At 45.4% G+C, this 71212-nt stretch overlaps 1 protein-coding gene across 2 annotated transcripts; it reads left to right on the top strand.

Annotated features, from left to right (window-relative positions):
• The first annotated feature begins 20649 nt into the window (after nt 1-20649).
• Nucleotides 20650-63721, top strand: ACVR1B (activin A receptor type 1B). 2 transcript variants are annotated; one of them, XM_053556402.1, is made up of 9 exons: nt 20650-20822; nt 41295-41534; nt 42323-42571; nt 46625-46855; nt 50138-50305; nt 51387-51543; nt 55120-55244; nt 59236-59366; nt 60661-63721. In XM_053556402.1, the coding sequence occupies exons 1-9, from the start codon at nt 20732-20734 to the stop codon at nt 60784-60786; spliced, it is 1518 nt and encodes a 505-aa protein (XP_053412377.1). In that variant the 5' UTR covers nt 20650-20731; the 3' UTR covers nt 60787-63721. The 2 variants fall into 2 exon arrangements, with proteins under 2 accessions (XP_053412377.1, XP_053412378.1); XM_053556403.1 differs by lacking the exon at nt 20650-20822 and having other exon boundaries at nt 41452-41575.
• The last annotated feature ends 7491 nt before the right edge of the window (nt 63722-71212 follow it).

The following is a 71212-nucleotide window of genomic DNA, read 5'->3' as shown; positions in this document are numbered from 1 at the left end:
ATTTAGCCTGAAGACTTACATAGCTCTCAGATGTGTCAGGATGGGAGGTTAGAAGCACTGGGTGCTGGGACCCAAGCCTAGGGTAAGGGACGGTGGCAGCAGGAAGGAAGGACAGTCCATCTTGGGTTTCATCTGTAGCCATCCCTCCTCTCTCCCCCTCCGTCCTCTCAGAGGCCTGGATCCAAGTGGTGGTTAGGTGGCTGGATAGTCTATAATTAGTGGGTTTTCCATAATTTTAGTCTCAGGCTCATTACTGGAAAAATCTCATTAATTTTGACTCTACTAATTTGGGATCTATGATCCTTCAGTAGGAGAGGCTGGATTGATGTTTAGAAAAATAAACAAAGTAAACAAATTTTCAAGGCAGACTACTGCCCTTTTAGGGCTTGGATTTGTAAGCTCAGCAGGACAAAGGCAGTTTTCTTAAGTGCTTAGCCTGCAGTTGAGATAACTTGCCGCCAGGTGGGTGATGAGGCTTCGCCTGCCACTTGTGCTTCTAGAAGCCATCTTGGACAGAAGGTATTTTAAAGATTTTATATTCAATGATTCTTTCCCCCTCCTCTCCAGAGATGCAATTCCTTAATAAAACAGCCAAACAGAAAGACATGGAATAGATGGTTCTAAATGACCAGTGTTTAAAAGAAAACCAACAACCATATGTAAGTTGGAGACTTTCTCCTGGCTTCTTTTTTTTAATTTATTTCAAGTTAATATGAGGGTACAAACAGCTAGGTTACAATATTTGCATTTTTTAGATACAGTCCTTTTTTTTTTTTTTGAGACAGGGACTTACTCTGTCATCTTGGGTAGAGTGACCTGGCGTCATATCTCACAACAACCTCAAACTCTTGGGCTCAGGTGATTCTCTTGCCTCAGCCTCCCAAATAGCTGGGACTATAGCTATAGTTTTTCTATTTTTAGTAGAGATGGGTCTCACTCTTACTCGGGCTGGTCTCAAATCTCCTGAGCTCAAGCAATCCACCTGCCTCTCCCCGCCCTCAGAGTGCTAGGATTACAGATGTGAGCCACTACGCCTGGCCCTTCTTCTGAATTCTTACCTGCTCCCAGTACCATTCCAGTCCTAACCCAGGCCTTATCTGGGCTTCAGGCCCTCACATCTCTTACTGCATTTTTGGCACGTGTTGGAGAATTTATACAGGAGAAATACAAGTTCGTGAAGAATTAAGTCAGTGTTTTCCTTAGCAGCTTATTTTCTTTTTTCAGGTCATTTTCAGAATAAGTTATGCATTCAAATGATTCAAAAACAAACGTGTCAAAGGTAGACAGTGAAATGTCTCCTTCACACCCATGTCTCCCATCTGCTCCGGTTCCCTCATCACCAGAGAAGCCACTAGTCTTGCTTTCTTACACGTCTGTCTGTCCAGAGTGTTTTTGTATGTACTGAAGTAAATTTGAACATGGATCCTTGTTCTCCCTACCCCTTGCAACAGTAGTATATTATGTGTTCTATCCTGCACCTTACTGTTTTTTACTTAATAATCTATCTTGGAGATTTTTACGTATCAGCACATAGAGAACGTTCACTTTGTTATTACAGTATAATATTCCACTGTTGAATGTGCTATAATTAAACCAGTCCTCTATTTTTAGAAGTTTTGGTTGTTTGTAGTTTGGGACAATTACAAACAATGCTGTAATGAATGAACTTATATATACATCACTTTGCTTTATTCAAGTGTATCTGTAAGGTACATTCTAAAAAGCGAGATTCCTGGGTCAAAGGCATCTGTGAATTTGGCCAAGTCAATTTTGAAGAAGTACAAAGTGGGGGAGACTTGCCCTCACAGATAACAGGGCATATCACAGAAAAGTAGACTAGGTCTGGGCACGGTGGCTCATGCCTTCAATCCTAGCACTTTGGGAGACCAAGGCAGATGGATTGCTGGAGTTCAGGAGTTCGAGACCAGCCTGAGCAAGAGTGAGCTGTCTCTAAAAATAGCTGGGCATTGTGGTGAGTACTTGTAGTCCCAGCTCCTGGTGAGGCTGAGATAATAGAATCACTTGAGCCCAAGAGTTTGAGGTTGCTGTGAGCTGTGACACCACAGCACTCTACCAAGGATGACAAAGTGAGGCTCTGTTTCAAAAGAAAAGAAAAGTAGAACAGGGGCAGCGCCTGTAGCTCAAAAGAGTAGGGCGCTGGCCCCATATGCCGGAGGTGGCAGGTTCAAACCCGGCCCCAGCTCTGGCCAAAAACTGCCAAAAAAAAAGAAAGAAAAGTAGAATAATACAAGACAAGTGAATAAATAGACAAATGGACAAGTGAAACATAACAACAGAGCTCAGAAACAGGTCCATAGATGCCTGGAACTGACATGTGATAAAGATTGCATCAAAACTTAGTGAAAATGATGGCTTTATGTGTTTTTGTGAGGAGTGATGAAAATGTTCTGAAGTTGACTGTGATAATGGTTGTACGATGCTATGGATATACTAAAATCCACTTTAAATGAGCGAATGGTATAGTATGTGAATTATATCTCAATAAAACGGTTAAAACGTTGGTGAAGAAAGGCTAGATTGTTAGTGTTGGAAACACTGGATCACTGAATAGAAGGTGCAGTCAGAAGGCTGGGCAGGGTGGCTCACACCTGTAATCCTACACTCTGGGAGGCCAAGGCAGGCAGATTGCCTGAGCTCAGGAGTTCAAGACCAGCCTAAGCAAGAACAAGACCCCATCTCTAAAAATAGCCGGGCATTATGGCAGACACCTGCAGTCCCAGCTACTCAGAAGGCTGAGGCAAGAGGATTGCTTGAGTCCAAGGGTTTGAGGTTGCTATGAGCTATGATGTCAGGGTACTCTACCGAGGGTGACAAAGTGAGATTCTGTCTATAAATAAATAAATAAACTAGCGAGGCATCATGGTGAGCACCAGTAGTCCAGTTACTTGGGAGGCTGAGGCAAGAGGATTGCTAAAGCCCAAGAGTTTGAGGTTGCTGTGCTGATGCCCTGGCACACTAACCAGGGCGACAGAGTGAGACTTTCTCTCAAATCAAAGAAAAAAAAACATCCAAAATAATAATACCAGTGACAGTGCACTGTCCTTGCCGATAGTGTTCCTGGTTTCAGTTCTGCAGAGCGGCAGTCCAGCTTGGTGTCAACGCCCTCAGTTTGCTCCCCAGACCCTTGCTCTCCTATCTCCCTGGCCTCCTCATATGGGCCACAGCTAAATAGGAGAGATTTGTAAGGCGAGGGGAATGCCTACGATGACATAGACACATATGCATGTTTCTATTTCCCTATTTGTCTCAATTAGAAAAAGGCCCCTCATCCTGTACTCGCTGGCTGCTCTCTTTGGATCAATACTTTAGTTAGGTCTTTTGAGAAACGAAATTTATATTCATGCCCTACTGTTCCCTTAGTAACAATCTCTGGCGATCTGATCTGCTCTCTGGTGGAAATGGCCTTTGGAAAGCACTTGTGCAGTGCACAGTTGCACAAGCTTACCTTTGCCAGAAACTGTTTTCTGATGTAGCCGGTATCTTTTCCAGAAAAAAAAATTAACTACATTTAAGCAGACTTAACAAGGTCTTAAAATAGATATAAAGTGGTTTAAGGGGAATTCTTAAAATACTAAAGTACTGTTTTTGAGCATAGTCAAGTACTTCAGAAACGCTCATTTACATTGCAAACAATTTCTATGCTAATTACAAATGATTCTTTCCCAACCACTAGGTAATATTTTATGTTACTGTATGTACCTGAAATGAAGAAAATTACTTACTTGCTTTTTTTTTTTTTGACCGATATTCAGTCATTCAAACTGGCTTGTCCACAATTATTCCAGATTTCTACATTTGTTGTATTTCAGGTGTGAATTTAAGAATTTAATATAATAATGTTGATGTAGAAGCACAAAAACAGATTTCTCACTGTTCTTTAAAGAAGAGGGTTGTGACCCTCAGATCTGCCAATAAGTCTCTTTCAAATATTCTATACTTGTCGAATGACTAACAACCAAAGAACTGAAGCTCACCACACTGATTTTGCTCTTTTTATTTATTTATTTTTGAGACAGAGTCTCACTATGTCGCCCTCAGTAGAGTCCTATGGCATCACAGCTCACAGCAACCTCCAACTCTTGGGCTTAAGTGATTCTCTTGCCTCAGCCTCCCAGGTAGGTGGAACTACAGGCACCTGCCACAATGCCCAGCTATTTTTTTGTTGCAGTTGATTAGCTGGCCTGGGCCGGGTTCGAACCCACCATCCTCAATGTACGTGGCTGGCGCCGTAACCACTGTGCTATGGGTGCCGAGCCTATTTTTATTTTTTGAGAAACAGGGTCCTGCTCTGTTGCCCAGGCAAAGGTGCAGTGGCATGATCATAGCTCATTGCAGCCGAGAGATCCTCCCGCCTTGGGCTCTCAAAGTGCTGGCATTACAGGTGTGAGCATTAGACACCTATGTCTTTTTTTTGTTTGTTTGAGACAGAGTCTCCTTTTGTCACCCTCGATAGAATATCATGATGTCATAGCTCACAACAACCTCAAACTCCTGGGCTCAGGTGATCGATCCTCTTGTCTCAGCCTCCTGAGTAGCTGGGACTACAGGCGCCCAGCACTACACCTGGCTATTTTTTTTAGAGATGGGGTCTCACTCTTGCTCAGGCTGGTCTCAAACTCCTGAGCTTAAGCAATCTGCCCGGCTCAGCCTCCCAAAGTGCTAAGATTATAGACATGAGCCACCGCACCCAGCTTCACCTGTGTCTTATCACTCCTGTCTCCTACCTTTCAGATTCCTCACTCTTTTTTTTTTTTAACTTTTGAGACAGAATCTCACTCTGTCACCCTGGAGTTGAGTACTGTGGAATCATCATTGCTCACAGCAACCTCAAATTCCTGGGTTCAAGCAATCCTTATGCCTGTTTCCCAAGTAGCTGGGACTACAGGCACCCACCATAAGGCCCAACTAATTTTTCTATTTTTAGTAGAGGCGGGGGTCTCACTTTTGCTCAGGCTGGTCTCAAACTCCTGAGCTCAAGAAATCCACCCGCCTTGGCCTCCCAGAGTGCTAGGATTACAGATGTGAGCCATCACGCTCGGCCCAGATTCCTCACTCTTAAATGACCCTTCACTCTTCTGAATGAATTCTCAACTTACCCTTCCCATCAAGTGTAAACTGGTGGCCACAGAAGCCCTCAAGCCCACAGCCCTACTGCCACCGTGGGGAAACTGATCTCTTGGAGGTTACCACTGGCCTGCTTGTTGCGAAACCCTACAGACACCCTTGGTCTTCCTTATTTCACTGCCCACTCCTGCCTCTGAGCTTTCTCCCTCCGTCCTCTCCCTCCTCTCTCTCCCCTGGCTCCTTCTCAGACTTCTTTGCCTTTCTCTTAAATGCTGGTGTAGTTCCTCTCCTCCCTCCACACACCTCCGGGGTGAGCTGCACCTCTTGGTTTTCATGCTCACTGGTGACTTTCAGATCTGTGTCTTCAGCTCATGCCTTCCTCCTGAGCTCCTGACCCCAAGGCCCACCTGCTTCTGGATGCCTCCTTGAAGGGCTTACAGGCATCTCAAATTTGTCACATCTGAAACAGAACTCCCCATGCCTGCTCCGTCCGGATGTTTGGAGAATGGTACTACTAGCCAAATAAGCATGCAAGATTCCCCCTGACTTCCCTCTCCCTGTCACCAGAGGCCCAGCCCCCATCAATCAGTGAACATAAAGTCTTGTCCATCCTACCTCCCGCTGGATCTCAGCTCCGCTGCCATCTCCTTACCCTAGTCCCAGCTGCCACCATTCAGGTGGCACCCCCGCCTGATCTCCTGTAGCTATCCTGACCCCTCCCTGCCCAACCATCCTCCACGCTGCAGCTGGGGATATCCCTGTAAAATACAAATCCTTATTCCACATTGCTCTGCTTCCTGTCCAGGGTCACCGCCCTCAAGTTAAAGCCTCAAATCCGGCTCTGTGCCTGTGGCTCAAGCAGCTAAGGCGCCAGCCACATACACCTGAGCTGGCGGGTTTGAATCCAGCCCGGGCCCACCAAACAATGATGGCTGCAACCAAAAAATAGCTGGACTTTATGGTGGGCGCCTGTAGTCCCAGCTACTTGAGAGGCGGAGCCCAGGATTTGGAGGTTGCTGTGAGCTGTGATGCCATGGCACTCTACCCAGGGCAATAGCTTGAGGCTCTGTCTCAAAAAAATAAATAAATAAAGCCTCAAATCCTTATTAACAGGCCATTATTGATCTGACCTGGCCTTTAGCCCTGGCCACATCTCCCTCCACACCCTCCTCCTTCTTTGTGCTCCAACCCCACTGGACTTCTTTCTCGCAGCTCCTTAGACCCACAGTTAGTTCCTTTTTGCCTCCAGGGCTTTGCACACAGTGTCCCTCTGTCTGGGATACTCCTAAGCCCGGCTGGCTCGCATTTATCAGTAAATAAGGTGGGCGGTGTAACTGAGTGGACTTCGGAGAAAGGCCGAACTGTATCTGAATTCCAATTCCGACGTTTTCAAGCCGTAGAACCTTAGGCCTGTCAACCAGCCTCTCTAAGCTTCATCTGTAGAAAGAGCCGTAAAAATACCTACCACGTCTAACATACGTTAAATTTTCTTTCCAGCCACCTGACCCACAGTGACTGTGGCTGTTCTTGGCAGCCTTGTTAGTCCAACGTGACACAGCTCACTCCCCACAGCGGGTGGCACCATCAGTGGACATCCTCAGTTGGGAACAGGAACCCAGAGAGTCGCACTGGACTCTTCCTATGCCGCTAGACGGACTACAGACCCTATGGCTGTCAAGAGCCCTATGACTGGGAAGCAGAGAAAGCTGGTTTGTGTGAATGTAGATGGACGCCAATACTCAGGTGAAGGGAAGGCCCAGAAAAGAAGAGAGGATGGAAAGAAAGAAGGTCTTTTATATTTAGTGTCCTGCTTCCCATGACTGACTGAGGCTAGCTGCCTGTGAGAAAACCCTGCATCCTTCAACTAAAACAAACAAAACAAAAAAATCCTTTCCCCCAAATAGTTAGACAGGATTTCTTTTTTTTTTTTTTTTTTTGCAGTTTTTGGTCAGGGCTGGGTTTGAACTCGCCACCTCTGGTATATGGGGCTGGTGCCCTACTCCTTTGAGCCACAGGGGCTGCCCCTTCTTTCTTTTTTTTTTAGATGGATTTCTATTACTTGAAACCAACAAAGTCCGAAGTCAGTGGTTCTCAACCTGTGGGTCGCGACCCCTTTGTAACAATGAAAATACATCCTGCATATCAGATATTTACATTACGATTCATAACAGTAGCAAAATTATAGTTATGAAGTAGCAATGAAAATAATTTTATGGTTGAGGGGTCACCACAACATGGGGAACTATATTAAAGGGTCTCAGCATTAGGAGGCATTAGGAAGGTTGAGAACCACTGTCCTAAGTAATTTACCTATTGTGTGAAACAGTTATTCTAAAAATTAGAAATGTACATATATATTAGAGACCCAACAAATAATATTATTGACATGTACTCTGTGGATAAATGAGGCCCATTCCTGTACATTAGTTTTAGAAACAGGGCCTAGTGTTTAATGGTATATCTTCCCTTTTCCTTTAATTGAAAAGGTAAAGAATTGTATTTTGGTGATTTTGAAAAAGATGGGAAAATTGCATATAATCTCACTTCACCAAATTGAAAGAAATATTTTCATTGCATACATGCTTTACATACTTCTAATCATGGTACACATTCCATTCTGTGTCTGGTATTTTTCACATAACATATAATAAGTATTTTAGTATTCCTACACAGACTTTGTAAGCATTTGAATGATTGTACAATATTGAATATAGGGTATTATGTAACATATTAAGCCATTCTCTATAAGGATGTGCTTTCTGGTTTTTTCTATCATAAATCAAGCTGCAATGTAGATCTTTGTGTATAAGTTCTATTATTAAATGAGCTTTTGTTGATTATTTTCATTATAAAAGTAATACATAATCATCTCTGAAAATGTTGGTGATATAGACAATCAAGAAGAAAACATTTGCAATTTTTACTACTCAGAACTCTTATAGACATTTTGCTATATATCCTTCTAGCTCTTTCTTTATGCATAACAAACAAACATTTTACCAGACATATTTCATAACTTGCTTTTTCCCACCTTAACTGAATATCATAAACATCTTTTTGTGTCATTAAATATTTTTCTACCACCCTTTGTTACAGATGTAACTTACGTGAAGTTATCTATTTTGGGACATTCATTTGTGTCTGATATTTTACGATTTCAGATGAAACTGTGAAGACATTCCTAAGTCACATCTTCCTACATAGGTCTGTTTAAAGTACTTCCTTAGGATGGATTCCTACAACTGGAATTGTTGGGTCAAGAAGCATATATTGGCATCCTCAGAATGATTTCTAGGAGTGGAATTATGATGTCCAAGTTTATGAAACTCTTTAAAGCTCCTGCTGTGTTGCTGTTTTGCTCTTTAAGAACCTAAAATGTCTGTCTTAATTTTCAGGAGTGGAATCTTAGTGGGGGAGGAGAGGAGAGTGGCTTTTGTCCTCTCAGAATCCCCGCCCCCCAAAGGAGGACAGATGGAATGCACCAGCTTATGGAGACCAGCTTCTGGTCCATCCCTCCCCCACTCCAGGCCAGGGCAAGCTCCCCTGTGGTCCCAGACATCTGAGAGTAATGGTAAAGATCAAAAGCCTTGGGTTCCAGTCATTTTACTGGCTAAATGACTCAAGAAGTCACTTGGCTGCTCTGAGGCCTCAGGTTCCCCATCTTTTAAGGGAAGCTAATTGTATGTATCCTGGAGATAACACCATTTATCTTAAAGTGAAGGGGAACAGTCAATCAAGTACAAAGCCCCTAAGCCTTGCATTTGTTCAGCCCCATGAGGAAGTAATGATGTTCAGTACCATGGCTCCCTTCTTAAAAACACGCTAGAAAAATGGTGGCAGAGTGTGTTGAATCATGGGCCTTCACCCACCCAAGTGGTGACTTTACTTTGGGTCTCACTGAACACTCAACAGCAGGTAGGGTCTGCTGTGGTGGGAGCGAGCCTCCACAGATAGACACCACTTCTGGGCCCCCGCTGTCTGGCTCTATTCTGGGGGGCTAGGATAGCGGCTAGCCCCCTACTGTGGTGGCTGCAATCTCAGTGGTGGGATTCTTTGGCTTTAATCCACAACCCCTTTCTCCCCCAAACCCAGGCGGCCTCTGTTGGTTCCCATGACAACAGCATGCCTGGGAAGGACCAGCTTGAGGAAAAACCAGATTTTACAGTAAGAAAAAACTGGCTGGAAGCCACAGGCAGGGCAGGCCGGGACAGGGGCTCTACCATGGAGCTGGGTCCTGGGCCCAGGGCCACAGAGGTGTGAGCACCAGCTCTACGCAGTGTTTTGAGCACTTACTGTGGCCCAGTAATAACATTAAATGTGTTATATGCTAGTGACTCATTTGGCCTTCAGGAAAAGCCTATGAGGTAAGGTACCATTGTTATCCCTGTTTTATAGGCTGAAGAGACAGAGGTGGGGTGAGCTTAAAAACTGGCAGTCTCACTTCGGGGCCTGCATTATTGACCTCTTGGAAGTCGTAACTCTCATCTTGATAGCCTTTAGTAGTTGATAAAGGGATTTTTTTTTTGAGACAGAGTTTCACTTTGTCGCCCTCAGTAGAGTGTCGTGGCGTCACAGGTCACAGCAACCTCCAACTCCTGGGCTTAAGCGATTCTCTTGCCTCAGCCTCCCGAGTAGCTGGGACTACAGGCACCTGCCACAACGCCTGGCTATTTTTTTGCTGCAGTTTGGCTGGGGCTGGGTTTGAACCCAGCACCCTGAGTATATGGGGCTAGTGCCCTACTCACTGAGCCACAGGTGCCACCCTCACAAAATTTTTTCAACATTAAAAATTATTTCCTTATTACAGATGAGAAACTCAGCAATCAGAGAGGTAAAGTGACACTTCCCAAATCACACAGCTAGTAAGAAATAGAGCTGGGATTTGAACTCAGATCTGTCTGAACCCAGAGCCCATGGTCTTTCCTCTAAGGCAGGGGTCCTCAAACTGTGGCCCACGGGCCACATGCGGTGGTGTGATTGTATTTGTTCCTGTTTTGTTTTTTTACTTCAAAATAAGATACGTGCAGTGTGCATAGGAATTTATTCATAGTTTTTTTTTTTTTTTAAACTATAGTCCACCCTCCAACAGTCTGAGGGACAGTGAATTGGCCCCTCGTTTAAAAAGTTTGAGGACGCCTGCTCTAAGGTGCCTGGAAACAGATCTGGGCTTTCAACAGTTTCCTTTGACTACATTTGCCATTAGTCTAAGAGGAGGATAAGGGCTACTTAGGGCAGCTTTAGAGGTGTTTCTGTGTCTCTAGTGCTGTGCTAACGCTTCCCTAACATGGATACACTCACATGTGCTACACAGGCCCGGGCATGAACACAAGCCCTGGCAGGCGGAGGCTGCCCTCGTCCCCACCAGGAATGGGCCCGCCCACTCACAGAGGCTTCCGTCTCAGGTGAGCCTGCCCACACCTGCTTGCCTCACCTGGGAGAGGCTGTTAGCAGGCATATCTCCCCACCCTAGCTCATTCTGGGTAACCAGACTAGCACTACCCAATGGAGGGAGAAGCTTAGGAAGGTCTATGAGGCGCTTGAGACTTTGGGGTTTTTTTATTTCTAAACCAAGCTGAGAGCCTAGGCTGCTTGGGGTTAGGGAAGATTCTGTCATCCTTAAAGGTCCCTTTCCCTTTTGTTCTTCCACTGTTATTTTCTGTTTATTTGTTTTTGAGATAGAGTCTCACTTTGTCACCCTCGGTAGAGTGCCATGGCATCACAGCTCATAGCAACCTCAAACTCTTGGGCTCAAGCGATTCTCTTGCCTCAGCCTCCCAAGTAGCTGGAACTACAGGTGCCCACCACAATGCCCGGCTATTTTTAGAGACGATGTCTTGCTCTGGCTCAGGCTGGTCTCTAACCCGAGAGCTCAGGCAATCCACCTGCCTCGGCCTCCCAGAGTGCTAGGATTATAGGCAGGAGCCACTGTGTTTTTTTATTTAATGTATTTTATTATTAGTCCCCTGATTTGATTGCTTTCTGGATGGTGGCCTTTGATTATAAAAGTCTGCCATTCCAAGCCGGGTGAGGTGGCTTACGTCTGTAATCCCAGCACTCTGGGAGGCTGAGAAGGATGAATTGCTTGAGCTCAGAAGTTCAAGACCAGCCTGACAAGAGCGATAGCCCGTGTGTACTAAAAATAGAAAAAATTAGCCAGGCATTGTAGCCGATGCCTATAGTTTCAGCTACTCAGGAGGCTGAGGCAAGAGTATAGCTTGAACCTGGGAGTTTGGTGTTGCTGTTGCTGTGAACTACGATGATGCCACCCTCCCTAGGGAGGGATCTCTACTCCTCTACTCAGGGTGACAGAGTGAGACTTGGTCTCAGAAAAAAAAAAAGGTCTTCTATTCCCTGTGGCAAGTGCAGTGGCCCTCTGTCTATCTGTCTTTCATCTGTATAATCATCTAATAATCTCTGATAGATTAATTCATATTTTCAAGTGGTAGCTTACCTCTAAAGTCTTGGAATAAAAGTCACAATATTTGCATGACACCAGTCATTCCACAGATATTGATCTTATGACTTCCTCCTTGAAGTCAGGATATACATGGGAAACTAAAGATACATTTAGACCCACCCTTTCCACCTCTACAAAGTCAAGGGAGGCAACAGAAGCCTCAAGCCCTGCCAAGGTCCCTTGGACATGGTGGGCTGCATAAGGAGCAGAGGCCTGAAGGCCTGTCTTGGAGCAGAAAGTTTCTGCATATCTCGTTCCTGGAAGCAGAGTTAGGACCTTCTCCCAACTCTATAGTCTGCCTGCTTCCATCTAGCTCCCCTTGAAACACTCACTTAAAATTCTGGGGGAAAACCTGGAAAACATCCTAAAAGGCTTGGACGCTGTAGCTTTGTCCAGCTTCTGCTCCCAGAAATAAACCTCATTTCTGTTCCATGCCAACTGCAAAGAATTGGAGTAGCATCTTGAGCACACTACTGCTTGCTCCCAAGTTCTCACTGGTGTAGAAACTAGCCTTGAAACCTTTTTTTTTTTTTTCTTGAGGACCCACATATCCGTCCACAGGACAGCATGTCCTCCCAAGTGCAGGTGGGCAAGCGGGAGAGAGACTGCAGACTTGGGGACAAGGAGAGCAAGAACGTGAGGAGATAGGGGCTGGTGGGAGAGGGAGCAGGGAGATCAGAGTTGGGGGGACCATGGCTGACATATGTCAATACCATGTCTGTTTTTTCCTCTCATATGGGGAGGTGAGTGGAGGGAGAGGGAAGTCATTCTTGCGGCCCTGAGCACTGAGCACCTGTCATGGCTCCCCAGCCCCCTCCAGCCCGGCGGAGGCACTCAGTGGGCATTTAGTAAGTGCACACTAGAGCTGGTGGTTCTGTTGATGAGATGACGGCACAGCACTCAGTCTGCAAAGTCCAGACTTCTGTCTCTCCCACCCCCTGGGAATTTCATAAATAAATCCCTGGACCTGTTCCAAGAAGAATTTCAAGGCTTCTCTGCATGTGTGTGTGTTTCCAGAAACACAACAATTTTATATGATGCCTGATGGGCAAACTCCTAAGCAAGTCATGGAGAGGAATGAGGACTAGACATGGCAAAGAGGAGGTGGATGGACCGGGCCAAGCTGGGCTAGAGCGGGCCAGGAAACCAGCAGTTAATGGCGTCAGTCTGAGCCCAGGCTCTGCAGCTGGCGGCGGCTAACCTGGCTCCCCAGACACCCAGTCTGCCCTGGGCTCAGATTGCCTGGCCTCCCCTCCCCCACCCTGGGGCTTTGGCAGGATTCTCCACCAGGTTTTTACAAAGTGCTGGGGTCTTAAAATAGCATAAAGGCATGTATACACACACACACACACACACACGTAGACTATAGTGTCAATTCCCATACTACAGAATAAGAATCAAAAGGAAAGGGAGTGGAGGGCTGGCAGAGTGAGGACTCCTGGGCACCTGGAGCTGAGTGTCTTGAGAGGCCAGGCAGGGAACAGGGTGGCACTTGGTGTAAGGAAGGAGTGCAGGAAGGAGAAAAACAGGAGAGAGCCCACGTTTCAGCATGTGTGACAACGTGACAGGGCTAATAGTCATGTCTGGAGTATGTGTGTTTGTATATGGCTGGGATCATGAAACCAAAGTCTGTGTTGGTGTGACCAGTTTGGCGAGGAAGATCTATATTTCCCTCCTGGACTGTGAATTTCTGGAGGGAGACAACTGAGAATTTTATCATCATTCCCTGGGCCTAGCCCGAGTGTCTGGCACATAGACACTCAATACATGTTCCAAGGATACATAAATGATGGATTAACATGTGGATTTGGTAGCACATGAAATGGCAGCAGTAAGGCTAGAATAACTTTAAATGGTAAACTTGGAAATAGGCATCCCCAAAGTTAGAAGATGCAATCAATCAACAAGTATGTGCTGAGCATTGGGAGGGAAAGGGAGGTGACTGCTGCCGTGGCAGGGCTTATGATCTGTCTGGGAAGATGAGACGAAAACAGAGGAGGGGGGAGGCTTCCCGAGGAGTCAGGCCCTGAGCTGGTAGAATTACTTGAGCTGGTGTTCCAGCCAGGACTCATAGGTTACAGGGGCAAACACACTCAAGCCAGTGGAAGTGAAAAGAGGATTTCCTGGGAAGACAGATGTGAATTTCAGAGAACCCAATAGTGGGAAGTATAGCCAGATCTCATGGGATCTGAGAAGATCCCCTTCCAGCTGGGGACCCTCTGACTGTTAGAGTGGGTGAGGCTGGAGGGCGTGTGCATGGCCACTGTCACATGCACACCTGGGGTTAACTTTGTGCCCACCCCCCAGGCCCTTGTGGGTCTCTGGTCTTTCTTTTCTACTGGTCTTTGTTTCACTCTCCTCTCCTGGCTCACGCTGGCCCAGGGTGGCTTCCAGGCACTAGTTTCCAATGTCTGCCACCATCTAAGCAACTGGGTTTCTGCACCTTCTTAGGAGTTCAAATATTGATGAGAGAGGCCTTGCTTGGCTCTATTTATACCGCTCTCCCTCAGTTCAGACAGCCAACACTGGCGCAGTCATCTGTGGTCAGAGGGCTGACCCTGCAGACTCCCCCAGAGTAGCAGGTGATGGCAATAGACTCTCTTGATCTAAGCAGGAGGAAAACTATAAGTGAGAAGCTTAAGGGCTGTGTGTGTGGGGGAGGGGGGCCAAGATAGTAGGGGAGCTGTCAGGACAGAGGTTAGCTAGGTGGCCTTGGGCAAGTTATTTAATCCCTCTATGCTTCAGTTCCTCATCTCTATGTGGGATGAATAATACTACCTCTCTCTTGGGATTGCTGTGAAGATTAAATAAACAATCTGTATAAAGTTCTTAGGAGAGTCAGTGTTCAGCCTCTGAATTCTAGTTTTAGGTGTAGGGGAACTCAGAGATAGATACAGTAAGCTCTTGTCACGCAGAGGTCTGGACCGCCATTTTGTCTTTGTCCTAGCCTAGTCATTTATCTTCTCTGAGCCTCAGTTGCACCATGATAAAATAAAAGCATGAGATTAAATAATTTCTAAAATCCTCTTTAGGTTTGGAACACCGTGCTTTGGGCTTGGTGTTATAGACAACAGGGAGCCTGTAAGTTCTGGAGAAGGGAGATGAGGAATGGAGGGGGCTTTCTTGGAACATGTCATGTGGAGGGAACCTGGCGGACTGGAGGAAGAGGGGCCAGGAGATGGGACTTTGTAGTAGGCACCCTGTGAAGTGCTGGACTGTGGTATCAACAAGGGCACAGAGAAGAGGAGGTCAGCCAGGCAGGCAAAAGTTGTGAGATCCACAACAATACAATGGCCAAGAGAACAATCCTGTTTAGCTAGTGGGCATGCCTGGGTAGGAATGGTGATATGAATCATAAAGGCTGAGGGCAAAGGCCTATTTACCAAGGAGGCACTGGTGGAGAACAAGGTCAGTGAGAGAGTTAAAAGAAAGGGCCGGAAGAGGTGGCTCATACCCATAATTCTAGCACTCTGGGAGGCCAAGGAGGGTGGTAATTGCCTAAGCTCGAGAGTTGGAGACCAACCTGAGCAAGCTCAAGATCCTGTCTCTACTAAAAATGAAAAACTGAGGCGAGAGGATCACTTAAGCCTAAGAGTTTGAGGTTCCTGTGAGCTATGATGCCACAGGACTTTACTGATGGTGACATTGTGAGATTGTCTAAAAAATAAACAAGAAAGAAACAGAGAAAGAAAGAGAGAGAAAGAAAAGAAAAGAAAGGCTTCTTATTTTAAAAGAATGCAATAGACCAGGTGTGGTGGCTCAGCCTATAATCCTAGGACTCTGGGAGGCCAAGGTGGAAGGATCACTTGAGCTCAGGAGTTTGAGACCAGCCTGAGCCAAACAAACAAACAAAAAAAGCAACAGCCTCTGGAGTAGAAAGTGATCAAGAAAAGCCTGAGAAGAATTATTTATTTATTTATTTATTTTTTGGAGACAGGGTCTCACTCTGTTGCCCAAGCTAGAATGCAGTGGCATCACCGTAGCTCACTGCTACCTCAAACTCCTGGGCTCAAGCGATCCTCCAGCCTCAGCCTCCAGAATAGCTAGGACTACAGGCACACACCACTGAGCCTGCTAATTTTTCTATTTTATTTTTCAAATGTAGACATTTGTCTCGCTGTTGCTCAGCTTGGTCTTGAATTCCTGGATGTTGAACATCCCTAGTCCGAAAATTTGAAATCCAAAATGCTTCAATGAGCATCGTGTTGGTACTCAAAAAGTTTCAGATTTGGGAGCATTTTGGATTTTGGATTTTCAGGTTAGGAATACTCAACATGTATTGTCTTTTTCCTTTCCTTTCTTATCTCAGTTTGTATTATTTTTTCTTATCCTATTTCCTTCATTTCCTTAATATGGAATTTATACATTCTGCCTCTCGTCTATTAGTAAATACCTAACAATTAGTAAAGTATGCATGAATTCATATATAACTTACACATTTTTTATTTCACCCTCAGTTTTCTTTCTTTCTTTCTCTCTCTCTCTTTTTTTTTTTTTGGTAGAGTGCTGTGATCACAGCAACCTCAAACTCTTGGGCTCAAGCAATTCTCTTGCCTCACCTCCTGAGTAGGTGGGACTACAGTCATCCACCACAATGCCTGGCTATTTTTAGAGATGAGATCTCGTTCTGGCTCAGGTGGTCTCAAACCTGTGAGCAATCCACCTGCCTCAGCCTCCTGGAGTGCTACAATTACAGGTGTGAGCAACTGCGCCTGACCTCAATATTTAAAAAAATTTTTTTTTAAGAGACAGGGTCTCACTCTGTTGCCCAGGCTAGAGTGCAATGGCATCATCGTAGCTTACTGCAACCTCAAACTCCTAGGTTCAAGCGATCCTCCACCCTAGCCTTCTGTGTAGGTAGGCACACGCCACCATACCTGGCCTGTTCCTTAGTTTTTTTGTTTTTTTTTTAAAGGTTTTTATTTTTTATTTTTTTGCAGTTTTTGGCTGAGGTGGGGTTTGAACCCACCACCTCCAGTATATGGGGCCAGTGCCCTACTCCTTTGAGCCACAGGCACCACCCTGTTCCTTAGTTTTTTTGTTTGTTTTTTTGAGACAGAGTCTCACTTTGTCACCCTTGGTAGAGTACCATAGTGTCATAGCTCACAGCAACCTCAAACTCTTGGGCTCAAGCGATTCTCTTGCCTCAGTCTCCTGAGTAGCTGGGACAACAGGCACCCGCCACAATGTCCGTCTATTTTTTGTTTTTAGAAAGAGGGTCTTGCTCTTGCTCAGGTTGGTCTCGAACCTGTGAGCTCAGGTAATCTACCCGTTTCAGTCTCCCACAGTGCTGGGATTACAGGTATAAGCCCCTGCACCCGGCCTTGTTCTTTAGTTTTTGAATTGAGGATTCTTCACTTTCTGGCTAGTTTACTGATCATTTTGAGTTGAAGTTTTGCTCAAAGAAGATGGTCTCCTTCAGAGGTTCTCCTTCCTCCATTCCGAAGGAAATATGAATCTCCCATCACAGCCAAATTCTTTTAAAGAACATTTGACACACAGTCTTTCTAAGCCTTCCCTTTCTATTCACTTGTAGCCGCTGAATTTAGGCCTCTATCCCACCCTGCACTGAACCTGCTCAAGTAAATATCATCAATGGTCTTCAAGATAGCAAATCCAGGAGCCTCTTGTTCCCCCCTAACTTGGCCTCTTCTCAACTTTAGACTCTAGGAACCTCTTGAAAGCCTCTCCTGACTTGGTTTTCATGAATCTGTTCTCTCCAGGTTTTCTTCCTACTTAGGTAACTGTTCCTTCTTGGTCTCCTCTCTCTTGCCGGTGCTGCTGTATTTCTAGAATCTCATGCTCCCTGGAGTTGTTTGGACAATTATGATATGCTGCTGACTTTCAAAGCCACATCTCTGTGGCTACAGGTACCTATAGGTAGCCTTTCAAACCCACTATATCCAACAAGGAGTTCATTTTGTTTTTCCTAAACCTGCCTTTCCCACTCTACTGACTGGAACTACTGGACAGCCAATCAGATTATCCTGGAATCATTTGAGCTATCCCTTTTTTCACCTCCCATATCCAATCAATCTTGACATTTCTTTTTCTTTTCTTTTCTTTTTTTTTGAGACAGAGTCTCAGTCTGTGCCCGGGGTAGAGTGCCATGGCGTCACAGCTCGTAATAACCTCAAACTCTTGGGCTTGACCAATCTTCTTGGCTCAGTCTCCCAAGTAGCTGGGACTACAGGTGCCCACCACCATACCCAGCTAGTTTTTCTATTCTCTCTTTTTTTTTTTTTCCTGAGACAAGGTCTCACTTTTTGTCCTCTGTAGAGTTCTATGAAGTCATAGCTCACAGAACCTCAAACTCTTGGGCTCAAGTAATCCTCCTGCCTCAGCCTCCTGAGTAGGTGGGACTATAGGCACCTGCTACAAGCCCAGCTATTTTTAGAGACAGGGTCTCACTCTTGCTCAGGCTGGTCTCAAACCTGTGAGCTCAGGCAATCCATCTGCCTCAGCCTCCCAGATTGCTTGGGTTACAGGTGTGAGCCACTGCACCCTGCCTTTTTTTCTTTTTTTTCTTTCTTTCTTTTTTTTTTTTTTGAGACAGTCTTGCTATGTTGCCCTCAGTAGATGCCATGGCATCACACCTCACAGCAACCTCAAACTCTTAGGCTCAAGCGTTTCTCTTGCCCCAGCCTCCTGAGTAGCTGGGACTATATTGCTTCCTATATGCCAGGGATTATGTTAAGTGCTTTGAGTACAATATCTTATCAATCCTCACATCTCTATGTGATAGAACTATTAGCCCCATTTCACAGGTGAGCAAATTGAGGTTTAGGAAGGTAAAATATCTTGCCCAAAGTCATGTTATCAAGTAAGCTAATGGGGGTGGCCTTTAGTCTGTAGTTCCAGTGTTCTGGTTTGTTGATCTGTATATTTGGGTATGTGATTGATGTTAACATGAGTAAAGCAACCACAGGTCCCTTCTGGAACCCTGGTCTTGCAGCCACAGTGGCAGCATTAGCAAGCACATGGAAGGACAGCTCCTACCTCCTTGGCCTCAGAGATGTGCTCCAACTGCAGGAGTTGGAGTTGGTGACTGTACTGGGTTAAATAGTGCCCTCCTCCCAATTTGAGTCCACTAGATCCTGTGGATGCGACCTTACTTGGAAATAAGATCTTCCCAGATGTAATCAAAGGGCTCTAATACAATCATTGGTGTCCTCAAGAGAAGAGAGAAATTTGGACACTGAGGTACAGACACAGAGTGAAGAATACCAAGGATTCTGGGAATCACCAGAAAGTAGAAGCAGTAATAAGGATTCTTCCCTAGAGGCGTCGGAGAGCATGGCCTTGCCATGACTATGGTTTCAGATTTCTAGCAACCAGAACTAGGAGAGAATAAATTATGGTTGTTTTTACGCTACCAATTTGTGGCACATTTTGGTACAGCAACCCTAGGAAACTAAACCTAGCACTGTGTCCATCACAGCTGGGTGGAGAGAGCATAATTTGAAAGACCTATTAGATGTCATGGGTGGGAGATGAGCCTATTTGGGGAGACTAGGGAGGGCCAACAAAAGGTGTTTACTCATGTAGCTACACTGACCAACCTGTAGACACATGACTTTGCACTTGTGTGTTTGTGTGTCTTGTATGTGGTAAGGGTATCTACAGTTATGTTTTTTTCTGGATATGAGGATGGGCATTCACCAGATTAGTGACAATTTATAAAGCGAGGATTCCATTTGAGAGTTTTTTTCCCCTATTGGCCATTCTCTCCACCCCTAGTTCTCAGATGATGAAACTGCTTAAAGAGGTTCAAACCTTGCCCACATTTTCTCAGCCAGTAAGAAGCAGAATTCAGATTCAGAATTCTCTGGCTCCAAAGACCCTTCCCTCTTTATGATCTCAAGCTGTTTCTCAAGCTAAAGAAAGTGAACTCTTTCCAAGAAGATAAGGGGTGAATTTGTTTAACTTTCATAATCATTTTTTTCTAAGATTGAAAGAAATATTTATTAGGAAAATATTTAGGAATTACTGAAAGTTTAAAGAAAAAGTGAAAAACTATTCTCGGCATAACTACTGATAATAATGGCCAATGTTCTGGTCTTTTTTCTGTGCAAATGTATATGTTGGTAGTAAAATCTGAATAATACCATAAACTGTTTTATATTTTCCTTTTTCGTTTAACATTCTTTCATGAACATTTTCTCATGTAATTTTTGTAAACATGATTTTTAATTACTAAATAATGTTTCCTCATATGGATGGGCCATAGTCTTCTATTATTGCTTTCTTAGTTTCCAGCTTTTTACAATGATAAATACGCAAGTTAACGTTTTGCATAAATATTTGATTTTTTTTTTTTTGGCAGTATATATATATATATTTTTTGGCCGGGGCTGGGTTTGAACCCGCCACCTCCGGCATATGAGACCAGCGCCCTACTCCTTTGAGCCACAGGTGCAACCCGTTTTGCGTAAATATTTGTTCTTTTCTCTTACAATTTCTTGAAGACAGGAGATAATACTGGGTAAATGGATGTGAATATTTTAAGGCATTTGATATATCATGTCAAATTGTTTACCAAAAGCGTTCTACCAGCAGAATGGGAGAGCCTGACCCGGAATTCTGGCCAAGATTTGAGTATCATCATTAAAAAGCCTGAAAAGGAGGTTTTGAAAAGAAGCATGCCATGATTCCATGACACAGGTTACAGCGTCCAGCGGATTGCAGGGGGCAAGGCCGGGTAAGGAAACCGGTTAGGAGACCGTCGCGACGATCCCGGTGTGACGCGACGGGGCTGGATGCTCGGCAGCTCTGTTGGAGCAACCGGAACACGCACGGGAGTCATAGAATATTCGACTAGAGGCGGGGGATAGGTGCTGATAAGATAATTCTGCGCAGCGTCGGGTGCAGGAGAGGGCGGAGGCTGCGCGTCGGTCCCCGGCCGCCTCCGCGCTTCTCTCCGCACCGACCCGTGTCGTTGGCCGAGGCGCGAACCCCGCCCACCCCTTTAACACGGACACTCCCCTTTAAGGCGGGCGCCCGCGCGCACCCCGGCCCCGCCCTTCGGGGGCGCGCGCGGCGGCCGCGGCGCCGGCTCCGCCGGGAGCGCACGTGCCGGCGCCGGGCGGAGAGGAGGGAGGCGGGAGCGGGGCCGCGGGAGGAGGGGAGGCGCCGGGGGCGCGCGCGCGCGCTGGGCGCTGCTGGGCTGCGGCGGCGGCGGCGGTTACTATGGCGGAGTCGGCCGGAGCCTCCTCCTTCTTCCCCCTTGTAGTCCTCCTGCTCGCTGGCAGCGGCGGGCCCGGGCCCCGGGGGATCCAGGGTGAGTCTCGGGGCGTGGGGCGGAGGCCGGGATGGAGAGGGTTGGGTGAGGGCGAGGCCTTGAGCCGCGGTCCCTGGGCTACCGTGCGCCCCCTCCCCACGCGCACAATATGGCCGGGCGGGGGGCGCGGAGCAGTCGGAGTGACCCTCTGTCAGCTTCCTCCGACCTCTGAGGCGCTGCCGCTCAGCCGCGACCCAGCTCATGCCGGGCCCCTGGGGACCCGAGCCCTCTTCCGTGCCGAACTGGTTTCGGGGGGCTCTCGGGGGTCGCGCTCCCTGCACCCTGATGTTCTGTAGAGGGGAATCTGGGTTTCCTTCCCCACGATTTGGAGGTCCGTGGTTTCTGCCCCTCGGCGTGTCCAGGGTCTGGGGGCTTTATTCCCTCTTTACAGATGCTCCTGGGGGTGTCTTTTCTCCCGCCAAGATTGTGGGGATTGGACAGTGGGGTCTCTGCTTCTGTGAGGTTATCTTGCTGGTGAGAGTCTTTGCGCACCTCTGGCCACAGGGGAAGGGGTCTCTAACCTTTCAGGTTCTGCACTTAAGGTGTTTCTCCCCCTCCCTCCTTAATGTTCTGGGAAAGGGAATCACATTTCCCCTTCACTAAGTCCCTTGAGTTCAGTGGGGTAGAACCCCCCCACATCTGCACACATGTCCTGTGGAAGCTATTTGGAGGCAGTGGGACAGGCAGGCCCCTAAACATTTTTGGAGCTTGGCTTTGGAGTCTTTCTAACCCTATGAAACCTAGTTCCTCAAGGGTTAGTCTGAATCGAGGGGCAGTTGCTTTCCTTCTCGCCTCCCCATCCCACCCCAGGGGGCCCATTCATTTAATCACTTTGTGGATGCCTTTCAGGTGAAATCCTAGAACTTGCCTCCAACCCCCAAGATTATTTAAAGATCCCACCTCTGGGGCGTCTCTCCAGCCCTTGGTCAGTACTTATTTACCTTCCCACATTGTCCCCCGCAGACCAGCCCTACCTCCCCCCACCCCCAGTTCCCTCACCCTCACACACCCCTTGCCTTCCAACCCCCACAGCCTGCTGCTGCCTGACACCACCCCCACCCTTCCCACTAGAGAAGTGGGTACCATTCTGTGGGACACTCCACTGGGTGTGTTGTTTATGAGGCTTTGGGGGCTGAGAAGAGCAGATGAAACCCTAAAATATTTCATTTAAGAGAGTCATCTTCGATGTGTTTTGGCATTGGGGTAGCAGATGAAGGTTATATTTGGCAGTTGTATTGAAGTGATTATTGACCCACAGATGGATCTGGGAAAGATGATCAGGATTGTATTCTCTCCCGATGTACAAAGCCTGCTGCTTTGACTTCTCAGCAGCCCCTAACCTTCCAGCAATAGGAGATCAAGTGTGCGTTCTGAGGCTCTCCTCTCCACTAAAACTAATGATTCTCAGGTGGGTTCAGGCTTCTTTAAAAACCAGACAATAAAGAAAAGACACCATGCCACTTTGGAGTCTCAAAAACAAATTCATTATCTCTGGTTTTGATATTTGTTCCCAGTGGTGTATCCTGTGCAGTGTGGTCTTTGTTCACTGGCTAATGCTTCTGGTAAGCACCTCGTGTGTGTTCTTGGGCCTCGCTGCTCTGTGGGCTGGGTGTCTGCCGTGGAGTCTGATAAACATTATGAAGGTATATGAACAGAGCCTGACATTTGCGGTGAGGTAATGATTTTCATGAATAAGGATGTTTACTGGGCCTTTATTATAGGCCATTTTTGGGGAACGTGTAGCATAATGTTCTCTAGGGGGATAGTAAAAGAGAAAGAAGACTCAACCTTCAGGTTTGTCTTTTTATGTATGTATGTATGGATAAATCTTTAAATTCCTTGCACAGGAATTTTGATCCTGCCCTTAATATATCCGAGATTTTTAACAGTCCTTTCCCCACTGATTTGGTGTAGTGTTTTTAGGGTTGTTCTTGTGAGCCTAGTTAAGAATGTTTAATTGATAATCCAACTGGTTCTAAATGGGGCAGAGTTCATTTTTTTTGTAACCTTCCTAAAATGCATGTTTGTTGGGGTGAAGGTGGGTGGGCATAATGGGAAGTTAGTTTCTTTTTTTGGTAATTGGAAATTAGGTTGTGTGTCCAGCAAACATTCTCCAAGGCCTTTAAACTTCTTGGCCAGACATTACAGTTTTTTCCGGGACACATCTAGTTGCCAATAGTGCATGTTATGGAGACCACTGTTGCAAAAGACTTAAAGTAAAACGTCAGTTCTGGGAAAATAAAGGCTGTCGGATAACAAGAAGTTGATTTTTTTCCCTCCTCCCTGCATTTCCTATATAGGCTCCCCTGTGTGGGCCAGAGGAGTGGCAGAACTAGCCCTGATACCTGGAAGTTGGACATGATATAAGGCCAGTAAGGGATAGGTGTTTCTGTTAATTAATGAATTAAGTAGGACTTAGTAAGAGGCCAGTGATAGGGAGAGTGAGTTTAAATTAGAAACACCATCCATTTGGTAGGTGTACCACGTTTTAAGGCCTAGCTTTGGAATTTTCACATTAGTATTTAAAAATGTAAAATTGAATTAGTAGCAGTAGAATGTGACATTCATTTTTTAAGACAAAAGCAACAAGAGAGACATTTTATGCTCGTAGGAACATTTTGAATTTCTTTGAACAGATTAAAAATCTAATTTCAAGCCAAGTCCTATAATTTTGTTGAGTGGACATGGATTTTAAATACAGTGGAAGTGAACTCTTGTAGAAGAAAATAGAAACTCTGATAAGTTCTGTTTAAACAGCTCCTGAAACAGATGTGATAAAACATATTAAAATGGCTACTCTGGTTAAAGGTTAGAGCCAGATGGAGGGAGGAGGCTGGTTTTCAGCCCTAGACTTCGGTCTCTTACTTGTCCTTGAAGAAGTAACTTAACCTTTCTTTGACTGCCTCAGTTTTCCCTCTGTAAAGTAAGGAAATATTTTGTGTCACTCTTATTGGGACATTTGTGAGACTGACTTACTGATAGCCAGTTGGCAGGGAGGTATTTTTAGACACAGTTTCTGACTTCAGTGAATAAGCAATGTTGGGTTACTTTTTATCTTATGGGGCAGAATAATATACTCTGATTGATAGATGTACCATGTGTCACAGTGTGGTTAATTTCTTCTTGTGCTTTTTTGTAGACCTGTTTTAGATTTCCTCCAGTTAATTTTTGTCTCTGGCAGGCATCGTAGACCAGGCAGCATACCTGTGCTAATCAAAGGCAGTCTGGAGGGAGTGACCTGCTTTAGGCTTTATTGGTTTGGCAACGTTTTAATTCTTACGCAACTCTGGGTATGTTTATGGCACTATGTAAATGTTACATAAGAACATGGAGGCTGAGAGGTGGCCAGAATGGTGACTGTGAACACAAGAAGGTTAGACTGAGGACTTCATCTGAAAGGACCTTGGGAATCTGCAGTCAGTACAGGAAGAAGCTGCACTTTATTTTCCTCTAAAAACCTTTTTAGATGATTGTGTCTTTCAGGTGGACTGCTGTGTTATAAATAGGTTTATTCTCCACCGGTGAGCTAATTGTAACCTTGCTACCAAAATATGAATCAGTAAATGATGAGACGTGCTGCTTCTTTCAGCATGTCCTGTTGAAGCGGCTTGTTGCATTTTGGAACATGAGTTGAATTGCGTTGCAGTCTGTTCTCATAATAACTCAGGAGTACAGGGTGTTGAGGTGGAATGGAATTCTCAGTTCATGGCGCTTTAGGTTATCTTTATTTTTGAAGGTTAAATTAGAGTACTGAAGTGGTCTTTTGTTTTAATTTTAAAATCTTTATTGTTTACTGTTCATATTTTACTCAGAACAGCAGTGAACATTAATTCTGGAATCCCATGTCTTTGTCTTGAGTTTTTGTAGTATTTGTCTGATGTAGTAGGAGTTGATGTAAGAGGGTCTCATCTCCTTTTCCTTTCTGTATTTATAAAAAGAAAATCCTAGAGTCCTCTTTCTCATCAGTCCCTCTGCTGTTGGATGTGCTGCAGGCATCCACAGCCCACAGTTCCTCCTGGGCTGGGAATGCGGAAACCTTGTAAGTAGTCAGTGCCTCAGACCCAGTGTTGCCCTCCAGTCTAACTTGAATTTCTTTCACTCTGCAGCCATTGCCTCATGACCAAGTTCAAATACCTGCTCTGGGATTTTTGCTCTTCTCAGTTTTTCTGTCTCCTGCATGGTTTAACATGATCTTGGGTTTCATAGGCACCATCTCTGCTCTAGTGTGTCCTCTCTGGCTGCTGGCTTCTCCATTATGGATAAACGGAACACCAAGCAAAAGTACTGTTTCAGAGAATGTCTCTCTCTCCCTCTGTAGAGTCTCCAGAGTTTGGTTTCGCTATGAAGTTTCCATCCCAGCCAATCTTATCTGCTTTCTGGGTTTCAGAGATAGCACCACTTCAGGCTACTCTGGTCTTTTTGGTTTTCTACTTTCTCTACCCAGTCTTAAACTTGGATTTGTCTTGCTAAATTTTTGAATTTAACATAATGAAAGTGGTCTTTCCCTTTAACGTGTCACATCACCCCTAATTTTTACAGTTACATATAGGAGATTTCTTTTTTCATTCTGTTACCTGTTGGGTATGTGCCTGGAATAGTTTTTGGCATGGGGAAATCACGGAACAAGATGAACAAAAGTCTCTAAATCTGTACTGTTACGGAATTTACAATTGCAGTGGATTATACTGAAAATAAGTAAACACAGCTAACAGTCATGAGGGCTGTGAAAGAAATAAACCAGGATGATGACTATAGTGTGTCTAGAGCTGCCATTTCACACTTCTCAGTTTTATCTATAAAATGGGGCTAATATAGTCAAGTCTTATTATTTGCAGTAGCCCTACAAAGTTGCTGCCAAATTAACAGATCCTGAACCATTGCCTCCTAGGAGAAATACAGAGTTAGGTTCCTGTGAGCCTCTGGTCACACGTGTTTCTGTTTTAAAGACATCTTATTTAGTAAATATTGTTGATATATTAACATTGAACTTAACTGACAGCATCATTACTAACTCAGGCCTTGACCAAGTTTATCTAACATGATTTTTCTCTGTAAGGCATATCACTATCTTCTTGTGCTTAGGAACCCTAGGTGTGGGGATGATTTTAAACAGCAAAATAATCAACAAAAAAACAAGGCACTAACCATACTGCAAAAAGGATGCTTGTTTACAATATGAGAGCTGAAATAAGAAGGTAGAGTGTTGCTTTGTTTGACCTCAGTTGGGAGCATGCCTGGTACAGATTCTTCACTGTTCCATGCATTTCTGTGAATGACCAGGAAAGTATCATGAGCATTGATTTTTGGGGTTAGAAACTATTTATTTATTTGTTTATTTTTTTTAGAGTGCCTTGATAGAGTGCCTTGGCGTCACAGCTCACAGCAACCTCCAGCTCTTGGGCTTAGGCGATTCTCTTGCCTCAGCCTCCCGAGCAGCTGGGAGCACAGGCACCTGCCACAACCCCTGGCCATAATTTGTTGCAGTTTGGGTGGGGCTGGGTTTGAACCCGCCACCCTCCGTATGTGGGGCTGGTGCCCTACTCACTGAGCCACAGGTGCCACCCATTAGAAACGAATTTTAGTGAGCAGGTAAATTAAAACATGGAATCTGGCTCCGTGCCTGTAGCTCAGTGGTTCGAGTTTTGGCCACATACACTGAGGCAGGCAGGTTTGAACTCAGCCCAGGCCTACTAAACAACAATGACAACTACAATTAAAAAAATAGCCGGGCGTTGTGGCAGGTGCCTGGGAGCAGTCCCAGCTACTTGGGAGGCTGAAGCAAGAGAATCACTTGAGCCCAAGAGTTTGAGGTTGCTGTGAGCTGTGAAGCCATGGCACTCTACTGAGGGCAACATAGTGGAAAAAAAAGTCTTATTTTCATACTGCAAACTAAACATATGTATGTGTGTTGAGTACCTCCAGTGGTGATCTAAAGAGTCTCTGTCTCTTTTTTTTTTTTTTTTTGAGCCAGAGTCTCACTATGTCATCTGTGGTAGAGTGCCTTGGTGTCACAGCTAACAGCAACGTCAAACTCTTGGGCTTAAGCGATTCTTTGTCTGAGCCTCCCAAGTATCTGAGACTGCAGGTGCCTGCCACAAGGCCCAGCTATTTTTTTGTTGTAGTTGTCATTGGCAGGCCTGGATCACGTTTGAACCTGCCAGCCCTGGTATATGTGGCCAGCACCTTAACCACTGAGCTACGGGTGCTGAGCTAAAGGGTCTCTTAACCCATATTTATTGAGCACCTGCCTTATGCCAGGCATTGTTGTAGGTGCTCAGGATACAGTGTAAACCAAAGGAAACAAAACTGCCTTTCCTCTTGAAGCTTACCTTCTGGCAAGTGAGATAGACAGTAAACAAATATAAAGTGTGCCTACCACAGCCCACCCTCTGCTCCCCACTTGCCTAAGATTCCCAGCCTTAGGTGTTCATTTACCTGCTCCAGTTATTCAAACACTAATCTTTGCATGTGTAATTAAGGTCTCAATCAGTTGACCTTCACCTAGTCTCTTGTGTGGGCCTGAACTAATAGAACTCCTTTAAAAGCAGAAAGATTTCTTCAGCTGGCTTAGAAGCAGGCACACATCTCTGTCATAAACTGCCTATCCCAACAAGCAAGGAACTGCAGGCCAACTCCAGAAGCTGAGAATAACCCCCAGCTGATAGCTAGCTAGGAGGACAGTAGGACCTTAGACCTTCATTTGCAAGGCAGCTGATCTTGCTAATGAGCAGAAAGCTAGAAGAGGACCCAATCTTAGATAAGAAAGTAGCCCTGGATGAGAAAACAGCCCTAGCTGACACTAGTCATGCTGTGCCTGGACTTCTGACCTACAGAAACTGTGAACTAGTAAAAAATAGGGGTGCTTTTAAAAGATGTGCGTGTGGGGTGAAGATGAGTCAGAAGGTGATGGTGAAGGGAAGAAAGGCAGGAGAGGGAAATAATGAGAAATACCTCAAGGTAGGCTAGAGGGTACTTGAGACCTGGTGCCCAGCAATCTCTTTGCTCACATATGAAAGGAAGTCCCCGGATAATGTGGTTTTCATCTCCCTGCAATCTTTTCCTAGATATTTGTGGGTGTTTGGCGGGTGAAGGGGATTATGCATTTGAGTTAAGTTTGGGAATTGAAGCTTTTTTTCTTTTCTGTTCTTTTTTTTTGGGGGGGGGGGTAGTTAGAGAACTCACTTTGCCCAAATCCTCATATATTACCTTAGTGTGTGTTTGTAATTATCTTTTATACTTGGAGTAGATTAGATTGAATCGAATTCAGTCAGTGTTTACTAAATCTGACATCCAAACCCCCCCTTCCTTCCTTTCTTTTCTTTCTTTTTTGAGACAGAGTCTCACTATGTCATCCTGGGTAGAGTGCTGTGGCGTCACAGCTAACAGCAACCTCAAACTCTTGGGCTTAAGCGATTCTCCTGCCTCCGCCTCCGAAGTAGCTGGGACTACAGGTGCCTGCCACAACGCCCGGCTATTCTTTGCTGCAATTGTCATTGTTGTTTAGCTGGCCCGGGCCAGGTTTGAACCCTCCAGCCTCAGTGTATGTGGCTGGCACCGTAACCACTGTGCTACAGGCCAAACCCCTGTCTTTGTTTCTACAAAATGTTGATGTGAAGAACTGACTTATCCTTCTTATAGCTTTGGCCTTTCGCTGAGTCTTATACATTTTAAGTACTTAATAAATTTGTTTAATGAATTCATTAATTTCTTTTCCCTCAGCAAAATCATAGGTAAATGTTCTGATTATGTTCCGCTGTAATTTTATCATCTCTTTGTGTGTTGTGTGTGAATACATCTACATTTTTTCTTATCCCAGTCACTTAAAAATGTTGTGAACACTTAGCTCAGCGCCTGTGGCTCAAGTGGCTAAGGCGCCAGCCACATACACCTGAGCTGGTAGGTTCGAATCCAGCCCAGGCCCAAACAATAGCCGGGCATTGTGGTGGGTGCCTGTTACTTGGGAGACCGAGGCAGGAGAATCGTTTGAGCCCAGGAGTTGGAGGTTGCTGTGAGCTGTGATGCCATGGCACTCTACCCAGGGCTACAGCTTGAGGCTCTGTCTCAAAAAAAAAGTTGTGAACACTTATTTGTAAGTTTCTTGGACCATAATAATCTCTCTTCCTACCTCATCTCTTCTGTCTGTGTTTATTCTACCACCTACCCATTTTATTCCAGCCAAATGAACTTGATCTCTCAACCTCATTAGTTTTATTCTGTTTGGCTGATTCTTCCCCGCCTCTCCCCCCACATTGTCCCAATTGCCTGAAACAGTCATTCCTATGCCTCTTTTCACTCAAAACTGACATACGCTGTCTGCTCTCCACTGATCCATAGTACAGTAAATAGGTCAGGAAGAGAATACCAGTGATAAATATCCTTCCTTGTCCTAATGAACCAGCAGCATGTCTATTTAGATGCAGCAAAGACAGAAAACAGAATAGTTTTACCTTTTATTATAAACTGAAAGCTAACAAGAAATACAAGTCCTGGTAGGTAGTCTTAAGTATGACCGCTGAGTACACAACAAGTTCAGGTCCCAGGAACACTGGACACACTCCCTCGTAACAATACCACTCATTCCAGTTATACCTTCACAGTCTCTTGGGGTAGCAGGTGGGCCCTTGCTAGATGTTCAGGTATTTACAGTCAGCCATAAATTAAGTTGCAATGACAGGCCTCCTTAGCCTAAACATCAAACGTCCCTTTTGAGTGAGAACAAAGCTTTCATTCTCTGGACCGGAGGCTTAATGTTGAACTTGTTTAAACAACTCTCTAGGGTTGGGTTTGTCTCCAAGTAGAATGTCAGAAAGGCAGTTTGCAGAATGGATATGGTGTGGAGCTGGCTTTTCAAACACCTCTCTCTTATGCAAACCCTATTCCAAGACCTTTTCCCAGATCAGAATTAAATACCAAGCTTATCAAGTGTCTTATTGTTAAATCTGTGGTTCTTACACCCTCCCCCTCATACAAATAGCTTCCTTTATTAAGTCAGTTATATTTTTTCATAAGTGCTTTTTACCAGTACTTTTTTTTCCCTTTCCTAGATCCCACCAATGGCACATGTAAAATTTGACTTTATTGTATATAGCTCTTGGATATTTGAAAGCTTTTTGTTAGCTTTAATTTTTTTAATCTAATTTTGATAATTGTGAAAAGTGAAACTATAACGTGGGTCTCTGTGTGTGTGCGTGTATACCAATAGTGTGTGATTGCTTTACTGCTGCAAGATTTTATTATTAATACTTAGGCTGATTGGAACTTTGGCTTCTGGTATAATAACATCAGTTTCCAGTTACTGCCTTCCCAACCTTTTTTCCCCCAAGAGAACAAAACATTACCTCTATTTTCTGACAGTTTTGTGTCAGACACCTCTATTTTTTAACCTGATTCAGATTTTCATGAACATTTTGGCAATTGTCTATATCAATAGCTGTCAAATGATGCCTTTTAAAACAATGGGACCCTTTTAAAAATGACAATGTAGAAACATAAAATGAATAAAAGCTGAGCAACTCTGGCAGAGTCACCCTCTGTCCCTTAAATTATTGGGCTAAGATTTATTAAGCACAGTGTTATTTGCCAGGCTTGCGCTAGATACAGTGAGAACACGGTAAAGAGGGCCCTGGTTCCCTCTTTATGAAGTTCAGAGGTTCCTGGGACATTGTAGAACACTTAGGGATTCAGGAAGAAAACAGTTTGAAAAACGCAGTACCTCCATTTTATTTTCCTGTGCATGGATTAGGTTTTCGTAACTGAGATTATATTGTACACACTGTTTTGCAAATATGTTTTTTTTGTTTGTTTTGAGACAGAGTTTCACTATGTCACCCTCGGTAGAGTACTGTGGCGTCACGGCTCACAGCAACCTCAAACTCTTGAGCTTAAGTGGATTCTCTTTCCTCAGCCTCCCAAGTAGCTGAGACTACAGGCACCCACCACACCACCTGGCTATTTTTTGTTGCAGTTGTCATTGTTGTTTAGCTGGCCTCACGCTGGGTTCGAACCTGCCAGCCCCGGTGTATGTGGCTGGCGCCATAACCACTGTGCTTCGTGCTTTGGGCGTAGAGCCTGCAAATATGAATTTATGGTAGTAGTTTTAAATTGTGTTAAAATATGGATAACAGAAAATTATCATTTTGACCTTTTTAAAGTGTGCCATTTATTGATGTTATTTACCTTCGTAATGTTGTACAGGCCATCGCCACTATCTGATTCCCAGAACTCTTTCATTACCCCTGTACCCATTAACCAGTCACGCTCCTCCCTGAGCCTTCCACCCCACCAAACTACTAATCTGCTTTCTGGATATTGCACATAAATGGAATGTGGCTTCTTTTACTTAACATACTGTTTTTAAGGTTCATCCGTATTGTAGCATGTATTAGTAGTTTATTTCTTTTTATGGCTGAATAATCTCTGTATGAATAGACAACATTTTGTTTATTCATTCATCATTTGGACATTTCGGTTGTTTCAGCCTTTTGGCTATTGTACATAGTTCAGTTAGGACTATTCATGCACAAGTTTTTGAGCTGAGCATGGTTCAATTCTTTTGTGTCTATACCTAGAAGTAGAATTGCTCAGTTATATGGTAATTCTATGTTTGATTTGTTGAGGAATGATAAAACTTTTTTCCACAGCAGCATACCCTTTTACATGCTTATTACTGAGGTACAAGTTTCCAGTTCTCTGAATCTTCACCAACACTTTTCTTTTTCATTTTCTTATGGCTTTCCTAGTGTGTGTGAAGTGGTATCTCTTTGTGGTTTTGATTTACATTTAAATTTGAAATGCATTTGAGTCCTGACTGGTAGGCTAAAAGGGGAGGATTGCTTGAAGCGAAGACCAGCCTGGGCAAAATAGTGAGACCCTTACCCCCATCTGTACAAAAAATAAAAATATTAGCTAAGCGTGGTGGCACTGTAGTCCCGAAATTCCAGCTATTTTGGAGGCTGTGATAGGAGGATCATGTGAGCCAAGGTGTTTGAGGTTACAGTGTGCTGTGATTATGCTAGTGCTCTCTAGCCTGGGCAAAAGAGTGAGACCTTGTCTTTAAAAAAATGAAGAAAATGCAGCACTTTGGGAGGTGGAGGTGGGTATCTTGCTTGAACTCAGGAGTCTGAGACCAGCCTGAGCAAGAGTGAGACTCTGTCTTTACTAAAAATAGAAAAACTAGCCAGGCACAGTGGTGCGTGCCTGTAGTCCCAGCTGCTCTGGAGGCTGAGGCGGGAGGATTGCTGGAGCCCAGGATTTGAGATTAGGGTTAGGGTGCTCCCTAAAGGTGTTCTCAGTGATAGAGAAGATAGCAGAAAAACCAGAAGAATTATTTCCTCCGTTTTTATTGAGAAGCTTACTATGAAAAAACATCCCCCAATTCTTTCGAATAAATAAGTTGTAGAGGTTAGATACCTCTTGAGGTGGTTAAAGTTAAGTTTAAAACCAATCTTGTCTTCATAGTTATTTTGCAATAAATGCTACTTTATTCTGAATTTAAGTAGTGATAATGGTGTGATAATGGGTGTTTTAGAACAAATTAAAGGAGTGGGTCTTGTGTCAAATTGTATCTCCTAAGTGATTGCAACAGTATCTCCCATCCCATCCTGTTCTTACAATGCAACTTTGTGACACTCTTTCCACTAACAGATGGGGTCTGTCCCTGTTCCCCCTTGAGTTTGGGTGTGGCCTTGACTGCATCAACCTGTAGCATAAGGCAGACGTGGTGCTCTGTGACTTCTAAGGCCATTAAAACGATACAGTTTTCTGTCTGGTTCTTTCTTTTTGGGGTTTTGCTCTGGGGAAGCCAGCTATCATGCTTCAAGGAGCTCAAGGCTAGCCCACACAAAGGGACCACAGAGCATTTCTAGTCCAAAATCCCAAATGCTCTAAAACCTAAAACTTTTTGAGTGCCAACACATTCTAAGGTCATACTCAAAAGAAATGCTCATTGGAGCAGTATGTATATACAATTATTACAAAATAAAAAAAAAATCAGAAATCTGAAACATTTGTGATCCCACACATCTCACGTAAAGGACTGTCAACCTACTTGGAGAGGACCACATAAAGAACAAAGGCTCTCAGCCAACATCTAGCGTTAGCTGCGAGGTGTGAGTGATGTGTCTTCGGATGATTCCAGCCCCAGCCTCGAAGTCTTCCATGTGACGCCCCAGATGCTGTGGAGTAGACATAAGTTGTCCCTGCTGCCCTGCCCACCTTCCTGCCCACAGAATCCTAGTAAGAATAAATGCTTGTTTTTGTCACAAGTTTTGGGGTAATGTGTTACACAGCCATATGGAACAATATTCTTTTTCTTCCATCTTGAAGGAGAGACAGGGTCTTGCTCTTGTTCAGGCTGGTCTTAAACTCCTGGCCACAAGCGATCCTCCTGCCTTGGCCTCCTAAAGTGCCAGGATTACAGGTATGAGCCATGGTGCTCAACCAAATGGTCATGTTTGGAGCACATATTTAGTGTGGGCCTATTATAATTCAAACGTGAAGATACAGAGGTGAATGGAATACAGTTGGTTTCTTTACATGGCATTTTAATCAGAAGATTGTTAGACTAACCTGTTACTCGTGTCTATAAAGAGATTCCCAAGGAGACTGTGGTTGCTATGCTAGTGGGATCTCCAGTATAATAAACGTTAGCATCACTGAACCCAAGAAAACATTATTACCCACTTCAGAGAAGAAAAGTGTGGTTTCTCTAAGGTCCAGGCATTCTAGTAATCTGGAACTTTTTTTAGGAGGTAAATATGCATCTGAATAAAGGGGAAGACGATCTGGACTTTTAAAGACCTTAATAAGTTCTGTACAAGGTAGCTATTTTAAAGTACAAAGGGATTAAAGGAATTGACACTGTGTGTAAAGAGCTGTCTTAGCTGGGTGTGGTGGCATGCACTTGTAGTCCTAGCTACTCTTGAGGCTGAGGCTAGAGGATCTTGTGAGGGAGGCCAGGAATTCGAGGGCAGTGATCCCACCTGTGAATAGCCATTGCACTCCAGCCAGCTCTATGAAGAACATAGTGAGACTTCATTTCTAAAACTTTCTGAAACTAAGAACTGTCTTAAAAAATACAGTAGGGGTAAAGTGCTAATTCTGTGATCTTGGTAAAGTCGCCAGTATGAAGTAAGAAATTCATGATGGAACTTGGAGGTTTTCAGTGGCACTGTTATCTCAGGCTGTAGCACTAAATCCCTGGAGATAAGTTGTGGAAAGGCATAGGGAGGCTCTTTGGTCAGCGTACGTTTGATGCTGTGAGAGTAAGAATGTGTTCAGGGTGATGTAAATAATACTCATAGGACAAAGAGTCTGATCCTTCTGAACAAGTTCCTAGTGTGGCTGTGATTCTGAGGGCTGGGAGTGCTGAATGTTGTCAGAAAGAATGTTGTGGAATGCTATGTGGTGGTGTGATAAAAACACTGGGTTTAGGGTCCAGAGACCTATGCTGGAGATGTGGCTCTCTGGTTTGCTAGTTTGCCATCTGGGAACCTCTTAGTTGCTTCTCTGGGCTGTAGGGCAGCTGCACCTGCCTCAGTTCCCTGTGATCCTGTGGGGATTGCAGGAGAGAATGATGAAAACTCTTGGTAAAATAACACATTGTAGCTATACAGTTTCCCTATGGGAAACAAAGCAGAAAACTTCCTACCCTGATATGAAGCTAGTGTCTCTGATCCTGAAATCAGAGTTGTGCAGGGTTACAGTCTTTGTTCTACACCCAAGGAAACTAGAGCATTAGGTAAGGTCCAGGGAGGAATAAAATAATCCTGGTTGTAGTAGGCTGTCCTTAGGGAGGTGGCCTGTCTGTTGGATGGTCTCATCTGGAAGGATGAAGGCTGAGAGGCAGTGTATGACCAAGTTATGAAATCACAAAGAGTAAGGCCAACACAGGCTGATTGGGCCACCCCCTTGGATACTCTAGAAGTGAAGATTGCCTGATGGAATTTGAAAGAGGCAAGTTTAGTGTACCTGAACAGGACAGTGCTCTACAACTCGTGTGAAATTTATGAAATTTCTTTTCCCTAGGAAGTAATTAACATATGTGAAATCCATAGCTTCGAAAAGTGTAGACATTTCCTGGACTTTCATCTATTAGGATAGTGTGAAATGTTTTGTAGGTGCCTCTTATCTTTTGAGGGTGTGCCATCACTCACCTCATTCCTGGTCTTGATCTGACACTCGGCCGAGTGGCTGAGTCTAACCCTGGGAATTCCTGGGAGTGCCCAGTAAGCCGGGGCATCACTGGGTGCCTGTCTTTTCTGAGCCCAGCGGCGTTAGATGCCTTCATGATATGTGCTCAACAGCGTCTGTCCAGGTTGAGACTTGTCAGCCTCTCTCACAACCTCTCTCATGAATCAAATTTACGTTCTACCACAGACCACTTTCTAATGATACGTTGGAACCATGTTCAGATCCTGCCAAGGTGGTTTTGTCTTTAGGTGGGTTTATTGTTTTATTTTTTATTAAATCATAGCTGTGTACATTAATGCTGTTTTATTTACTTATTTATTTATTTTTTGAGACATGGAGGGCGAGAGTGCAGTGAGGTCATCATAGCTCACTGCAACCTCCAGTTCCTGGGCTCAAGTGATCCTCCTGCCTCAGCCACTTGACTAGCTGGAACTACAGGTGCTCACCACCATGCCCAGCTAATTGTTTTATTTTTTATTGAGAAGGACTTTCACTCTGTACACTGGGTAGAGTCCAATGGTGTCATCACAGCTCATTGCAACCTCAAACTAGACTCAAGCAATCCTCCGGCCTCAGCCTGCTGAATAGCTGGGACTACAGGTGTGTGATGCCACGTCTGGCTAATGTTTCTAATTTTCATAGAGATAGGAGTCTTGGCTCTCAATCAGGCTGTTCTCAAACTCTTGAGCTCAAGCAGTCTTTCCACCTTGGCCCCCCGAGAGTGCTAGGTTTACAAGTGTGAGCCACTGCATCCCACATAATTTTTTTTTTTTTTTTTTTGAGACAGAGTTTCACTCCATGGCCCTCCATAGAGTGCTGTGGTATCACAGCTCACAGCAACCTGCAGCTCTGGGGTTTAGGCGATTCTCTTGCCTCAGCCTCCCAGTAGCTGGGACTACAGGCACCCATCACAATGCCTGGCTATTTTTTGTTGCAGTTTGGCCGGGATCAGATTTGAACCCGCCACCCTCAGTATATGGGGCTGGTGCCCTACTCACTGAGCCACAGGTGCCACCCAAATTTTTTATTTTAATTTTTTTATAGAGACAGAGTCTTGCTGTGTTGCTCAGGTTGGTCTCAAACTCCTGGGCTCAAGCAGTCCTCCTACCTCAGCCTTTCAAAGTGCTGGAATTTATAGACACAACCCCCCTGCCCAGCTTTTGTTTAGTTTTGTTTAGTTAATAACTAAAGTCTATGCTAGGGAGGCTTTTGTTCTGACCCCTTTCTAACTTGTTTATATGTAGAATGGTTTTGTTACTTGTGTGATTTGGTTTTCCAAATTGTGTTTCTACTATGTAACTCTTCAACCATGGAATAAGGAGAGTTTGAGGTATGTATTGTTTGTATACACATGAGTAGACTTTTTTAAACTGATGAACCACTATGAAACAGATAAGAGGCTGTTGTCATTAGTCAGATTAGCTTGTCAAAGAACTGAATTTAGTATTTGTGATGTAGTGTACTAAAATTTATAGTAAATTCAGATATTTTTATAATTTGATTATCACATATTTTGTTTCAATGAAATATTAGAAGATTGGCCAAAGTGTCCATCTTTAGGGACTGGTAGCAGTGGCTCACTCCAGTAATCCCAGCACTTTGGGGAGCCAAGGCAGGAGGATCACTTGAGGCCAGAAGTTTGAAACCAGCCTGGGCAACATAATGAGATGCAGAAAAATAAGAAAAATTAGCCAGGCATGATCGTGCTTGCTGGTTAATCCTAGCTATTTGGGAGGCTGAGGCAGGAGGATCTCTTGAGCCTAGGAATTTGAGGTTGCAGTAAGCTATGATCACACCACTGTACTTCAGCCTGGGTGGTAGAATGATACCTGGTCTCTTTAAAGAAACAAAAATGAAAAAATTTCTGAAAAGAGGCTGGGTGCAGTGGCTCACAACTATAATCCTAGCACTCTGAGAGGCTGAGGTGGGTCGATTGCCTGAGCTCAGGAGTTTGAGACCAGCCTGAGCAAGAGCAAGACTCCATCTCTAAAAATAGCAGGGCATTATGGTGGGTGCCTATAGTCCCAGCTACTTGGAGAAAACATGTAAGGGGCCCAGCATGGTGGCTTACACCTGTAATCCTAACACTCTGGGAGATGGAAGCAGGTGGATTGCCTGAGCTCAGTGGTTTGAGACCAGCCTGAGCCAGAGGGAGACCCTGTCTCTAAAATAGCTGGGCGTTGTGGCGGGCGCATGTAGTCCCAGCCACTCAGGAGGTTGAGGCAAGAGAATCGCTGAAGCCCGAGAGTTTGAGGTTGCTGTGAGCTATGACGCCATGGCATTCTGAATGAGACTGTCTCAAAAAAACAAAAAAAAAAAAAAAAAGGAAAAAGTATGTAAGACAAAGCGGAATCATTCCCCTGCTGGATCAATGATGCAAAACACTGTGAATTTAAAAACAAAACTAGATTCAAACTTACAACTGGAAAGGATTTTAGAGGTCATCTGGTTCATTCCCTTCTGTCTGGTTAATCATGAGGAAAATGAGGTTGAGAGAGGTTAAGTAACTTGCCCGAAGTTATGAGACTAGTTACTGGTAGAGCTGAGACTTGAACTGTAATTTCTTGCTGAAACTTGCCACTTCCTAATTAGGGGGTAGTATTTTTTGTTTTGTTTTTAGGTTTTACATTGAGAGGAGAAATGAATATGTATTGAACACTTATTTGTTAAGTACTTTTAAAATATACTATTACATATAATTCTTACACAGTCCTTTGAACTACAGTCAAGGCACCACATAACATTTAGCAACAGTGGACCCACATGTATGACAGTGGTCCGATGAGATCATAACACAGTATTTTTACTGGACATTTTCTATGTTTAGATACAGAGATACTTAACCATGTGTTATGGTCACCTACAGTATTCAGCACAGTAACATGCTATGCAGGTTGGTGGCCTGGGGGCAACAGGCTCTACCAAATAGCCTGTGTGTGTAGTAGTCTACATACCTGAGTCTGTGTACAAACATACTCTATAAGGGTCACACAACAACAAAATTACCTAACATTGCATTTCTCAGAATGTGTCCCCATCATTAAGTAATATATGACTGTAGTTATTAACACTCCCACTTTATAGATTAGGAAACTGGCAGATGGCTGGGCAGGGTGGCTCATGCCTATAATTCCAGCACTCTGGGAGGCTGAGTGGGGCGAATTGCTTGAGCTTGGGAGTTCAAGACTAGCTGGAGCAAGAGTGAGACCCCATCTCTGCAAAAATAGAAAGGAAAAAAAAAGAAAAATGCTAGCCGGCTGTTGAGGCTGGCACCTATAGTCCCAGCTACTCGGGAGGCAGAGGCAAGAGGATTGCTAAAGCCCAGGAGTTTGAGGTCGCTATGAGCTATGATGCCAGGGTACTCTATCCAGGGTGACAGAGTGAGAGTCTGTCTTAAAAAAAAAAAAAAAAGAAAGAAGGAAAGAAAACTGGAGTACAAGAAGGTTAATAACTTGATCTAGGTCATGTGATTAATATTAGAGCTGGTATTTGGACCTTTCTGGGTACCGTGATATCTGGTATGGCTCCCAGAGATGGCCAATTCAAACTTTTTCAGGGGTGTGGGCAGCAGTGATGATTATCTTAAAAAATATGTCTTTCTCGGGTGGCGCCTGTGGCTCAGTGACTAGGGTGCCAGCCCCATATACCAAGAGTGGTGGGTTCAAACCTGGCCCCAGCCAAACTGCAATAAAAAATAGCTGGGCATTGTGGTGGGTGCTTGTGGTCCCAGCTACTTGGGAGGCTGAGGCTGAGAATCGCCTAAACCCAAGAGCTGGAGGTTGCTGTGAGCTGTGATGCCATGGCACTCTACGAAGGGCAACGAAGTGAGACTCTGTCTCTAAAAAGAAAAAAAAAAAAATATATATATATATCTTTCTCACACTTTTTACTCATCTGTAAATATACAGGTATATGTAGGGTGAGCCTTTCTCAGAGGACCCACAGCACTTAATAGATGTTTAGCTAATCTTCAGACCATGTCTGTAAGATGTATGGTGTTTTCCAGCGGGGCAGTTGAGGCCCAGAGAGGCTCAGGGACTCACCCAGTTCCTTATCACAAACCCACATGGCCCAGCCCCCAGTTCCGTTCTTCATCCTGTCTAGCATAGATTTCACCACTTTTGTTCTTTCCTGTCTTACAACAAGATTGTTTAAGTACTTCCCAAAAATAATGAGCCACGTGTGGGTGTGTTCATTCTCCAGAATGAATCACTGTGAAAGAGGCCGTGAACCAAGGAAAGGAGCATAAATATCTGGAATTGGAGGCTCCTGCCTATTCTGCCCCACTAATTGGTGGACTCTGAAGTGAGCTCTTTTCTGAAAGGCAACTGTGGGTTTGGCCCTAGGTGTCTCACTGTGCTCAGAATAGTCCTCTCTTAAAGTTGTTAATTTTCCCTTTCTTGCTTCCCAAAATAGACCCAATGCTGTTCTCTTTACTGGACATCACAACCCATGTATCGAAAGATATGCTGTCCATGGGAACCCCTGCTGTGCCCAATTGCCCCCAATAACACAGGAATGGGAGTTACCTGTCTTGTATTAATAGGATTCCAGCATGCGTAAAAGACGCAAGTATTCTGAGAATTGCAGAAGTATATTTAAAAGCAAAAAGAATAAAAGAAGGAGCAGATAAAGGTTTGGGGAGGAAAAATTAGGTTACTTAGTCTTTCTTGTGTACAAGGATTAGAACTGAACTTCAGGAGAAATTTACTTTTAAAAAAAGTAAATTGTACGATTTGGATCCTAGTCTAACAGGTGTCTACTTTAACTTTCTGCATTTAAGAAATAACACTACCCATACTCTTCAGCAGGTAGCTTCATGTTTTGGAATTTCTCCATCTGATCAAGTATGAAAAAATAACAACAGGCCATACAGCGAGGACCCACACTGTCTGTCTACTGTCATGCCGTCTGTCCTTTGTTTTGGGGGGTGGGAATAGCAAGGGGGTGTCTCATTTATAGAAAGCCTTAGGAAAGAGTTGGTTGTGGAGATATTTAGAATCTGTCTTTGAGTTTGAAAGCCAAGAGATGCCTTCCAGAGTATTGGAGGAAGAGACGGAGATAGACTATTTACAGCCTGAATGGGTGCATTATGGCAGGGTAGCTTTTCATGGGGCTGGTCATAAATGTCTCTTTTCTAGGGGCTTTAGTGGGAGCATATTCCCATTTGACATCCAGATAGTGTTCCCTCAGTGTGTGGTCTGGGGTTCAGTGGGCCCCAGCACCTCCATCTCCCGATAACGAATGCTGCAGTCAGCACTGAGTCCCAGCCTCAGTGTTCTGGTGGCCAGAGCTACACTCCTGCCCATCCCGAGAGGTCAGGGCTAGGTTAGTCTCATGGGAGACAGTGTTGGAGAGAACCAACTGCTGCTGTCTGCGCTATTCTTGTTAGTCAGATAAATAAAGGATTTCAGATTCCAGGGCTGCTGAACAGGCTTTCAGAGGCGCCAAATTCATTTACAGTAATTTCCTGTCAAATGGGACACACTTATGTATGATACATACCCAGTAAAACTTATTAATCCCAGAGGTGATTGTGTAAACTATTTGAAAAAAATATCGTGTGTGTGTGTGTCTGCTATTCAGGGGCCTTTCTGGGTGAGTTAATGAGCACTTTTTGGGGGGTGGGGGGGCATTACCTCTCTTAGTCCTCACAGTACGTTTATGAAATAGGCACCCAAATTTTTATCTTTGGAGGAGGAGATCCTTTTTGCCTCTCATGGGAGGAGCAGTTGACTAAAGGCAGAGGGTGATAATGGACTAGTCAGGGGAAGCTTTTCAAAGGAAGTGACATTTGAGTTGAATTTTGAAGGATTTGTAAGAATAAGGCAGAAAAAAAGCATTGCAGCAGCAGAATGTGTGAGAGCGCGCACATTGCATTCTGGAAGCTGCAGGCAGGCCTGGTGCCTGCAGAAGGAGATGGGGTTGGTGATAGCGGCTTTGCATGGAGTGTGTGTAGGGGTGTGGGTCCTGTATTATCCAAAGGGAAGATGGCTTCCTCCTATCAGGCATCTCAGTTTGAAGAAAAGGGAGTTCCTTTGTCTCTCAGAAGCATAAAATAGAGCACTGTAGAGGAAAATGGCAGTGCTGCCAAATTGCTTGTGAGCCGAATGAACAGGTGAAAGATGCATCCCAGTTGAAGATGTCTTTCTGGCCCCATCTCTATAAAGGCTCCTTATTTTGGAACATCATGTATGCTAAGGGATTATATTCTAAGTTTGGAAAAGGACCTGGAAAAGATCTCACCGTCAATGTCAATGTCTGCTCCCAAATTCCCTGCAGCTCTACAGTGTGCGTGCACCAGCTGCCTACAGGCCAACTACACGTGTGAAACAGATGGGGCCTGCATGGTTTCCATTTTCAACCTGGATGGGATGGAGCACCATGTGCGCACCTGCATCCCCAAAGTGGAACTGGTCCCTGCCGGGAAGCCCTTCTACTGCCTGAGCTCGGAGGATCTGCGCAACACACACTGCTGCTATACTGACTTCTGCAACAAGATCGACCTGAGGGTGCCCAGTGGTGAGTGGACGCCCTTGTTGGACTATTGGCTCACCTTGGAGGTAGGGCACCCCTGTCGTTTCACACTTCTCTACTCTACCCCAATCCCTTGGTTTGATGATAGGTGAAAGTGCCTTTGGATGTTCCCTAGGTGACAAGGGACAGGGTTCCTCTAGGTCAGTTTTGCAGATTAAAGGATGAGGGAGGCAAATGTTCAAGTCAGTTCTGGGGCTGCTAGCTTATTCTGGGTACTGGCTGAGTAACCTCAGCGTGGTGAAGACTGAAAGGACTAGGCACAGGAGGATGTGAGACCCATCTTGAAGATGGCCCCAGAGCCAAGTGAAGGGGAGGGTGATGGCCAGGTGTGAGGAGGTGCTAGAATGGGAAAAGGACGGTGATGAAGACTAAAGAATACCATAGACCATCTCTTTGCTGGTCCGCCATTTAGAAGGTATTACTGTGGGGCTCAAAGGAGGCAGAGACTAGAGCAGAGCTTAGAGGAGCTCTGGTAAGTTGAAGGGTAGGAACTGGCATCTGTTGGTGGCCTGAGGTGGGGACAGTAACATGAAATGCTATGAAATTGCAAAGTGGGTTGTGGATGGAAAGAGGCACCTTAACTGAAGGAGTCTGGCATCTGAGAGCATCTGGGCAGGTAGACCCAATAAGACCAGACAGAGCAAAAGAACCTAAATGTATCCAGAGAGAAGGGAGTGTCTGTCACTGTGGGGTGGATGCTGGGGATAAGTAAGGGCACGGCCTTCCCTTGTTTTCACTCTTGTTCTTTCCCTCCCTTCTCTCACTTGACCCAGGTCACCTCAAGGAGCCTGAGCACTCTTCCATGTGGGGCCCTGTGGAGCTGGTAGGCATTATTGCCGGCCCAGTGTTCCTTCTATTTCTCATCATCATCATTGTTTTCCTTGTCATTAACTATCATCAGCGTGTCTATCACAACCGCCAGAGATTGGACATGGAGGATCCCTCATGTGAGATGTGTCTCTCCAAAGACAAGACGCTCCAGGATCTTGTCTACGATCTCTCCACTTCAGGGTCTGGCTCAGGTATTGAGTTCTCCAGGATCTCATGTCTGTTGTCGGCTTTCATCACGGTTTCCCAGCAAGACAGAGTGTGTATGAAGAGGGCCAGAAGGCCCTGCCTTTGTTTCTACCAGCATTGAGTCATTTGGTTTCATAATTCCCCCTCCTTTTGGAGTCTGGCATATAATAAGATAATGGGTTCACAGAAAATCTTTCATTCCCTGGGATTCTAGTGATCTAGTGCAAAACTCTCCATTGCAGAAACCCTGCCTCTCTTTGAGTCTTATAGCTGTACATAACAGCTATTAAAATTTGGCCAGTTCCACCTGAGCAGTGGAGTGCTCAATTTAAGGGCCCCTTTTGAGAAACAGGAGTGTGCTGGATTCCTGTGAGGTGGTGACAGCTAATCATTGATCTCTGAGCAGCCACAAGGGGAGTTTAAGGACATTGAGTGAAGTCTTGAGTTGGGATTTGGTGAATGATTGACTTGTATTAGTTGCCCAAGGGTTTTTTGGTGTAGGTTTAAAAAAAGGCAACTTGGGCTTCCAGCATAGCATCAGCATCATTTCCTGTACGGCCCGTTGTTGACCGAGTCTGTCTCAATGAGGGAACTGAACCAGACATTGGACCTTGGCGTGAGACCAGAATTTAAGATAAAGGGGATTGGGTTATTCAGGTGTCAGGGTATAGCTCAGGGAGCTATTAGATGCAAACGTGACTGCAAAAGATTTTTTAATGAAGATAAATCATTATTTTAGTGACAGTGGTATTTCATTCTTAGAAAATATACACAAAGATCACTGTTGTCATTCCAGCTAAAACACACAAGATCTTATTTGTGAGAATGGTATGTTTTTGTGTATGTTTCCTTGCTGTGAGACAGACTGTTGTTCTATAAGGAAATTATACCATCAGTCATGGTCAGACATTCTTTCTTGACACAAGGAGCACTTTGAGCTGTGACATCTCCTGAATTTCAATAGTTTTGCTTTTATTAAGCTTTGCAGAGAGAGCACCAAAATGACGGATATATTTAAAAGCTGCATATTTTTAGAAACAGAAAAGAAATCTAGGGCTCGTTCTTGCTGAAAGAGGTAGGGCAGTGGTTAGAACTGCCTCACTGGCTGGGGGACTTGATTTGCTGCTAGAAGTGAGTAAATGGGATTTTCCAGAGTCTGTTTAAGATAAAAAGCAGCTGAAGCTATGGAAGGACCAGGGTGGTTATTTAGTTGTCTGGAGTAAAATGGTTAATAATTATTTCTGTCTGGGTGGTTTAGTCCATCCTTCATTCAGAATATACAGAGCTCTCAAAGAATTAGCTTTTTAATAAGGTGGTTTTTAAAGTGATATGTCTCTTCTGCTCTTACAACTTTTAGTTCATTTTAATAAATATAAGCTAAATATCTTTTGGGTGATATAGGATACAAAATTAAAAGCAAACTAACCCAGGGTTGACTAGAAGAGACAGCGAGTGTTGAGAGGAGTCTCAGAGAAGAGGACATATTTGAAGGAGTCTTGAAAAATGAGGGTTTTTTTTTTTTTTTTTTTGATACAGAGTCACACTTTGTCGCCCTCAGTAGAGGCTGTGGCGTCACAGCTCACAGCAACCTCCAGCTCTTGGGCTTAAGTGATTCTCTTGCCTCAGCCTCCCGAGTAGCGGGACTACAGGCGCCAGCTACAACACCTAGTTATTTTTTTGTTGCAGTTTGGCTGGGGCCAGGTTCGAACCCACCACCCTTGGTATATGGGGCTGGCACCCTACTCACTGAGCCACAGGTGCCACACAAATTAGTTGGTACTTTTAAGAGAGACAAGAGGGCAGAGAACATTCCAGGCTAATGAAAATACCTTGAGTAAAAAGGCGTGAAGACCCACTATGTATTTAAGGAACTTAGGATAACGATATCAGCATGGTGTATTCATGCAGGGGTGTGGGGGGATAGGAAAAGACAGGCGGGCCCAGGTGTAAAGGACCTCTGGGGCCATACTTTATCTTGTAAGTAAGCAGCATCTATCTTCTAAAAGTTTTCATGTGGGAAAATGAATGTGCATGTTTTTCCTTTGGAAGAAATTCTGGCAGTGTTATGGAAGATGATGAATTCATCTATTTACCAATCTCCTGTTAGGAAGGGTGGGGTGAAGCAGGGCTGTGTGTGAGTTTGCAGTGCAAAAGCAGGGTGAGATGGGAGACAGAAAGACCTGTTGGAAGTCTTACAGAAGAGCCAGAGGTAGTAGGACAGGTGCACAGAGAAGAGGAGTCTAATTTGACATTTTAATCCCTGCCTTGTCCCTTACTGTATGTGTGAATCTGAATACGTTCCCCAACTTTTTTTCTCCTTTGAGCCTTAGTTTTATCATCTGTAAAATGGGAATAATAACTATACCTTCCTTACAGGTAGTAGTGAGGAAATGAGATGATTTATGTAAATCCCTTAGCATAGTGCCCAGTATGTAATAAGCCTGCAGTAAATGGTAGTTCACATCAGCCAGGGTTGGGGATAAATAACAAAGTCATGGGCCAGGCTTGGGGATAAATAACAAAGTTACTTATTAGGTTAGGGGTTGGGAATAGGAGAGTTAAAACTCAGTCATAACATTAAGGGTGATTGGAATACACTAAATGAGTCAAATGAAGCAAAAATGAGTTTTATAAACACAGTAAATTTAATTTCAGAATAAACATAGTCTTCTACATCTTCAGTTTCACCTGTTAGCAGAGCTTTGGTCTGGGTGAATGTGAGCTGGCAGCCGTTGGGCCAGGCAGCACTGCCCTCTAGTGGCTAATGTGGACAAGTCCCCACTGCGTGTCCTCTGCACCCTTTCTCCTTCTTCCAGATTAAAGCAAATTTGGGTAGATTGACCCACAGCTGTCTGGCTGCAGAGCTGTCAAATGTGCCCAAATATTTACATTCAAAGGGGCGGAGTGGGAGGGAAATGAAGGAAGAAAAACTACCTATTGGTTATATATAATATACACTGTTCAGGTGACAGGTACACTAAAGGCCCAGACATCACCACCCTACAAAAATCACTTGTACCCTTAAATTAAGCAATGTAATTATTGCGATGTGGTCACTTATGATTTCATCTGTTTTTACACATCTTATTTACCACAATTCAGCTATTCTGTGTAAAATAGGAGGCTTCTTTTTCATGCAATATTATTTATTTGTTTATTTACTTATTTTTGAGACAAAATCTCAAGGTATCACCCTGGGTAGAATGCCATGGTGTCATATCTCACAGCAACCTCCAACACTTGGGGTCCAAGTGATTCTCTTGCCTTAGTATTTTTGTTTTTTGGGTTTTTTCCCCTTTTTTTTTTCTTTTTTTAGTAGAGATGGGGCCTCACTTTTGCTCCGACTGGTCTCAAACGCATGAACTCAAGCTATCCTCCTGCCTCAGTCTCCCAGAGTGCTGGGATTACAAGCGTGAGCTACTACACCTGGCCCTGTAATATTATTTATAACTTTTTCTTGGACTTTTTCTGTGTATGATCTAAGTTCATATTTAGTGTTTTGAAGGATGATGTAGTGTTTTATTCAGTTGACATAACTACTTATTTTCTCAAAGATCTATTCCTTATTATTAGACTCCCTGAATCCCCTCCCCCAAAGAAATCAACATTCACACTATAACTTACAGGAAGAATCTGTTTCTTTTTATTCCCAATGATATACTTTATTTGAACATACTGTGAGCTCTCACTATTAGGTAATAAAATATAAAATTTTTGATAGTAGCAACTCTAGTAAAAATTTACGTTCAAATCTGTTATCTTTTTTTAACTGAGAGAAGCAGTTGGTTAGCTAGGGAGCTGCTCATCCTATGTGTTAGTCTTTCTATGTTCACTCACTCCCAGTCCCCGCCTGGCTCAGCCCTCACCTGGCTCAGCCCTCTGGTAGACCATCTGGACATGGTACAGGGGCAGGGGTGGCAGCAGCTCTCCATGATTAATGGACTATTGTAGAACAAAGACACTGTTTTAAGGGCCTTTCCACTGTGCCATTGAATGTGAGAGTTGCAAAGTTTGGCAAATTTGCAATGTAAAGTTTCTTTCCATTCTTTGGTTCACAGGGTTACCCCTTTTTGTCCAGCGCACAGTGGCCCGAACCATCGTTTTACAGGAGATTATTGGCAAGGGTCGTTTTGGGGAAGTATGGCGTGGCCGCTGGAGGGGTGGTGACGTAGCTGTGAAGATTTTCTCTTCTCGTGAAGAACGGTCTTGGTTCCGGGAAGCAGAGATATACCAGACAGTCATGTTGCGCCACGAAAACATCCTTGGATTTATTGCTGCTGACAATAAAGGTAAAGAGCTGGAATATGGGGTGTCCCAAAGGTGACAGCATTTCCAGATGGAGGATGGCTGGGAAAGGTGTACAGTTGTGGGACACACAAATCTTTTGCCTTCACTGTTGTTACCCAGAGAAAGAGGTCCCAAATGCAGTCATGGTTTCCATGTTATCAAACAAATAAACAACCAGTGTTATTAAACAGACAAATAATATATATCCCTACCTGTTTAATTTCTCTTTTATAACACTCTCCCAAATCCATCTCCAGTGTGATCCCTGCAGGAGCTCCAGAAAGTTTATTTTGAAAATCACTAGGAGGAGGAATTGTGGCCTCAACTCTGCCAGGAAAATGTGTCATCCATGAAGTGTCACCTAGTGGCCTTCAGACTCAGCTTTTGTTGTGGCTTGTACCTGAGGTCCCTTATTTTCTCCTTCCTCTCCCTTCTTCTCTTGCTTCAATTTTTGAATCTTGTGTGCCCAGGCACATTTCTTTTCTTTTTCTTTTTTTTAATTGTTTGGGATTCATTGAGGGTACAAAGAATTAGGTTACAAGCCTTTTAAAAATTTTTTATTTTGCACATTCCTATTTTTGAGGATCTCACCAATTAGCAAACAGGTGAGTAAACTAATGATTGATCATAGGAGGTGAGCACAAATTCGGGGTAGGTTTCACCTGAGCTTGATCGAGCCAATGGTAGCAAAGTTGGTCAGGAAGAAAAACCAGTGGAAAAGGCACTGTGGACACGTGCAGAGGAGAGGAGTTAAGTTGGACTACTGTGCCACAGCCCAAGACATGGCTTTTCTTTCTTTTTTTTTTTTTGATACAGAGTCTCACCTATCACCCTGGGTAGAGAGCCATGGCATCATAGCTCACAGAAACCTCAAACTTCTGGGCTCAAGTGATTCTCTTGTCTCGGCCTCCTGAGTGGCTGGGACTACAGGCACCTGCCACAATGCCCAGCTAAGTTTAGAGACAGGGTCTTATTCTTGCTCAGGCTAGTCTTGAACTCCTGAGCTCAGGCGATCCACCCATCATCTTGGCCTCCCAGAGTGCTAGGATTACAGGGGTGAGCCGCCATGCTTGACCCAGACATGGATTTTCTTAGAGAATTATATTTTATTCTGAAGATAGTGGGCAGTAATTGAAATTTCATTGATGAATACAGTATCATTTGTTGACTACTGTGGGCCAGGACCTCTGCCAGCCACTCGGGTCATCCCTCGTAAGAGTAAAACACAGTCATAGGCCGTCACAGCCCTGAGCCACAGGTGAGGAACAGACGTGCACCTGGAGTGCAGAGGGATGGCCAGGAGGTGACTGGTTTACATTTTAGAAATCTGGCGGTTGTGGCACATCCTGCTTATGCAGTATGCTGAGTTTTAGGAGTTAGTGTCTGGGGCGGCGCCTGTGGCTCAGTCAGTAGGGCGCCGGCCCCATATACCAAGGGTGGCGGGTTCAAACCAGCCCTGGCTGAACTGCAACAACGACAAAAAAAAAATAGCCGGGCGTTGTGGCGGGCGCCTGTAGTCCCAGCTACTCGGGAGGCTGAGGCAAGAGAATCGCTTAAGCCCAGGAGTTGGAGGTTGCTGTGAGCTGTATGATGCCATGGCACTCTACCAAGGGCCATAAAGTGAAACTCTGTCTCTACAAAAAAAAAAAAAAAAAAAAAAAAGAAGTTAGTGTCTGCAAAGCCTCTGGGAGATGCTAAGTGTTCCCTTTTTGTTCCTAAAACAACAGGAGACTGCTCATTCCTCACATTGCTGTGGGAGGTTGTAGGCCTCAGCTGCCCTTAAGGGAAGAATCTTGGACTGTCATAAGAGGGGAGAAGGAGAAGAGAGAGTGTTTTACTCCCTCTGAATAAGCTGTTCCTTTTCAGAATAGCATCACCTTGGCTTGGCACCCATTGCTCATTGGTGCTGGCCACATACACAGGGGCTGGCGGGTTCGAACCCAGCTTGGGCCTGCTAAAGAACAATGACAACTACAACAAAAAAATAGCTGGGGATTATGGTGGGCGCCTGTAGTCCCAGCTACTTGGGAGGCTGAGGCTAGAGAATCGCTTAAGTCCCAAGAGTTTGAGGTTGCTGTGAGCCGTGATACTACGGCACTCTACCAAGGGCAACATAGTAAGACTCTGTCTCCCAAAAAAAAAAGCATCACCTTTTGATAACATTTAAATCTTATTTGAAGGATCAAAATATATCTTCTTATTGGCAGAGTCCTAAGGACTTCGAGGCTGATTAGAGAGTAAGAAGCAGTGTGTTGGGTGGGTCCTTTGTGATAAGAGAGGCCAAGATTTGTGTGTTTCCAGGAGCTGCTCCCTTTATTGATTCTGGCAGCTTGTAGGAATAGGGATTTGGCTGTCAAAACCCACATTAGGGCCAGGGAAGGAGAAAAACTGGACTCCTTCATTCTTGCCTTTTTAATGTGATCTATATAGCATTATACCCTGGAGTGAGCACCAGCCTGGAATTCTGAAGATTGTAATCCACTTTCCAGTCTTCCTATCAGCAGTAGCATAGCTTAATTAGATTTCCGCTTTCGGTGTCTCCTACTCTCTACCTTTCTCATTGCCTGCTCCACGTGTAAAATAGAGAAAATCAAATGTATGCTGTCCACCTTCCATTGCTCTCCTGAAAGATAAGATGACTTCTGTGGGAATACTTGGAAGTGGGTTATTCATGCGTTGAAAGCATTTTTTGGCTTGGAATATAATAATGCATACAGGAGATCTTTCCTACTCTCAGAGAGCTCTTGGCCTGGTAAGAGCAACAGACTGAAAAGAAACATTACAAATGCGACAAGTGCTGTGGTTGGGCTGTGTTCTGAGGTCCTGGGACACAGAGGACCTCCAGGCCTTTCTCCTTGGTGCTAGTGAATAAAGCCCATTTTGATTCTCACCTGTAGGTGAGCCAAGTCTTGTCAGGATCCAAGCAACATTGCAGACAAAGATGGTGATATCTGTTACTTTGCAAATGCTTTCTCTTTCCTGGATATTTCACATTTCAAATTTGGCATAAAAATGAAATGCTGTTCAGAATCCTATAGCCCACCTAAAAGAAATGTGGGAGCAGGTGTTTGTTCTTCTATCTTTACTGGAGCTTAAAGCTCGTAGACCACTATAAATGTCATGGCTTGGTGTCGAGGTGCTATCCAGAGGTGCAGAGGGAAGAAATGTATAATAAATTCAGGAGTCTTAATTGGATTTTGCATTGTACACGTACATCCTTTCCAATTTTAGCCTTTCTGCTGATATTTGGACCTTTTCTGGAACTTATCTGTGGTTCTCTGCAGATAATGGCACCTGGACACAGCTGTGGCTTGTCTCAGACTATCATGAGCACGGCTCCCTGTTTGATTATCTTAACCGGTACACAGTGACAACGGAGGGGATGATCAAGCTGGCTCTGTCCGCTGCTAGTGGGCTGGCACACCTGCACATGGAGATTGTGGGCACGCAAGGTGAGTGGGCCAGCCTCAGAGCGGGGAAGCGGGGTAGGCTTCCAAAGGCTGTACCATCCTAATTTAGTGCCTAGAACTAAATCTGAGAAAGTTGGGACCTGACTATCTAAAGGAGGAAGATTTGAGATTTGAGCTTGGCATGAAAACAAGAGATGTCTGCGGGGTGTCCTCTTCACCTGTCTTTTGAACTCGCTCAGGAACTTTATGATGTCAGTGGTCAGTTGTTTGTCAATTGCTATCCTGACACAGCTGTTCATTACCAAGGAATAGTCATCCCAGAGGCCCACATTGTGCATGCAGAAGAATGCAGCTATGGGGCTGGGCGTGGTGCACACAGGGCGCTGATAGACACTGTGCTTTAGCCTGGGCAACATAGTGAGACCCCATCTTTAAAAAATCAAAATCAAACAAAGAATGAAACTAAAAAGATAAACCTACACAACAGGAACATCAGTTTAGCAATTTTACACATTCATTGTTGGGCGTAGCTGGCTTGTTAGTTGATCAGACCCTGAGCTTTACTAATCTAGGAAGGTTTTCCTCAAGGGAAAAAGACCTTGAGCTTCACTGCCTGTTGACTGTAATGTGGAGAGCCTGGTCTTGCCCTAGTGGCAGGTGTGATCCCTGGTGCCTGGTCGACCAGGGCACTAGGTAGCTATTGGTGTCCATGAGAGAAAACCAACCCTGAAAGCTGGGTCCTTCTCCTAACCTTCTGGTGCTGAGAGTAGTCCTTCTCCTTGGGCCTCTTTGGTTCTGATACTAGCCAACCCAGCAGCTTCTCCTAGAATCCTCACAATTCCTTTCCCTGAGCATACTAAGCACTTTCAGGGAAAGTGAGTAACAGTAGTATCCATGCTCCAGCAATAGTAGCTAATATGCATACACTTCTGGGTCTTTATATTCACCTGTATCGGTGCACTCGTTCCTCACACCACGTCCATGAAGTAAGTGCCCTCATTCTGATTTTATAGATGAGAAGATCAAGGTACAATGGGTTGTCACTTTTTCAGGGTCATAGGGTTAGTGGAAAGCAAAGCTAGGGCTCAAATCCTTTGTGTGTTTTTTTTCTTTTCCCTGTTAGGGAAGCCTGGAATTGCTCACCGAGACTTAAAATCAAAGAATATCTTGGTAAAGAAAAATGGCATGTGTGCCATCGCAGACCTGGGCCTGGCTGTCCGTCATGATGCAGTCACTGACACCATCGACATTGCCCCAAATCAGAGGGTGGGGACCAAACGGTAGGAAAGGCTGGGCCTCTGCCCTTACTGAAAAGCTTGTATTGAGTGTCCCATGTGTGCCCTTTCCCATATGTACAGGAGAAAGAGGTCTAGAAAAGGGAGGCAAGGACCTTGTTCTCACCCCACTGAAGGTTCAGTTGAAAAACCAATTCCCCACATGAGAAAGCTACACAGTTGCATCTAACAAATAAAGTGCTAAGAGCATAGCTCTATAAAATGGAATAGGTGTTGGTGGTATTTTGTGGGGGGAGAGAAGGAGTCTATGGAGCAGGATTTAGAGGGGTGGTAGACACCAGATTTGCCAGCCCAAGGGTTGTGCAGAGAGGGTGGAAGGAGACTGTGTGCTCTGCTTGAGGGTTGGTAAGAGCAGGTTTGCCGAGCTGTAGCAGAGGGGATCCAGGTAGGGTGGGGGCACTGTTAGGATTATGGGCTTCCTTCTCATGTCATAGACAAGTAGAGTAAGAAGTAAGAATTGTGGGGCGGTGCCTGTGGCTCAGTGGGCAGGGTGCTGGCCCCATATACAGAGGGTGGTGGGTTCAAACCCAGCCCTGGCCAAACTGCAACAAAAAAATAGCTGGGCGTTGTGGCAGGCACCTGTAGTCCCAGCTACTCTGGAGGCTGAAGCAAGAGAATCGCCTAAGCCCAGGAGTTGGAGGTTGCTGTGAGCTGTGATGCCATGGCACTCTACCAAGGGTGATAAAGTGAGACTCTCTCTACAAAAAAAAAAAAGTAGTAGTAAGAATTGTGATTGCAAATGGACTGCCAGTTAGAAATGAAACTGCCTTTTGATAGAATGAGAAAGAGGGGATCTGTTCTCTGAACCTAAATGAGTTTTTTTTTTTTTTTTTTTTTTTTGAGACAGAGTCTCACTATGTTGCCCTCAGTAGAGTGCCATGGCGTCACAGCTCACAGCAACCTCAAACTCCTGGGCTTAAGCGATTCTCTTATCTCAGCCTCCCGAGTAGCTGGGACTACAGGTGCCCACCACAACACCCAGCTATTTTTTGGTTGCAGTTGTTTAGCTGGCCCAGGCCGGGTTCAAACTTGCCACCCTCGGTGTATGTGGTTGGCGCAGTAACCACTGTGCTATGGGCACTGAGCCACTAAATGAGTTTTATTAAATCACGCTGCTCCCTTCCCTCCCTTCCTTCCTTTATTCCTTGCTTGTTTTTTTTTTTTTTTTTTTTTTTGACAGAGTTTCACTTTGTTGCCCTCAGAAGAGTTCTGTGGCATCACAGCTCACAGCAACCTCAAACTCTTGGGCTTAAGCTATTCTCTTGCTTCAGCCTCTCGAGTAGCTGGGACTACAGGCATCCACCACAATGCCCGGCTATTTTTGTTGTTGTTGTTTGGCCGGTCCGGGCTGGATTCGAACCTGCCAGCTCTGGTGTATGTGGCTGGTGCCCTAGCTGCTGAGCTATAGGAGCCTTTTCTTTCTTTCTTTCTTTCTTTCTTTTTTTTTTTTGAAAGGTAAATTGATTTCAGGTTAATATAAGACTATAAACCACCGGGTCAAAATATTTGATTTTGTCAGGTAGAGTCCCTTTTGTCATTATGTCCCACACATAAATGGTGTGTCCAACACCCCCACCCCATGCCCATTCATTGAGAGCACCCCAACCCCTTCCTTCTCCCCCCCAACTTGAAATGAGTTTTTCTCCTATGTGGGCATGCATCAGACTGTCTGCAGGCTTCCTATTAGTATTGAGTACATTGGATACTTTCCCATTCTTGTGATACTAAGAATAATGTGTTTCAATTCTATCCAGGATATTACAAGAGATGGGAAGTCACCATCTTTTTATGGCTGAGTAGTATTCCATAGTGTGCATGTACCACAATTTTTTTTTTTTTCTTTTCTTTTGTAGAGACAGAGTCTCACTTAATTGCCCTTGGTAGAGTGCCGTGGCGTCACACGGCTCACAGCAACCTCCAACTCCTGGGCTTAGGCGATTCTCTTGCCTCAGCCTCCCAAGTAGCTGGGACTACAGGTGCCCGCCACCACGCCTGGCTATTTTTTTGTTGCAGTTTGACCGGGGTGGGATTTGAACCTGCCACCCTTGGTATATGGGGCTGGCACCCTATCCACTGAGCCACAGGTACTGCCCCACAATTTGTTAATCCATTCCTGAGTTGATGGGTGTTTAGTTTGTCTTCGCATCTTGGTGATTGTAAATTGAGCTGCGATAAACAATCTAGTACAAATGATTTTTTTCGATTGCAGCTACAGAGATAACAAAATGTGGGGCCTGAGATGATTCCTGATTTGTTGTGAGGACAGGGTGACTATCAGTCACTAAAGGTGACACTGACCTCCTCTAGAATTAGTTTTCCCATATCCAGGCACTATTAGCACTGACCTTTTCTTCTTCCTTTTCATTCTTTTTATTAAAAAAAAAAAAAAAACCATTTTCCCCCCATATATCTGGTCAGGCATGGTGGCTCAGACCTATCATGCCACTTTGAGAGACCAAGGTAGGAGGATCACTTGAAGCCAAGAGTTTAAGACCAGCCTGGGCAACATATTGAGACCCCGTATCCACACACACAAAAATTTTTTTCTACAAAAATTTAAAAAATTAGACAAGTGTGGTGGCCTGTGCCTGCAGTCCTACCTACTGCAGTCCTCAGGGAGGCTGAGGCAGGAAGATCACTTGAGCCCGGGGGTTCAGAGTTGTCGTGAGCTAGGATTACACCACTGCACTCCAGCATGAATGACAGAGCAAGACCCTGGCTCTTTAAAAAAAATTTTTTTTTTCCCCACATGTCTGCCAAGTCAGGTAAGATAACAGAAGAAGTTCAGAATGAAATTTAAGCAGGGTGCGGTGGTTCATGTAATTCCAGCACTGTGGAAGGCTGAGGAGGGAGAATTGCTTGAGCTCAGGAGTTTGGGACTTATCTGCACGAGGGTGAGACCTAGACTCCTAAAAAAATGGAAAAAATCCCAGTGGCTTCCCGAGGCTGAGGCAGCAGGATGCTCACAACCCAAATCTGAGGTTGCCGTGAGCTATGACTCCATTGTTCTCTGCTCAGGGCCATAGGGTGGGACTCTGTCTCAAAAAAAAAAAAAAAAAGAAAGAAAAGAAATTTAAGTTCAACTTAACACTGTAGCTACATTCAGTAAAGTGAAAGACCCCAGTAGCAACCACATTTATATACGGTTACTGCCCATGTGACCCACAGTACAAGGACTTCTGCCAGGCGTGTTCAAATAAATCTTGATGGTTAAAAATAGAGGTACACACAAGAGTAACCTAGTATTGCCACGTCTGTGCCGAAGTGTTCAGATTCCAATATAAAACGTGGGAGTTTGCAATGAAGAGATGTGTTCACTTCCTATTCCTCAAGTGACTTTGTGGGTGATGCTCTCTCACATTCAGAGGCCTCTGAGTCGATACTTTGATTTAGAGATACCAATCAGGGCAGCGCCTGTGGCTCAAGGAGTAGGGCGCCGGCCCCATAAACCGGGGGGTGGCGGGTTCAAACCCAGCCCCGGCCATAAACTGCAACAACAATAACAAAAAATAGACAGATCATAATTTTCTGTGTGTGACTGTGTGTGTTCTGCTGTTGCAGATACATGGCCCCTGAAGTACTTGATGAAACCATTAACATGAAACACTTTGACTCCTTTAAATGTGCTGATATCTATGCCCTCGGGCTGGTATATTGGGAAATTGCTCGGAGATGCAATTCTGGAGGTAACTTGCTTTTTTTCTCCCTTCTCTTGCTCCTGCCTCCCAATTCCAGAATGCTGGATCACCCCAGAGGCTGGCACTTTACTGCTCTTTCTTTTTCCAACCTTTTGGATGCTGCTATCAGAGCCTGAATCAAACTTAGGGTTGTCATCAAAGCGGGGGAGTCTTGGAGGCAGCTGTGCAAGGGGGTGTTTACTCCTTGGACCAGCTTGTTGAATGGTGTTTCTCCTTGTGGTAACCATTCTGTAGTCTCATTTGGCTTTAAACAAACACACTGTTTTTATTATTCCATGGATGTGGTGGAAATGCCCTGGGTGTGATAGCACGGGCTTAATGTGGAACTGTCCTTTATATTGGAGGCTGTATGTTCCAACACACTGGCTTTCAAGGCACTTTCCTGGGGAACCCTGGTGTTCCATCACTGAAATAATAGTGGTAATTTCTAAATTTGCAAGTTATGCATAGAAAACATTTTCTCAAATGAGTTTTTTTTCCCCTTCTCATAATTTAAAAAAAAAATGCTCTTTTTTTTAAAAAGTGGCATTTGTAACTTCTTCATGTTAGAATCCAGTAAAAGATAGTTTCAGATTCAGCAGAAAACACTTAGTATCACTAGCTTTGTATATCAGTGTTTTAGGATAATCTCCAAGTATGCTGCCATATGATCAAATTCAGGAACCTCTAGAGCTCTGCTATAGCTTTTTCTTTCTAATGAAAAAAGATTCCAAGGTGGTGGAAGTGATTGAATTAAAAAGAACTAGTGAGGTGGCACCCGTAGCTCCGTGGGTAGGGCACCCGTTACATACACTGAGGCTGGAGGGTTCGAACCCAGCCTGAGCCAGCTAAAAAAAAAACAATGACAACTGCAACAAAAAAAAAAATAGCCGGGCATTGCGGCAGGTTCCTGTAGTCCTAGCTACTTGGGAGATTGAGGCAAGACAATCTTATAAGCTCAAGTTTGAGGTTGCTGTGAGCTGTGACGCCATGACACTGGGTGATAGCTTGAGATTCTGTCTCAAAAAATAATAATAATAAATAAAAAGAACTAGTGAGTCTTCTAGTGGAACCTTTTTATATATTACTACCCTCATTCTATCTATGATATGTTTGGTAAGATCCAAATTATGGGGAAGGTGCCCAGGTATTACTTAATGGAATTGGACTGCTTCAATTTTGATCAGAATATGCAGATAAACCAGACGATAAAAATCTCCCAGTTCAAATCTGGGTGTCCCCTCAAAAAAAAAGAAGACCTACACACACACACAGCACTCTGTGAGGACGAGGCAGGCAGATTGCCTGAGCACATGGTTTAAGACCAGGGTTTAAGAATGAGACCCCATCTTTAAAAATAGTCAGGCATTGTGGTAGGCACCTGAAGTCCCAGGTACTTGGGAGACTGAGGCAAGAGAATCGCTTGAGTCCAGGAGTTTGAGGTTACTGTGAGTTGTGATGCCATGGCACTATACTGAGGGCAATAAAGTGAGACTCCGTCTCAAAAAAAAAAAAAAAAAAAGGAAAGAAAAACCTGGTCACATAGGTGAATAAATTCCTTCTTTTTTCTCATGACATCCAGAATTTGGGGCTAAGTATATAATATTAACATTTATTTGCCACCTTGATTTTGCTAGTTACATATATTAACTAGATTTCTTTTTTAAAGTGAAACTTCCCCTAATTATCTATTTGGTTTCCAAGATACAAAGTTTGTGCAAGAAAAATACTTGATTCTTTTTATTTCCCACTTTTTCAAAATGAAGTCTTTCCAAAATAGTACTTTGAAAAGGTGACTGAAGTTTCTTTTTTTTTTTTAATTATAGTAGAACCTTCATAGCTGACCACCTCCCTAGATTGCCCACCTCCTTAAGTTGACCTACTTTTTTTTTGAGACAGAGTCTCACTGTATCACCCTCAGTAGAGTGCTATGGCGTCGCAGCTCACAGCAACCTCAAACTCTTGGGCTTAAGCAATTCTCTTGCCTCAGTCTCCCAAGTAGCTGGGACTATAGGCGCCTGCCACAACGCCCCGCTATTTTTTGTTGGAGTTGTCATTGTTGTTTAGCTGCCCCAGGCTGCGTTCAAACTCGCCAGCCTGGGTGTTAGGTGGCTGGTGCCGTAACCAACTGTGCTATTGGCATTGAGCCAGTTGACCTAATTTTTATTTACCAGACATGTACTGGATGTGCCTATCAGTATAGTAAGCCTAGTTCCTTTTTTTGTTGTTGCCCTGGGGTGGAGTGCCATGGCTTCATAGCTCACAGCAACCTCAAACTCCTGGGCTTGAGAGATCCTCTTGCCTTAGCCTCCCTAGTAGCTGGGACTACAGTCGGCCATCACAAAGCCTAGCTAGTTTTTGTATTTTTAGTAGAGATGAAGTCTCACTCTTGCTAAGGCTGGTCTTGAATTCTTGAGCTTAAGCAATCCACCCGGGCCTTGCCTCCCAGAATGCTAGAATTACAGGCATGAGCCGTCACGCCTGGCAGCCCTTGCCCCTTATGTTGACCACCTTCGTATATTGACCAGTTTGTTGTAGTTTTTTTTTTTTTTGTAGAGACAGAGTCTCACTTTATGGCCCTCGGTAGAGTGCCGTGGCCTCACACAGCTCACAGCAACCTCCAACTCCTGGGCTTAAGCGATTCTCTTGCCTCAGCCTCCCGAGTAGCTGGGACTACAGGTGCCCGCCACAACGCCCAGCTATTTTTTGGTTGCAGTTTGGCCGGGGCCGGGTTTGAACCCGCCACCCTCGGTATATGGGGCCGGCGCCTTACAGACTGAGCCACAGGTGCCGCCCAGTTTGTTGTAGTCTTTAGGTGATCAACTTACAGAAGTTCTTGTTTCTAGGGGCAGCACCTGTGGCTCAGTCGGTAGGGCGCTGGCCTCATATACCGAGGGTGGCGGGTTCAAACCCGGCCCCGGCCCTGGCCGAACTGCAACAAAAAAAATAGCTAAGTGTTGTGGCGGGCGCCTGTAGTCCCAGCTACTCGGGAGGCTGAGGCAAGAGAATCGCGTAAGCCCATGAGTTGGAGGTTGCTGTGAGCTGTGTGATGCCATGACACTCTACTGAGGGCCATAAAGTGAGACTCTGTCTCTACAAAAAAAAAATACTTGTTTCTATTGAAGTTATTGGTCTTCTTGTTACTTAGATGCTTTTATCTTTGATCAGTTAGGTTTTCAAATTTTGTTGGCTTTTTTTCTTTTTCTTAAAGGGAGAGAGGGTCTCCTGTCAACCGAGGCTGGAGTGATGCAGCAGCACAGTCATAGATCACTGCAGCCTTGAACTCCTGGGCTCAAGTGATCTTCTGCCTCAGCTTCCTAAGTGTAGTTAAGACTATAAGCATGCACCCCATTCCTAGCTAACCTTTTAAAAACTTTTTTTTTTGTAGAGACAGAGTCTCACTTTATCACCCTCGGTAGAGTGCCGTGGCATCACACAGCTCATAGCAACCTCCAACTCCTGGGCTGAAGGGATTCTCTTGCCTCAGCCTCCCGAGTAGCTGGGACTACAGGCGCCCGCCACAACACCCAGGCATTTTTTGGTTTGCAGTTCAGCTGGGGCCGGGTTTGAACCCGCCACCCTCGGTATATTGGGCCGGCACCTTACCGACTGAGCCACAGGCGCCGCCCTTAAAAACTTTTTATAGAGATAGGCTCTTGCTAAGTTGCCCAGGAGGCTCAAACTCCTGGCCTCAAGCAGTTCTCTTGCCCTGTCCTACCAAAATGCTGGGATTACAGATACGAGTCACCACACGTGGCCGAGTTGGTGCCTTCTCACAGAATCCGAGTTGTCTGACAGTTTCTTTGTTTTTTGGGTATGCTCAAAATGTTCCTGGCTACTCTTGTGTAGTTCTTATCCCATAACTAGAATCAACCAACTTCTTCAAGGAGCCCTAGTTTAGCTTAGTGGCGTTTACAGATCACAGTGTGGATGTTGTCGTTGGGTTTTGAATAATCTTCATTCTTGTAATAACTCAGATAGATATTTTCTTTTCTCTCAGGAGTCCATGAAGAATATCAGCTGCCGTATTATGATTTAGTGCCCTCTGACCCTTCCATTGAAGAAATGCGAAAGGTCGTGTGTGACCAGAAGCTACGTCCCAACATCCCCAACTGGTGGCAGAGTTATGAGGTAGGAAATGTCCTTGCCTCCTGTGGCTTTTCCATCTGCCTTATTTCTCTAGCTTAGAAAAAGCTTTCTTGATAATGGGGTCAGCCTCCAAGGGGTAGTCCCTGGGAGCATCAGTTATTATATACTGTTATACATGTATACTATTATACACTGAGCCCTTTGGGCTACGGTCCCTTGTCCTGGATACTAAGGGTACCCTTTGGAGTTGACACAGGACACAGATAAAGGAAGTGGTCAACAGAGACAAACAAAACTTTTTTTGGAGCTATTTGACATGGCAAACTAGAAAAATGGCTCTGGAGCCCTGGAGATGCACTGAGCTTGGTAAGGAGAGTTAGGAAGAGGCACACTCAGCGAGAGCATGTACCTGTGAGGGGAGTGGCCTTTCCAAAAAAACACAGAAGGAGGCAAGAGGGTGACAGGTGAGATGGGGGTGGGAGTAGGATGGAGAATTTGAATTTAGAAGAGTTGGGAGATGAAATGGGAGGGAATAGATGAAATTTTATGGAAATAATTGAAAGGAAGACAGATTTACAACATTCTTGCTAATCATAGAACTCTGGAGTCTTCACGTCTTCAGAGGCACAGTGTCTGCCTGGCTAAGTGCATGCTGGCCTCCTTTTCATGTCTCTGCTTTGCTTATTTCTTTTACTTTTTTCCTAATTTTATTGAGGTATAATTAATATAATTAAGTTGTAGGACATGCCGCTTTGATATACATATACAGCAAAATGATTACCACACTGCAGTTTGCTAATGCATCTTTCACCTCAGTCAGTTGCCTTTGTGTGTAGGTGAGAGCAGGAAGAGCTGCTCTCTGCAGACTGCAGATACAGCCCAGGGGTGCTGACTGTTATCGCCTGCTTTCCATTAGAGCCCCAGGGCTTACTCAGTAATAAAATGGAGAAAGGGTGGCTCTGCTTTTAAAGAGCATAACCACTAGAGGGCATCTTAGTTCACATTTTACCTGATGCCTTCTCATAGCCTAACTGAGCAGCATTTTTCAAAGTATTCTTCAGAACCCTCAGGGTAGGGTTTACTTCAGAGGATAAGGGTGAGGCTAAAAGAGCTGGTCTTCAGCTTCACCTTTCCCTTGTACCTGTACAGCCTGTCACTTAAGGTAGGAAGAGCCAAGGGGAAACTTAGGAAGCATTTTCCCCAACTCAGTCGATTCGGGCAGGGGGGTTCCCCAGACTCTGCACTGAGGGGAGGCAGCAGGGAAGTGACCAAGAGCCTAGGGACCAGACAGGCTTCTCCAAGGCATTGTTGATGGCTCCTGGGTCTCTCTGTGCAGGCGTTACGGGTGATGGGGAAGATGATGCGGGAGTGTTGGTATGCCAACGGTGCAGCCCGCCTGACTGCTCTGCGTATCAAGAAGACCCTCTCACAGCTCAGTGTGCAGGAAGACGTGAAGATCTAACCCTGCTCCCTCTCCCCTACGTGCACCTCTGGGCAGCAAGAACTACATTCAGCTGCCATGTTGAGCGTATGATGGAGGCCTACCTCTTGTTTCTGCCCAGCCCTCTGGCCAGGAGCCCTGGCCTGAAAGAGGGATAGAGCCCGGGAGACTCGTTCACTCCCATGGTGGGTTTGAGACACAGACACCTGTTCTATTTACCTCCTAAAGGCATGGAGACTCTGGGAGCGAATTGTGTGGAGAACTCAATGCCACAGCTCAACCTGGTTGTAGTGGGAAGTCCTACAAAGCCTGTGCATCTGGCATATAGCCAGGAGTGCTGAAGGGGTGGCCAGGGCGGGGCCAGGAGGAGCTGAGCCGTTGCCAGTGCTGAGATGTGCTGAGGGTTTTCCTCCAAGGACCAGCCCACAGCACACAAAGGTGACCCGGAGGAAGTGGAAGTGCAGCCCCTTTCACAGGCAGCTCTGAGCCACGTGCTCCCTCCTCCTTCATATGGACCCCGGAGGGACTGCCAGTGGAGACCTAATCTGCTGCCTGTCTGTCAGCGTGTGTGCATGGCCAAGGTGCGTCCCCGTTGTGCCTGGTTCGTGCCACGCCCTTACGTGTGTGTGTATGTGTGTGTCTGTAGGTGCGCACTCACCTGCTTGAGCTTTCCGTGCATGTGCAGGTCGGAGGTGTGGTTGTCATGCTGTCTGTGTGTGCCGGTGCCTCTGCTGAACAGTGAGAGCATCTAGTTTCCCTGGTGCCCTTCCCTGGAGGTCTTCCCTCCCCCCACCCCAGCCCCTTATGCCTCAGTGGTACTCAGTGTCCAGCAGGCTACTCTGCTACTCTGTGTCAACACAGCTCTCCTCCTCCATTTCAGACTGTGGAACCAAAGCTGGCCCAGTTGTCCAAGGCAGAAGAGGTTTTTGGGTCAAAATGTGAGGGAGGGGCAAGGGTTGGCAGGGAAGGAATCTTGGCAAGTGTTGGAAGTCTTGGTTGTGGTCAGTGTCAGCCGCAGGAATGATCCAGCCCACCAGCATCATGCTAAGCACCATTGAGGAAGGGCCAAGAATGTGAAGCTAGGTCTTGGGACTCAGATTGGAATGTCACATCTGTCTTTCACATCCCAGATTCTGGAAACAGCATTGTATATTTTTGGTGGTGATGGGTTTGGGGTGGGGAAGGGAAGAGTGGGGAGGGTCTGGGGCGGGAGGGGCATCTGCATGGGTCCTCTTACTGGATTACCTGATCAGGGTGGAGGGAAGAGAAGAGATTCACACCCACTTCAGGTCCCTACTAAGGAGCAGCCTGCGCAGAGCATGTCGCTTAACTGAGGGTCAGACTTAAGGAAGTCTAGAAGCGTGGCTGTGGGTGGTGATTTGGTCAGCCTATCTTAGGAAAATAACTTTGAAGCCATAACTTTTAACTGGAGTGGTTTGATTTCTTTTTTTAATTTTATTGGGAGGGTTTGGATTTTAACTTTTTTTTTAATATTGTTAAGTTTTTGTAAAAGGAAAACCATCTCTGTGTGATTATCTCTCAATCTATTTGTTTTTAAAGAAATCCCTAAAAAGAAAAAAAAAAAAATCCTCTAATCGAACGCACATAGCTCAGTCACACTGGAAATGTTTGTCCTTGCTCCTCAGCCTGTCCCCACTCAGCAGTGAGGTTCCTCTTTGCCCTGGGGGCTCAGTCTCTCGGGCATGCAACCTCCAGCCTCCACCCCCATTTTGGGAGCAGCTTTTGCTCCAGGGCCCTAGTCTTCTGTGCATTGTCCAGCTGGTTGCACCCTCTCCAGGCATTTATTCAACAGATGTGTACTGAGAGCCTGCTGGGTACCAGGCACTGTGCCAGGCGCTGGGAATACATCTGTGAACAAGACAGGCTTGGGTCCTGCTCCCAGAGCACTGAAGAAGGAGCTGATTCAAGTAAGTGGGTGCCTGTTTTGAGACCAGAAGACTTCATAATTGGTTCTGAGACCCTTTTGAGCCTGAATTTATTGTTCTTATAGAAGACCACTGAAGAAAGAGGAACCCTGCCACCCACTGCAAAGAGACTGGTGGTGGACAACAATGCCTGGGGTTAGAACCCCAGGTGAGACCCAAAATAACTGCATTCATTCTGAGCCCCCTTCCTACCCCCCGGGGAGGGGCATTCTGTGTGCAGCCTTAGAGCATCTCTGCCTCCAGCCCAGCAGGTCCTGCCAAAGTCCTCTCCAGCCCTCAGTCTCCCCAGTGCTCCTGCCTCTTCTCTTTATTTGCCTGATGTATTGCTTCTTTCCTTGCATTAAAGGAGATCTTCCTCTAACCCTTTGGGCCAATTTACTGGCCACTGACTAATTTCCCTTCAATACCACTTGTGTCATTAGGGGGCCCTTCCTTCCCCTGCTGACCTCCCACCTGCCCACCCTGCAGCAGAGCCTCGGCAGGTTATAGGTGATGGTGGAACTTAGACTCCTCTACCTGGAGTCTAAACTAGCCTATGATGTCTGCCAACACATGTCCACCCAGCCACTCCTCAGGTGGCCCTTCTGCCCTTACCACACAGGTAGTCCAGCTCCTCCACCTTTGGGAAGATGGAGCAGGTTTAGGGGAGGCTCCTGTACCTGCCCTTGCCACTCTTAACACCAAGCAAGAGCTGGGGAGAAACTCAAGCCGTGTTTTGGCCCCCCGAGGCTAACCCTGATCCATAGGGCTACCTGCACCTCTGGATCCTGGGTTCACAGACCAAGTCCAAGCCCGTTCTTATGTCGCCACTAAGGCCCCCGAACGGCGTTCTCGGTACTTCTGTTTGTTTTGTACATTTTATTAGAAAGGACTGTAAAATAGCCACTTAGACACTTTACCTCTTCAGTATGCAAATGTAAATAAATTGTAATATAGGAAATCTTTTGTTTTAATATAAGAATGAGCCTGTCCAGTTTCTGCTGTACATTATTAAAAGTTTTATTCACAGAGCTTTCCTGGTACCATCTCTCTTCTGTATGTAGAATGACCGCCCAGCTTTTGTCAGGACAGCTGGGGACTGGGTGTATGAGGTAGTGCTTCTACCCCCCTCCGCCCACCCCCCACCCCCCCGGCTGGGGATGGTGTCCATGCAGAGATCACAGTCAGCGGAGGTGCTGATCTGAGCAACCTGGGGCTTCCTGAGACTTGCTGTGTGGTTCACAGTGGGAGGGAACCTGGGACACACACTGTATCCTTCCCTTGGGCTTTGTTGGAGTCTGTCTTCCAGTGCTTTTCTCTATTCACTAAAGAGGACCTTGCTTCCAGCTCATCACATGCTATCGTGTCTCAGAGGCATGGCCCCCCTCAATTGTGCTTCTCTCCCTCCTAAAATTAGGAGTCTTCACTGGTGACTGGTGTTTTCAGTGCATGGATGGACATGAATGTCCTTTATCTCCAAGCTGAAGGGATCTCAAATAGCAAGTCCTAGAATCCTTGTGTCCAGGTTAGATGGGACCTGAAAGGTCCTCTAGTTAACTGTCAGTCATTCAACTGCCCTGCAGCGTTCCTGCCAAGTGGCTTTGGCCTCCTGCTCTAGTACTTAGGACAATAGCAGGCCATGCTGCTCAGTAAGAGGTTTTCCTTCTGTAGAGCTAGAAGCCTCCCTGTGACTTCTACAGAGTTTGCAGAGCAGTTATGCTCACTTCTCTCATAAGGTCCCTTAAAATACTTGAAGGCAGCTGTCATGTTATGAATCTTCTGGCAAAGCTTTGAATTTCTTCAGTTAATATTAGCAAATACCAAGAACTCACTGTGTGCTAAGCAGTGTGCCAAACTTTGCATTACATATATTAACTGCTTTAATCCTCAAAACCATACGAAGTGGCCATTATTATATTCTCTTTATGGATTAGGAAATGGGAAATTAGAGAAGTTAGATAAATTGCCCAAGATCAACTGGATCATGGATGGAAAAGACCTTGGGTCAAGGATAGTGACTCTAGACCACAGCCCCTTCACCACACTGCCCTGCCTCATGGTTCCACGTTCTTTATCCAGGCTGTCTGCTCTCCTGAACGTAGCTAGAGTTTGAGTATTAACTAAGCACACAGACCAGAATGGGGAATCCTACACTGCCCAATACCTGCAGATCATATCCCAGGACTGCACCTCATCTCTTGGTGAAAATTGAGCTACCTTCTCTTTCATCCTGTACACATGAAGTTGGTATTTTGAACTCAAGGGCAGGACCTTATATTTTTACCCTATTAAATTTCACTATAGAACCTGCCCATTGCCATAGCCTGTCATGATTTTTAAATTCTGATTATTATCCTGAGTTTTCTGTTGTTCTTTTTTTTTTTTTTTTGCAGTTTTTGGCCAGGGCTGAGTTTGAACCCGCCACCTCAGGCATGTGGGGCCGGTGCCCTACTCCTTTGAGCCACAAGCACTGCCCTTTTCTGTTGTTCTTAACTATTTGAAACTGTTGGGCTGGAGAAAATCAACTTACCTCTAGAAATTTGCTTTGAATTTGGCATCTGTCCCAGTAATCTGATCAACTGCTAATTGTTGCTGTGTTCTAGACATAAATCTATCCACAAAGGTAACAACAGAAGCAGCCCGGGTCTCTAGCTGAATTATCATCGTGGCTGCAGCTTCTATGGCAGGACGGGCAACATGGTTGCTAGTGAATCTCAACACAGTTTACATGAAGGCCCTTTACACCATCCTGTGAGTAATCAGCCATCTTGCCAGGCACGGACCTAAAATTCACTAGGCTATGGATTGCAGGCTCAACTTTACCATTTTGAAATCAGAGTGGCAGCTGTTCCAGTACCTCTTTCTGTGTCCTTGAAGGTTACCAATAGTGTTTTACGTGTTTAAGCCTTGTGACAAAAGACAACTGACTTATTTGCTGCATTCCTTTAGTTTTTGTTTCAGACGGTTTAAATTTCTATCCCTCAAGCCATATGTCTTTTGAACTTCTGTAGTCCTGAGAACATGCTTGCCAAATATAACCAAAACAAAATCAGGGATAGTAGTGTTCAAGAGACTGACTGAGGAACACAGGAGGCATGCCCAACAAAGGTGGAGGAGGGGAAAGAGTGCTTTGGATCTAGCCAGGAATGGTGTTATTAGTGTTCTCCAGAGAAACAGCACCAAAAAAATGAATGCATATACTGATACAGGTTTATAGAGAGATTTCATTTTCAAGACTTGACTCACGGTTATGGGGATTGGCAAGTCCTAAATCTGCAAGGCAAGCTAGCAAGCTAGAGACCTTGAGAACAATGCCATAGTCCTGAGTCTGAGGACAGAATCCTTCCTCAGGACACACCAGTCTTTTCTCTCAAGGACTTTAGTTGGTGGGATAAAATCCACCCACGTTATGGGCTTTACTCTTCTGATCTTAAAACACCTGCACAGAAGGCCGGGGTATAGTGGCTCATGCCTGTAATCCTAGCACTCTGGGAGCCTGAGGTGGGTGGATTACTTGAGCTCAGGAGTTCAAGAGCAAGACCCCCATCTCTACTAAAAATACATAAACTAGTATTGTGGCAGGTGCCTGTAGTCCCAGCTACTTGGGAGGTTGAGGCCAGAGAATTGCTTGAGTCCCAGAAGTTGAGGTTGCTGTGAGCTATGGCACCATGGCACTCTACCCAAGGTGACGGAGTGAGACTCTATCTCAAAAAATATATATAAAGTATCTGCACAGCAACAGCTAGACTGGGGTTTGCAAAAAACAACCGGATACTAAAGCCTGCAAGTCATTGGGTATCTCGTAGTCAGGGGGTGGAATGTAAGGAATATGGAAGATATCCTTGGTCCAGAATTCTCCTGGAAGCCAAAATGGGGACAAGGGGGTAGGAAGGCTTAAGGAACAACTGGATAGATTGAGCTCTATTTATTAAATAATTATTCATTGAGCAACCTTAGTGCATAAGACAGTAGATAGTGTACAAAGATAAAACATCTGTAGTCCCTGCCCTTCGAGTAGTTTATAATATAGACAAACAGATTCGGATGTGTACAGATAACAATAAGGTAGATATTGGCATGTCCCAGTACAGAGCAACATGGGAATTGTTGCAGAACTACAGGTGAGATGTCTAGAGACAGAAGTGGACGTGTCTCTGCCTTCTAGGGGCTCCCTACTGGTGGAATGGGCTAGTAAACCATAACAACGGAAGGAGGTAGGTGCTAAGGGGCAGGGGAGATGGTGGAATGGGCTGGGGGATGGGGAGGTAGAGAGAATAGTATGGAAACACAGAAGAGACAGACAGGAGGTTGGGCCCAAGAGAGGTGCTCTATTATGGAGCAGGCATTGGCCTGCTTAGGAGGAGAGGAGGGGGTTTTTGTCAAAAAGAATGTTGCTGTTCAAGAACCACAGCTGTTCAGTATGGCTAGAGAATGTGAGCCAGGGGTGAAAAGAGGGTGTCTGTTGGACCTGTTCACATGTTGGGAAGTCAGGGCTTCATCCGGGGGTGGGGCAGGGGGCAGAAATGGCAGACACGTAGCGCCAATGCCATCACTTCCCCTGTGACAGCTACCTCATACTGCTGATCTATCAGTAACTTTTGAGATGGTCTTTAAATTCTTCTCATGATATAATCACCTCCTAAAAGACCCCCATCTCTCGATACAATTACACTGGGGCTGGGCGCCAGCCACATACGCCGGGTCTTGGTTGGAACCCAGTGGGCCTGCTAAACGACGACAACTACAACAACAAAAAATAGCTGGGCGTTCAGGCAGGTGCCTGTGGTCCCAGCTACTTGGGAGGCTGAGGCAAGAGTATCGCTTGAGCCCAAGAGTTTGAGGTTGCTGTGAGTTGTGATACTATGGCACTCTAACGAGGGCAATGTAAGTGAGACTGTGTCTCAAAAAAAAAAAAAAAGTTGAGTATTAGGTTCCAACATAATGAATTTTGAGGGGACACCAACATTCGGACCATAGCAGATGATTTTAAGCAGGGGAGTGATGTGATTCTATTTATCTTTTGGGAAAATTGGCTTTAAGAGGCAATTGCAGTAGTGGTAGAGCAAGAAAAGCTGGGAGGAAAGGGAAGGACAGTGAGTTGAATAAACAGCTTTGGGGCATAACCAGTTGCGAACTGGGAGCTGCCTTCAATTGGGAGTAAATGGGAAGATCTTAGCCTGGCGGACTTGTATGTTTAGGGGTTGGGGAGGTAGACCCATGACACTGTCCCCTGAGGGAACCAGGGATGAAGCAACTGAGCAGGTGTGTCTGCCAAGAGGGAAGAAATCTGGGGAGTCTGGGACCCTAAGAGGGGTCATTGTCCATCTTTGTTATCTGAACCTGTTCTGAAATGAGGTGGGGTAAGATAACACATACCCTATGTCTCAAGAGTGGTGTGCAGATGCTGTGAGGAAAACCGGAGTTAACCTTCCTCTGTCCTGCCATCCTGTTCAAACCAGACACACCCTGCCCTCTCCATCCAAGAGGCAAGATGTTCCCTGGCCTCAGGGCAGGACTAGACCCTGAGACCACCCATACCCAATGCAAATAATCACACATCTACCTGGCGCCTACTCTCAGACTCCCTAGCACCGGGTCTTTGGGTTATGCTGGATCAACGCTGCTGCCAGGACCACCCCTTGCCCCAGTCTGTGCACAGACACTATCCCGGGGAAATTATTTGGTAATGGGAGCCGTTAACAATAACCACTCCCTGCTGGGTCAGCTGCCCACCAGCTGTCCACACCTCCCACAAGAGGTGATGTCACGTGACTGCGGCCCATCCTCTCATTCCTGACAGCCCAGAGCTAGGCCGCACTCCTCCCACTGCCCCAGCTTAACAGCAGTGGCAGTACACAGAGAGGAGACCCCAGTGAACTATTCTGCTGGTTCTGGGCCCTGAAATAACTATGCTAGAGCTCTGAGGCTTGAGTTAGGCTCTAAAGGAAGCTTAGCTGCTATACTCCAGACTCCAGTGCCCTGACTTCCTGAAGGCATGCTACAGCTTGAGCGGGTCAGTGGGGGCACAAATCAGCTCTTCTCATCTCCATGGGAGGCTGCTGTTACACATCTGGCAAGGGATTGACCATCACTGGGTGTTGCCTAGGGCTTGTCTATAAGCTGGGCCCCCACTGTCTAAGCCCTCAGCATAGGTCCAACCCCATCCTGAGTGCCAGGAGTCAGGGCAGCCAGAGCAAAAGGATGTAAACCTGGGAGCTCATTCTGAGAGACTCACTTGGGAACAAGGTACAGATTGAGGACAGATGTCTGAGGAGCCAGAACGATGGGTTTTGCAGGGAGGTTTCCTGGAAGGAAGTATGGAGGAGGAGGTATCCTGGTATGAAGTTGCAGGCTAGGTACAGAATACTTCCCCGCCCCCAAGCCTTAAAGGATTGCAAAAGACAGGATGAGAAGAACAGATGCTCAGGAGACTCTGGCTTAGGAGGATGTTGTGGAGAGTTGGAGAAGGCAAAGCTTTAGGCATCTCATATATACTGCCTGGCATTTGAAGGGTTCTGTACCTAGAAGGCCCACCAGCTGTCTACCTTCTCCCTGCTGAATTTCACCTGCACCGGCAGCACCGTCTTCAATCCAAAAAACAACTTCCTATCAGGTGTGAGATTCCAGAATTCAGTGACCAACATGGAGTTTGGCATCTTAGCCGAACACAGATCCTCTTAGGAGGGAGAGGAGCCCTGGCGATCCTTAAACAGGGATGGGATTCCAGGTGGAGCCTGGTGTTAACCAGCCTTTCCATCTGCGTTAGAGTTTCCACTGAGAGACTTATGGCCACCAGAGGGCATCACCACTCCACAGTGTGGTATTCTTGGCTCCCATCCTCTCCTTGGAGAAACTGGGGAGATTGGGAGAAGGCAGCAGACAGGAATCTCTGAGCTCTCAGGGACCTTCCAGCAGCTGAATTAAACAGTCTCAAGAGCCCTGGGTTCCAGTGGATCCTAGTACTTGTTCTTACCCCCACCGCCCCCACTGCCCCACCCCTCTTCAGTTGCCTCTGTTAAATGAGGTTGTGGACCACACAGCATCTTTTCAAGACCATAAGGCCCTTTATGGCTCTGAAATCCCCGGATTTGAGGAAATCATGTAAAGGGCTTGACAGATATTTCATTTCCTGGGACCTACCTTACTCTGGGGTTCTCTAGGGTTTCCTCACCTGGCAAGAACAGGAAACCCAGGTGAGAACTTCAGTCCTCCGGTGGTGGTCTTTCACTTGGAGGCAGGGAGGCAGCTGTATCTGCATAATCTGAGAAGGCTCTGCCTCCACGTCAGCCTGAAGGAGGAAGGGTTCAACAGGGCTGTTAGACACAGGTTCCGTGCCCCCCACCTGTGGAGGCCACTTCTCCAGGCTTCAGGCAAGGGAGTGTCCCTCTGGGTTAGGCAAGGTGGTTTCTTTACAAAAGAGGTGGTGTGAGATGCCCTTTGGATGGATCCTTTCTGAAATAAGCACCGGAACCAAGAGAATAGAAACCATTGCCTCTCCTGCCTTTTGCGCCTCCCACCCCCACCCCCACCACAGATGCCGTCTGTCAGGAGCAGGCAACAGACGGTCCAGGGGTCCATCTGTGCTAATGCTTCACAATAGAGTCCCATGTTTCCCATGACACCCCCTCGGCCCCTCAGCTGATGGCCACTTGGAGGTGCTGGGAGAGGGGGAGGAGGGAGGGGAAGGCACTAAGGGAGGGAAGGAGGGAGCTCTGAGCTCCCACAGTCCCCACCCTCCCCTGCCCCCATCTAGCATGCTTGCTGCCATCTGGACTCGCGAGATCACTGAGGGGTGGAAGCACCCTTTCCCACCCACACGTCCTGTAGGAGGTGGGGGCCCAGAAGGCTGGAAGAAGGGAAGAAACACACAGAGTCAAGGAGACAAGAGAAGGTGGCAAGGGGACGGAAGCAGAAGTTCTCCGGCTGAAGTTCAAGGACCTCTGACCCTCGCACCCCGCCCGGCAGGGGCAAGGCAGCCAGCCCCATACCAGGAATCTGGGTGATAGGCAGCAGACAGAAAGCCACCCCTGGCCTCCTCAGGTGGATGTGGCCATTTGCCCTTCAGTGCTCCTAATATAGCACATGTCACGTGTCTAACCCGGCACAGTGCAGTGTACCAGTCCCCACCAGACCAAGAGCCTCGGTGACCCCCCGGGCCCTGTCAGTACCTGGCACAGAGCGGGGCTTAAACGTTGGACTGAGGAACTGAACACTGCACTGGGTGACTTAGGGCAAGTTACTTACCTCGTGGGCCTCCATTTTCTCATCTGTAAGGGATGATGATGACAGTTATTTCACAGGGTTGCTGTGACGACCAAGTGAGTTGATACATGTATATAAAAGCAAAGCATACCCAGAACAGTGTGCACAGCACACAGGGAATGCTCAGTAAATGTTAACTATCAAGGACAGTGCATTCCTGGCCTCTGCTTAGTGGCTGATGTCCAGACACTGAGCCCCAGCTGGTGGTGCTGATGTCCTGTGGTGGCTAGCCGCTCTTTAGACACCAGACGCCGCCTTCC

The sequence above is a fragment of the Nycticebus coucang genome, chromosome 12 (genome assembly GCF_027406575.1).
Source record: "Nycticebus coucang isolate mNycCou1 chromosome 12, mNycCou1.pri, whole genome shotgun sequence".
NCBI classification, from domain to species: Eukaryota; Metazoa; Chordata; class Mammalia; order Primates; family Lorisidae; genus Nycticebus; species Nycticebus coucang.
Note: the sequence above shows the minus strand (reverse complement) of the source record. Positions and strands in the feature narration are given on the sequence as shown.

Excerpts from the sequence above, each read along its gene's own strand:
- ACVR1B (XM_053556402.1), top strand. The coding sequence starts at position 20,732 with ATGGCGGAGTCGGCCGGAGCCTCCTCCTTCTTCCCCCTTGTAGTCCTC. Across the intron at positions 41,535-42,322 it reads CGACCTGAGGGTGCCCAGTG|GTCACCTCAAGGAGCCTGAG; the intron begins GTGAGTGGACGC and ends CACTTGACCCAG. Across the intron at positions 50,306-51,386 it reads GGAGATTGTGGGCACGCAAG|GGAAGCCTGGAATTGCTCAC; the intron begins GTGAGTGGGCCA and ends TTTCCCTGTTAG.